Consider the following 71,508-nt stretch of genomic DNA (forward strand, 5'->3'; position numbering starts at 1 on the left):
CAGCACTGAGAGCAGCCCAGACTAGCTGGTGTTAGGATTTTGGGTATTGTCACAGCCATCTAGGAAGCCTTCACTCCAAATATGTCCTGGGCACCGGGCAGAAAGATCACAAAATTACCTTCTTAACTTTAGCAGGACTTTTGAAGGGTCTGGAGGTAAGACTTTTATTTCTGGACAGAGATGCAAACAAAGTATAGGACCTTGAGTCACCAATCAGTTCTGAAACCAACACAAAACTTCTCTTGTTTGTGTAAGGGGATATCTAGTGTTTAAAAACTGAGCTTCTGCATGTTGCAGTGAACTTTTCAATCACAAAGCAGGTGAAACAAGTGGCCTGGATCATTCATTAAAGTACTGTCTGGGAAATAAAGAGTGAGTGGGATACATGTGATGTCTGAACCAATAACTTCCAGTTCCTGATGGTGGGAATGTTTTACCTACCTACCTTGCTCAGGTGTGGAAAAATAGAGACAAGACAACATTATTAAAGCATAGTCACTCTAAGAAAATGTTCTTTTCTCCTGAGCTTTGGAAAAGGAAAAAAACACAGCACAATTTGAGTATGCTACAAAATCAGTCTTCCTCATGCCTCTTTCCCCTCAGAAGATAGCTGAAATAACACTGGCATGAGTATGATCACAGAATTAACCAGGTTGGAAGAGACCTCTGAGATCATCCAGTCCAACCTATCACCCAACACCATCTAATCAACTAAACCATGACACTAAATGCCTCATCCAGTCTCTCTTTTTAAACACTTCCAGGGATGGTGACTCCACCACTTCCCTGGGCAGCCCATTCCAATGGCAAATCTCTCTTTCTGTGAAGAACTTCTTCCTAACATCCAGCCTAAACCTCCTCTGGTGCAGCTTGAGACTGTGTCCTCTTGCTCTGTCACAGATTGCTTAGGAGAAGAGACTAACCCCCACCTGGCTACAACCTCCCTTCAGGTAGTTGTAGAGAGCAATGAGGTCTCCCCTGAGCCTCCTCTTCTCCAGGCTAAGCAACCCCAGCTCCCTCAGCCTCTCCTCATAGGGCTTGTGTTCGAAACCCCTCCCCAGCTTTGTTGCCCTTCTCTGGACATGTTCCAGCAAGTCAACATCCTTCCTAAACTGAGGGGCCCAGAAATGGACACAGGACTCAAAGTGTGGTTGAACCAGTGCTGAGTCCAGGGGCAGAATGATTTCCCTGCTCCTGCTGGCCACACTATTCCTGATACAGGCCAGGATGCCATTGGCCTTCCTGGCCACCTGGGCACACTGCCAGCCCATGTTCAGCCTATTATCAACAACTACCCCCAGGTCCCTCTCTGCCTGGCCACTCTCCAGCCTCTCTTGGTGTCATCTATGAATTTAATGATAATGGACTCAATCCCCTTGTACAGAGCATCAATAAAGCTACTGAACAGGATGAGGCCCAACACTGATCCCTGGGGGACACCACTAGTGACTGGCTGCAAGCTGGATGTTGCACCATTCACCACCACTCTCTGGGCATGGCCCTCCAGCCAGTTCCTAACCCAGCACAGAGTGCTGCTGTACAAGCCATGGGCTGTCAGCTTGGCCAGGAGTTTGCTATAGGGGATGGTGTCAAAGGCCTTCCTGAAGTCCAGGTAGACTACTTGTAGTGATGGTGCAAAGATTCAAGCACATGCCCTCGCTGGCATGAGCAGCCCTCCTCCAGGACTCTTGCTATAAGGAACAGCACATCAATTCTGCTAATCCCATGCAGCCATGAGAGCTTTTCTTTCATTTGCTGAATGTATGAAATCCATATATCATCAATTTTTTTCTGGTAGCTGGAGCCTGTTCATGAAGCTTAAATCTCTGGCATGTGGCTGGGAGTATGGGGACTAAGTCCTGATGCCTGCCAGAACAAGCTTCCACCTCCTGCTTCTTCCATTGCCCTCTTGTCTTCCTCCCTTGGCAGCCAGCACCCATGCAGTCACTCTCAGTTCAATTTTAGGGAAACCAAATGATTCCTTTTTTAAACAGGATGGTGGTGGAGCAGCCCAGAAAATGAGCTGTTGGAGCAATGGTGAGGCAGACCTGGGCAGCTGGCTTCCCTCAGGGAGGACCATCACCCTAGCTCTGTGCTCCAAAGCATATTTCCTGAATATCCTGCCTGCCCCATCAACCCCCCAGGTAAGCAATTAAAGGAGTTGCAGTAGGGTCAGCTGCCTGGTCTCTATCAATGTTGGAGAGCTGAAGCTGCTTTAAAATGACAATTTTGCCAAATTTGCAGGTCTTGTGCAAAAATCAGCCCTTCATGGATATTGTCTTTGCTTCAGCACCCTGTTTGGGTTTTCCAAATTGTTCTGCAGAGTCTGGGCAAAGGAAATGAGTAAAGGGGGTTATCTTTGGAAACAACCCAGACTGCCACAGTGGGAATGTGTGGCTGAGGAGGTCCTGCTGTTGGCAAGGAGGTGGTTGGCAGAGGCTGAGTGTGATGGAGAGGTGACAGACCTACTAGTGAGGACAAGGGTGCCAAGAACACTCCCTAACCACTGCCAAACCATCCTCGAGCCCTGGAGCTGACTGCTCATGAAGCAGATGTGTAGGGGAGCCCAGAGGGAGAGGAGGAACGCCACCATGGAGAGATGTACAAGAGGGAATGGGAGTGAAGCCCAGGAACAGCATGTGGATGGGATGGGGGGAGAACTCACATAGGGTCAGAGCCCTTCTCCCTTTATCTTTGGGAGATTTGGGTAGCTTACTTTTATTTTAGTCCCTTACAACACATTTAGATAAAGCTGCTTTGGGCTGAGTGCTTCTTAGTGCTGGTCTCTGCTCTATTTAAACATAAATGTTTTAAAGTGCACAGACAGGTTTTTAACAGAGGGAAAATTGCATGTGAATTACATTTATTTCTTGTTGACCCACACAGCTCCAGCCGACACTTATCAACAGATTAACTTTCACTAAACTTTCCATGTAATATGTTTTAAAAACCCCCTTGAAGTACAGATTCTATTAGTTCCTGGCCTTATGTTTTAAGAGGAAGAAAGTGGCTTTACACTCCATGAAATGTGTTAATGCATGGATAGAAGCCCTCTTATCCTCCTGCTTACATTAGGTCCAATCAGGAGGACGGATTACATTTTTAATAATCTGACATTAGTATTAAAAGTAATATTTAAGGCATTAGTCTCCATAACTAGTGCAGTGTGTTCAGAGCTTTCTCTTTGTGTGTGTGTGTGTGTGTGCCTGCGTTAAAACATATGTTTATGAAACAATGCATTAGCCCAAACTGCCCAAATATATGGGGATAAATTGGGGCAGCAGATTACTGCTGACATCACTTTTTCAATTAGAGGCTATGGGAAGATTTGATGGCCATTTTAAAACTGATTATGGAGGGCAGGGATTAGAGGCTGTTATAAACAGGTCTTACTTCTCCTCCCAGCCTTGGCCTCCATGGAATTCAGGAGTGGATGTTGCTTTATGGGGTGGAACAAGGCCAGTGTCGCTGGTGGCCACTGGCCATATATATGGATCACCTGTTATAGAATCATAGAATGGTTTGGGTTGGAAAGGTCATCTAGTTCCAACCCTTCTGCAATAGGCAGGGACATCTTCCACTTGACCAGGTTGCTCAAGGTCCCATGCACCCTGGCCTTGAACACCTCCAGTGATAGGGCATCCACAGGTTCCTGGGCAACCTGTTCCAGTGCCTCACCACAATCACTGTAAAAAATTTCTTCCTAATATCTAGTCTAAATTTACTCTCTCCCTACTTAAATCCATAGAATTAAAAATTAAATCATAGAATTGTTTAAGTTGGAAAATATCTCTACTATCAAGTCTAACTGCCAACACTATGGCCATTAAGCCACATTCCAAAGCACCACTCTCCCTGTCTTAGTCCTTCAGAAACATTGCATAGGAGAGCAGAAGAAACCTGAAGTCTTTGTCCCTGAAGTAAATGCTTTGTTGGAAAGTCAAGTCTTCACAGCTGGTCTGGGAATTGGGTTATCTCAGCGAGTAAACACTGAATCTTGCCGACCCGGACCTTCTGTTGGGTTCTTTGTTATTGTCTCTGTCTCCATGTGTGGTTCAAGGGATGTTTATGTCATCTCAAGCTCTAATGTCCCCTGCATCCCCTGAAAAAGACAAAAAGAAGCTAGAAAAGAAACATGTAACATCAACAGGAGAAAATGGTATGTGTGGCCATCACCATGCCAAGAGTGAACTAAGATCTGCCACCCCAGGCAAATTCCTCCAGTGCTTAATTCCCTTCACTCAGGACTACTCACCTTACTTCTAGGTGTAGTTTATCTAATTACAGCTTTTAGCACTTCAGGCTCACTTCATCTTTGTCTGCTCAATTAATCGGCCTTCCACTGTCAGAAATCTTCTCCTCATGGGGTACTTACAGACCACGGTCAAGTTACCGCCTACCCTCTTCTCTGCTAAGCTGTAGATTGCTAAATGGAACTGCAAAGGGATATTTTTGCACCCCTACTGGTGCTTACAGCAATTTTTAGACCTCTCCTATGTTTTAACATGTCTCCTTGGGAAGCCTAACTTGAGCCTAACTCTCCAGAACTGCTCCTATCAGTGCTGGACACAGATGTAACTCCACGCCTGCTGTCTCTGGGGCAGATGCAATCCCTGTTTGCAAGAAGCCAAAGCCAAAATACTCCAGCTTTTCTTCCTTGGCTGCTGAGAGAGCATCCTCCCTTATTTTCACACACACCTTTCGCTCTCTTGAACAGCAAGACTCCCAAATTGCAGCGAGCCCCTGGCTTTTCCTCTGCCGATAGCAAACAATGCTTATCTTTGCAACATATGTGCAGTAACTGTCATTCTGTGGCAGAAGGGAACTCCACAAGCTATCCAGCCGCTGCACCTGCCTGCTTGGACCGAATTCCCCTACTCGTGTTTACTCACTGGAGTTAAGCAGGTCCCGGGCTGGGAAACCAGCTGGGAAATCCAGTTATTACAGGCACAAACAAATGAGCGAGGGGCGGAGATGGGAGCCGCTCCTATGTGACCACAACTGAGGCAATTTGGCGGCGCGTGGTCTGGGCTCTTTATTTTCATTCCAGCCGGCCCATGATGGGAGAAATTTGAGTGAGCCAAAGGAGGTGGGATGCAGGATATTGCCCACCCTCCAATCTGGACTTCTGACACATCTTGTCTGGCGTGCAGGATGAAGGTGGCGGTTCAAGGCAGCCATCCTGGAGTCTGCAGATTGTCCTGCCTTTCTCCACCTCTGTTATGGTCTTTTTAACACCAAGGGGCTGTCTGAACAGTCTCTTTGTCTCCAGCCCTTAAGCAGAATGGCCGTTTCACAGGACCCTACTGACAGCCTCTCAGAGGTGTGATTTTGGCCAGGGCAGAGGAAGGGTCAGGTAAAGGGATGGGTAATGCAACGCTTACAGCATTTAACAGGCAGCTTCCTTTCCCAGAAGTGTTGTGGGTCCTCACTGGGAAGGAGAAAGATGAGACCCCACAGATGCCTCCATCTTCCCCTTTGTGTTGCCCAGAAAATAACAGGAACAACTGCCTGAACTCAGAACCTGAAGGGTTTTACCCACATGTAGAAAAATTAAATGGATTTAAAATGTTTTTACTTCTGGTGTTCTTTCCAGTTGGCTAGCTGCAGTGGACAAAAAACAGCCTAGATAAGCCAATAGCTATATGCATGAACAACCCATGGATATTACACTGCTTTCTACAAAAGCTTTGTTTGGGAAGGTCAAGTCATATGGCATTATCTCCTATTTATGAGTGAAAAAATCCACCTAAAAATCAGTGGAAATAAGGGTGTAATTATCTGCTATATTGCAGAAGAATTATCTATGCTGATTAAGCTGTCACTCGTTAGCTCATCATGCTTATCAAGTCACCAAACAGCAATGCCTTTGACCCCAGCAGTAATGATAGTGTGGAACATTTGGACCACCTTGGGTCAGGATTGCACCCATTTTGTCTTTTTTTCTGCTAATATCATGTGTAAATATATGCACAGCTGACCCTGCTAGAGAGTCCCCTGTCCCCTGCCAGCGGCTTCAGTTCCTCCATGTTTCCTTTTGCAGTGTAAGTTCAGACAGATTTGTGGAAAGAGGGAGATTTTGTTTGCACCTAAATCTTTTTGTAGGATTTTCTTTAATGGCTTTAATGCCATCAGAAAACAGCAAAAGGCAAATTCTGCTTTTGGTTACACCAAACAGGGAGTAAATCAGCTGGAGGCAGTGAGGGATTCTGGATTTATCCCAAGTAAGGCAGATGCAGAGCTCAGTCCCCAGCACTTAAGCTATTTTCTGCACCAGCAGTTCTGGCCTTTAAAAAATGAGATGCCTTTTTCTCATCTTGACTGTGAGGAGTCTGAGAATACCAGGTCACAGAAAGCAGAGGAGAAGTCTGAAGCTTCTAGAAAAGCCAATCATATCCTGGGTTGTATCAAGAGAAGTGTGGCCAGAAGGTTGAGACAGGTGATTCTCCCCCCCCCCAACACCACTCTTGTGAGACCTCACCTGGAGTACTGTGTCCAGTCCTGGAGCCCCTGTGGCGAGAAAGATATAGTTGTGCTGGAGCATGTCCAGAGAAAGGCCATGAGGATGATCAGAGGGCTGGAGCACATCTCCTATGAGGACAGGCTGAGAGTTGGGGTTGTTCAGTCTGGAGAACAGAAGGCTCCAAGGAGATCCTATTGTGGCCTTCTAGTACCTCAAGGGGACCTACAAGAAAGCTTGTGAGGGACTTTTTAGGGTGTTGGGTAGTGATAGGACTAGGGGGAATGGATCCAAACTAGAGAAGGGTAGCTTTTAATTAGACATTAGGAAGAAGTTCTTCACCATAAGAGTGGTGAGATGCTCACCAGCACAAGATGACTCTACCTCGAATCCAGGATAAGGCAGTGCCAAACTGAAAGTTTGCTGTCTCAATAGGGCCAGTCCGATGGACCCAATTCTCTCCCTGGAAGGCCTCGTGATGACGTACTGGGACTCTGCCTTTGGCCCTCCTTTCATTTGTACAGCCTGCAGCTACTTATCACAGCTACCTTAGAGCCCCCAGCATCTTCATCAGCAATTTTTAATTATAAAAATGTTCTGTAATTTATTTCCAGATCACCATCCACTCTAGGCATCAAGTGATGCCAACAAAACCCAGCCATATGCATTTGGGTGAAGGCTCCTTTAATGCTCATGCCCTAGAGGGACATTTTGAAGTTCTGTGCTTGTGTTTTCTAGCTCTTGAGAGTCTGACATACAGAAGCTGGTGCATACATCTGCTCCAGCCTCAGCAGGAAAAGCTCTGACAGCACCTGTGGCCTAGGTTTTATTTGAACCTGGGCCCATACCTCAGGTTAGGTGATCCATCCTACAAGGTTACCAGCTGATATTCAGCTTGAACCAAGCTTTGGGGCATACCAGCACAGACCTGGGCTGTGGTTTAACATTTGCTCAGTTGTGCTTGACCAGAGTGTGCTTCCCTCATCTGTTTTTCTTTCATTCTTGGGCCCTGGATTCTTGTGGTGACATGCTACAGCTGTGGTCCAGCAGATAAATTGAATATGAGGTATTTCCTACAACATCTTCCACATGGCAACTAGCTTGAACATGGATTGCTTGTGCAGTGCTCTGGCCACATGGGCGCTGAGCAACTGGCAATGTGAATGGGCAAGTCATGTCTGGGTATACGCCAGCATTTAATCTGGATTTAATGTAATCCATTTAATCTGTTTCCTAGCCTGGCCTTCTACAGGAAATGGAGAGGAAGCCAAAATATCTTGCTTCTGTTTTTGTGCTTCCTGACCTCTAAGGAGACCAACTGCAGGACCTGTATAGACCTTGAAGCAAGTGGATGGAGCACGTTCAGGAGCTTTTCTTGGAAGAGCACATACAGAGGGCAGAGGCCTGCCTGAGCTATGGGGATGCTGCTGTCACCCACAGATAGGAGTATGTTGGAGTTCAGCAGGTACCTCCCAGCCACCAGCATGCTGAAGGAAACATGGGTGAGGATTGGCAACAGCTTGTTTTTTGAAGCTATGGAGAATCTCACTCTCCCAGACTGAACTTTCTAGGACACTTATACTTAAGTGGTTCAGCCATTACTAAGAATATAAGAGAAAAATGACTGTTTAGTTCCTTTGTAATAAAAACACTATCTCTAGGACTGCCACACACTGGAGCATGAAGTACTAGGGCTGAGCCAGAGACCTGCCCCTTGTCAGCTCAGGAAAAGCAAACTAGTGCACTCAACCAAACTAACTCAAAATTGTGCCTTTAGTCCCCTCCAAAACTCGGATTTATTTAATTAGAGCTCTCCAGGTTACATGAACTACCCCAGAAATGGCATGTTCTGCACACTGACACACCTCTAACAGACCTCATATCAGCAGGGCTATTTGTGTATGGGGAAAATGGGAGCTCCTTCCAAGTCTCCTGAAGGTTTAGTGGTATTGTCTCCCCAGAGTTCAAAGCTGCAGCAGCTGTAAACTGCAATGCTAGGAGCAGGCAGCACTACATGAACCAGCTGTAAGCACCTAGAATGTACATGCCTGGTGATGGGGCATGAACCTCTTCTTTGTGGAGCAGTCTATGAAAGAAGAAAGTCCTTGGCTGAAGTACATCTTATATCAACTTCTGTCCTGCCGTTGTTAAGCATCCTCATGAGTTAATTCTGGTCACGTATCAACACATCACAGTCATGGCCACTAACCTCATCTCTGCAGAATATCTTGGAAGAGGGAAAGTTCTTACTATAATCTTACCACAACAGGAGTAACACAATGACCTCATGGGAGAACACAAATTTTTGAACTGTGTAGCTCCAACAGTTTCCAACTAGGTTAAAAGACAACTTGTGGTAGTTGAACCATTGGTAGCAGCACTCAGGGATTCATTCAATGCAAGACCACAAGGAAGATATAGAAGGGCCAGGTAAGAAGGCACTGGTAAAGCCAGGAAAGTAGAGTGATTTTGGAGGGCGTAGTTCTTGTCCTGCTTGACACTCATTCTTTGCTCAAATTCCCTGAGTATGACCCTCACCTGATGCAATCTGACCACAGATTAATAAATGGGAGTGAAACAAAGAGAGATGGATGTCATGTGAAAAATTTTCACCTAAATGAGTCATTGGATAAGCTTTACCAGAACAAAGAACACAGGTGAAGAAAGAAGAGTTTAAGCCATTGGAGATCCCTGCAATACCATCTGCTGTTGCAGGTCTTCAGCTACATACTGTGTTTGGGTAATTCTTGGGCCAGGCCGTGAGTTTGGTCACCAAGGTACAAGACGGCAATTGATTCATAGAATGGTTTAGGTTGGAAGAAAACTTAAAGATCATCTAGTTCCAACCCCTCTGCCATGGACAGGAACACTTCCACTGGACTGCATTGCTCAGAGCCTAATGTCCTCCACCTGTAATTAAGAGAAAGATGAAAAGCTTTGAAATGTGCTCTGTGGTCATAAGATGTGTTCCCTTCTTGCAAATACTAATCACAGAGTAATTAAGCAGTTGGGGGATGAGGGCAATGGAGCCCTCATGTGGTGCATCAGCTGTATTCACGAGAAGATGGTCTCCAACAAAACTGTGGAGTCACTGTGCAGATCAGACACCAGACCTGAGTCTGACAGCAAAGCATGTGGATAAATAAATAATATTAGTTTAAGGAAATCAGGTGTGAAAACACAGAGCTGACTGTCAGATTTCTGGGAACACCAGCTGAGACAAATGGGATCTGTGACTGCTCGGTGTGTCAGAAAATCAGCTGGAAGGCTAAGACTGCTGGAGGCAGGGACTGGAGGTCTTCTGCAAGACAAGAAAGCCTGTCTCACAAAGTTGCAAAATCATGGGAAACCAGATCTGCCCAGGGACATCAGTTCAGCCTGTTTTCTTATCTGGGGGAGAAAAAGAAAGTGGTTTTTAAAATAATGAACAAGCTGTCCTGTGAGGGGTGGAACTGAGGATGTTTTTCCAAGGATCTGAACCCACAAATTCTCCTAGGCCTCTGACCACAACTACCCTCAGTGTTCTCTTCCCCACACCAGATGACAGCCAGCATAGTGCTAGCAGCCAGGCTGAGTGAACAGCCTGACCATCAGCCCTGGTGACAGCCACATTTCTCCTTCCTCCTCTCAGCTTTGCATAAAACAGTTGTGACTGTAACAGCCATCTGTGACAGCCCCACCTTTCTTTTGAGTTTTGATGGGTTCACAAGGTACTAGGGATATCACAGCTGATGTACATGAAGCTGAGTCCCTTAAGTGGCCAGGGAGCATACACAGAGCCACCTTTGCAACATATGCAGGTCCCCATGTATTTTCAGTGACCAGCCACATCCCAGCCCAGCCTTGGTGGCCCATGCTGGGCCAAGCCCACAGCCTGGCTGGGTACAGCTGGAGGCAGCTCACTCCAGCAACACTGAGTTCAGTAACAGAATGGGGCAGTAAGAGTCTGTGGTTTGGATCTTTCACTATTAAAAGGGGTCTGTAAGAAAAATGAGGACAGACTTTTTACCAGGGCCTGTTGTGGCAGGACAAATTGGGGATGGTTTAAACTAAAGAGGGGAGGGTCAGCCTAGATGAAAGGAAGAGATATTTTACAGTGAGAGTGGTGAGATAATGGCCCAAGTTGCCCAGAGGTGGCAGATGCCCCATCCCAGGAAACATTCCAGGTCTGTTTGGATGGGGCTCTGAGCCACCTGATCTAGCTGAAGATGTCCCTGCTCACTGCAAGGTGGGGTTAGACCTTTAAAGGTCCCTTTAAAGCGTTCTATGATTCTATGATCCTCACTGGACCAAATGTGTTTTTATTGTGCCTTATTCCACTAGTAATTCCCTCTGCACCATGTGAAATGGCCTCAAGTTGCCAGGGGAGGTTTAGGTGGGACATTAGGAAATAATTCTTCACATAAAGGGTTGTCAAGACCTGTAATAGGCTGCCGAGGGAAGGGGTTGAATCATCATCCCTGGAGGTCATTAAAAGATGTGTAGATGTGTTGCTGAGGGACATGGTTTAGGAGTGGACTTGGTGGTGTTATGTTAATGGTTGGATTTGACAATCTGGAAGGTATATTCCAACCAAAACCATTCTATGATTCTATGCCTAGCTACCTCAGCCATGTTGCTGTAAATGTGGGATATGAGTCTAATCTTCCCTGCCCTGCAAAAACAAAAACAAAAACCCACAACCCAAGAAGTCATAAAATGCAGCTTATTCAAGCCACTTAAGAAGAAATAAAAGTAGCATAATCTTCCTCTCGGTGCTTTGCAGGCAGGCATGTATCGCCAGTGGAAATACTGCCAAACTTCTTGTTTAAATATAGAAGCAGCGCTTATTTGTATTGTTAATGGTCCCCATGAGGACCTGCTTCCTTTACTCAAGGATGTTGTTTATGCAGAAGACCAGGCTGGCTACTCTGCCATTAAAATTCTGCACCAGCCCAGTGCTGACAATACAGAAGCTTTGCTAAATGTGTATACACGTAAGTTCATTAAATGGCTTCTGACTGTTGTTACACAAGTACAGCAGTTGAGTGCTTTCTGTATTAACCTTATCACCTGATGGGCAAAAGAAAAGGTTTAACTAAAGCTTAGGACTAATTGAACAGTATTTCAGTATTTTCTTATGTAAAACTGGTTCTGGTCTATTGTTTTTATTTATTTGCAATAACTGTGCTCATTCAAGTTTGTAATGACACTGCCATGGGTGAACAGAATTTGCTTTAAGTATTATTCTCCCTTTTCCTATCTCCTGCCTCCTCTAAACTGTGTCTCTCAGGAGAAAATCTGCAACAGAGCCTGGCAAAAGACAACTCTCTAAGTACACAGCCATTCTGGGGAGATATGTTCCCAAGCTGTGTTTTTAAAATTACTTCAGAGGTTCCTGTTTATTTTCTCTGCCTGCCTTGGGTATTTCCTGTCAGGCTGAGCACTGAGCATAGAGCCCACGGAGATAGGGGAGAATAAGCCTCTAGCTGAAAGGTGGGAGCATCTCACCATCAAGACACTGCACAAACCACAAGCAGTTTCTTTGCTTGGTTGCCACTAGAGTATGCTCTCGTGCTACAAGTTCCAGGGATTTATTTTTTTTTCATAAATCAATACATGTAGCACAAGACCATTTTCCAAATGCTTTCCACTTCCCCTAATGTGTGTGGTTTTTCCTAGGAAATATTTTTTTGTTGTTGTTGCTCCTGAGCCCATCCTCAAGACGTTGAGAAAGCCCAGAGGATTGCTGTGTTTTGTTCTGCAACAAGGTGAATCGAGCTAGGGTTTAGACAACTCTCAACTTCCAGAGCATGAATGAAAACAGTCAAAAACTATCTGCTCGGCTCTGATAAAACCAAAAGAAGAAGGTCCACACATCCTTTTTGTCTTAGTCAGCCCCCTGGGTCATGCCTGGTGAAGAAGGGGGACTCAAATCTCATGAATTAAATAGATTTAAATAGATTTCTGCTCCCAAAAGAAAAATGTAAATCCACTCTCCAAAGCGTTTGCGCTGACATAAAGTGTGTCTGTAATCCTGGCCTTTGAAACGGTGGTAGTTATTCACTAAGATAAAGGCTGTTGTGAGCCTGCCCTAACATATTACAGCAAAGCACTTTGTCACTGGCACCCTAAAAGTTCCCTGCATGACAAAGATATAAAACAACTTGCAGGACAATTAAAGAATAGTTTGTCCTTACCATATTATTACCAGCCATTCTTCTGCATTTTGATTAGTTGCCTTTAAATTGCTACCTCCCCCATCAATATAATTGTAATCAGTCACGGTTTAACATTTGTCTTTGGATGCCTTTTCCAAGTTACATACAAAGAAAGAAAAATACTGCAAAGAAAAAAGCCACACTTCGGATAAAGAGCCTCGCCACCAGCCCACTTTCACACACAGACTGCGCACTTTGCTGCTAAAATTACGTTTCAGCAGCCCCGACGGGTAGGGGAACAATGACCCCTCTCATTACCATAGTGACAATGGCTGGCGGAGGATTGCAACATATCTTTTTCTTCTCCCCGATGAACCTCAGCCAATAACAGCAGAAACCTGCCAGCAAGTTGAGTATATTGAAGCTCACTTGGTCACCGCAGAGCCAAGCCGTTGCCTTCTGGATGGAAGGCAGCCACGTGGGCCCAGCTGTTATTCAGCCACCGTTTATACCCTCAAATACCAGTTCCTTCAAGCAACCCCATTAACTTCTGAGCTGGTTGCAACTTCAGCTTCTCTTGCCATGTCTCTGCTGGAGAGAACACACTCTTTTTACACATTCTCTGGCTGGAGAGTTCCCTTAATACCTTTCCCTGAATTCCCTCAATACCTTTCTCATTTTTGTCTTGCGCCCTTCAGAGGTTTTGTGCTGGCTCTTTCATAAGGGTCCTTCAGCACCAGCTTCTCCAGTCCCCAGAACACGATGCATGGTTTTTCAGTCATGTGAACCCTTAATCCTGCTCTTTTTTTTCTTTTCTTTTCTTTTTTTTTTCTTTTAATACATATGCAAACCCAATTTTTTAACATCTCCACTTAGATCTAATCCATAAGGCTGTTTATTATCCTAGTTACCCTCTTCTATATATTTTTCATTTGTATTCAAAAGCCTCTCTTTAATCTGTCTCAATTCTCCAGGTATGGCCTCGACGCTCTTTTCTACAATCCCATAATGATTTCCATGGATGTGTTTTAGTCTTCTATCGATAGGTCTCAGGATGCTATTTGCCTTCCTTAACTACTCCCACAGCGGGAATCACTGCTTTTAATATTCTGTATGCTGACACCTTCAATCCTTTTCTCCACCAGCATCTTGTGTAACCCCATTCAGGGCATAGATCTTTATTACCTCTGTACTGACACACTTGTTCGTGGAGCTGTGAGGCAGTTAAAGGGTGGTGAGGAGGGCTGGGCTGGTGCCCTAGGGCTGAGCCCTGCACCCCACCCACCTCCCATCCTGTTGGCACCAGCTCTGGGAGCCACTCACCTGGTTCAGTAGTAGCTGAGTGGGCAGAGGGTGCTGAACCAGGCTCTCAAAGGAAGATAGAAATGAATGATCATCAAAAGATCCTAGGTCTAATGAAAAAATTAATAAATAATTGCTGAAAGACCACATGTCTAGCAAAACATGGGGATAAGTAAAGCCTTGAAAGAAGATGAATATCTGTCTTGCTAAACAGACCATATAAATTTGGCAAAATAAGCAGGTTTAGTGGTTATAGACCACTAAATATAAATGAATATGTATTAAATAGGAATTAACCTGAGATGTATAAATGGTGACAGATTTATATGATGCTCACTGAGGTACACCTAGCATGCCCATAGTATGGAAATGATTGTCCTCCTGCGCTTGGCACTGGTGAGGCTGGGTGAGGCTGCACCTTAAACATTTGGTTCAGTTTTGGACCCCTCACTACAAGAAAGACATCGAGGTGCTGGAGGAAGCTCAGAAAAGAGCAATAAAGATGGTGAAAGGTCTGGAGGCCACGTCTTGCAAGGATTGGCTAAGGGAACTGGAGTTGTTTAGCCTGGAGGAGGCTTGAGGGTCTCCCTGTTTGCTCTCTGCAACTACCTGAAAGGAGGTTGTAACGAGGGGGAAGGTGCTCTATTGTTCCATGTAACAATACAGTGATTGAAAATACCCGCAAGTTGCACCAAGGGAGGTTTAGGTTGGGTATCAGGAACATTTTCTGTACTGAAAGCGTGATCAGGCATTGGAGCAGGCGGCTCAGGGAGGTGCTGAAGTCACCATCTCCGGTGACATTCAAGAAATGTGTAGACACGGCACTTCGGCACATGGTTTGGTGTGCATGTGGTGCTGGGTTGAGGGTGCGCTTGATGATCATAGAGGCCTTTTCCAACCTTAAAGATTCTGTATTTTCCATCTGCTTAAAAAATCGGAATACGGCAGCTGTGTATACTGGTGCACACCGGGCCAACGACCCCATCCGAGGAACCAGGCAGGGGTAGTCAGAATGTATTTTAAAACGGTGTTTCAGGACGCCTCGGGCTTGGCCCAAGCCAAGCCCAGGGGCACAGAGACATGGTCGCCTCTCTTCGTGGCAAACTCCCGTGTCCTTTCTCTGCACACCCGGCCTGGGAGCCACGAACCTCCCATGACACCCAGAAACGTCATGCCACAACCTGCTGCATCTGCAGCACTGAAAAAATCCCCAACTCAACTCCCCCGGCTCTTGCCGAGGGCCCCGCTGCTCTCCGCTCCCCTGCCTCTCCGTCTGTACCATCTCCTCTCGGCAGGGGCTTGTAAGTGCGAGTGAACAGGAGACCACATTGGCTCTCCTCACCGGGGCCACAGCCCTCTCTGTTCCACGTTTGAGAACCTTTAATAACGGGCGGTCCCGGGAGCTAGCCCCGAGAGCAGCAGGGAAGGCGAGTGGGTTGGGGGTGGGCCAGGGCTGTTTCCCCCTGCGGGGGCAGCGGAGTGGTACGACCCACCCGCCCCTCGCCTCCCAACCCGGAAGTGGTGGCGGTGGCGGCGGCGGTGCACATGGGCGCTGGATCTGGGAGTAGGGTGGGTGGTGCCGCCGCCGCCGGGGCGCTGGGCGCTGCCGTGGCGGCTCTCTACACGGCCACGCTGCCACCCGCTCTGCCCGGCGGGGATGCCGGTAACGTACCCAGCGCCGCCAGCCCGCCCGCGAGCAGGGGAGGGGCGGCGGGGCGTCCTATGGGGCCGCGATGTGGGGTCAACTCACCGGGGAGGTGGCACCAGAGGGAGCCCCTCCTCGTTGAAACTGGTGCATCGCGGACACCTTTCGGGAAAGAGGGGTGGGCACTTAGTCGCTGGCGCATCAGAGTCGCCGTATAGGGATGCTCCTCCTATAGGGCTGGTGCGTCGTTGTCACCCCATAGGACTTCTTGTCCATAGAGGCTGGTGCGTTGTTGTCATTGCTGGCATCCCATAGGGTTTCTTCACCACAGAGGCTCATGCATTGCTGTCTTCCCACAGGGCTGCTGCTACAAGGTTTCTTCTCCGTAGGGATGTGTTCATTACTGTCACCCCATTGGGTTTCTACTGCTGCTTAGGGGCGGGCGTATTGCTGTTATGCCATAGGGTTGCTGTCATGCCATTGGGTTTCTTCCCCATAGGGGCTGGTGCATTGCTGTCTTCCCATGGGGTTGCTGACTCCATAGGGGGTGGTGTGTTGTCACCCCATATCATTGGTAATTCCAAAGGGGCTAGTGTGTTGTCACCCAGTAGGGGTTTTGTCATCCTGTGGGGTTGCAAACTATAGAACTTGGTGCATTGCTGTCATCTCATAGGGTTGCTCATCTGGTAAGGTTGCACCCCACCATAGGCACCATAGGCACTGGTGCATGACAGGCGTTCTGTGGGGTGCTCACCCCATTAGGGTTGGTGCATTTGAACCTCACCATAGTTTCAATGTACCCTATAGACTCTGGTGCATCATGGACATCCTTTATTGAAACACATATCCCTTGGGGCTGGGGCATTGCTGTCCCTCCATGGGATCTTGCACCTCTGGGGCTTATCCCCTTGGGGTCAGGGCCATCTGACCTGATCCTCTCCCTATGTCTGTTGGTTTTGCAGTGGATAGTTTGCCTCTATCTGAACCTTTCAGCAAAGGATTTAGTCAGGGGGCCTGGGGACAGCTGGTGGCGTCAGAAGGCAGATGTGCCATCCTTCCAGATGTGGGATCATTGTAAGGTCTTTTACAACCTAAATGGTTCTGTGATTGAGGTTTAGGCCTTTGCTTTCTCTGGCGTGTGCAGCTGCAGCAACGAGATCTCTGGATCCGCCTGTCTGAAGGTGCAACTTGCCAACAGTGACAGACTGTGATGTTTTGTGTTTTGTGCTGCTCATCCCACCAGGCAGGACAAAATTCTCCTTTTTGGTCCTTCTGCAGTTTTCCTGGTTTAATCTGTACTTGCTTTAGAAATACCTTCTGCACTAATCTTGGATTCAGGAATAGGAGGGCTTGGATTCTCTAGTGGGTGTTTTGATTTTTTTATTGTTTTTTTAATGAAGTAAATGCTCATCATGCTTTCTTCTTTTTGTATCCCAGAAGAGCATTCAGTGAGTCTTTTAAACTCTGTCTCTTAGGCATCACTGGTTTTCAATCTGAGCAGTGCATAAAATTCCTTATAAATAAATGGGTTTTTAATGGATCCATGTATTTTAAAGCTTCAGTACACGTGGAGACAGACACACACATGTTTTAATTACAACTCTTTAAAATCTGCAGTTAGTTTTTGTTTGGAGTTAAGTGAAAGACAGTGCTGCTTGTTAAAAGAAGGATGGATTTTGCCTAGCCAGGTTTAAAGCAGTGTGTGTTCGTCACGGCTCTTCACTCGAGTGAAAAGTTGAGCATCAACTCAAGTAAGGGTTGTTTGATTTAAAGATAACAGCAGAGAGCTGAGTTTTCATTTCACCAAGCTCACCCTGGTTAGCTGCTTCTCAAACATGCAACCTGTGGTGCCCCTTTTCATCATTCCTACATTTGGATCAGAGCTGTGTTAAAATAATTTGGTTTTAAATCCCTTCTCCACAGAGCTCTCATGCTGTGCTCCAGACAAGGTGTGTGAACACATCCTTGCTGGGCTGGCGCATGTGTACCCCAATGCCTTTGGCTTCTGCTCTGAAGTTGGTGAGACAGCTGGCTTTGCTCCTGCTTGTATCAACTAATAAGAACTAATAAGTGGTAATCAATATATCTACAGGTATTACTATTTAGTCTTTGAAGTACTCCCCGATGGGAAACGTGTGTCTATTAATGCACAGGGTGCCTGTGCTCCGAGCTCTTCATGCTATATGAAACCCTGAGTCAGGTTTTTCTGATGAGATATAATCATAGAGTGGTTTTGGTTGGAAGGGAGCTTTAAAGATCATCTATTCCAATCCTTCTGCAGTAAGCAGGGACATCTTCAACTAGATCAGGTTGCTTAGATTTCCCATCCATCCTGACCTGGAAGGTGTTCAGGGATGATGAATTGATGATAGGGATTTCTTCCTTGCTTGATGTGAATTATCCTGGTAGATACAGTGAACAGCACAGGCGTGAGTTCACCACACTTGCCCTGGGTTATTGTGGTTATTTTATCCCATTTTAGAATCATACAATCATTTTTGTTGGAAAAGACCTTTAAGATCATTGAGTCCAACCATTATCTAACTCAGCCAAGTCTGGAGCTAAACCATGTGCCTCATCAGCACATCTCCATGTCCTTTTATTTTGGAGACAGAAAGCTGATTGCTCATTCCTTATTTCCTGGTTCCTGCATGTATAGAATTGAATGTACATATGTGCAGCATGCATCACTCCTCTGCTAATAAACTTTATCAGAGGTGTCAAGGACACTAACTAGGTGAGTGATGGAAACAGGAATGCAACAGAGAGATGCCCCAGGACTGGACAGACTGAGGAAATGGAAGCTTTAACAGCCTTCCAGCAACCCATGTTAGAGGGAGTTTTGTTAGGGAAAATCTCTCAGTATAGTGTCCTCAGACTAGCCTGTGACCTCACTCCCCATTTCCCCTTATTTATTTACTTTATGATGTTGTCTTCTAAATCTACTGCCAGAGTTGAGTGTGTTTGCTGGAGCTGGAGATAGATTCATCCACACTGACTTCTGATACCTGTCACAGCCAGCAGCGACCTCATTGCATCATGTTAACATTTTTGGGGTTATTGGCCTGGTTTCTTATGGGCCCAGCAGCTGCTGGAATGCTTCAGCCTGCATTGGTTGGAAGGTCCCTGCAGAGCCCTGCTTGAGGTGATTAACTTGCCCATGCCTGAAGCACAGAGCTCAAACTTTTGCCATCAAAAGCACTGAAGCTACTTGTATGAGTAAAGAACTGCTTAAGGATTTGCTGTATCTGCTTTCAGAGAGGGAGCCTATTATTTTACTTTCAAGCTATCTGTGTATTTTTAATTGTTCCTGAAGTTTGCAGTAATCCAAAAATGTAAGAGGCAATAGGTATTTTCATTGTCAGCCTTCTCATGTTATTTAATGTTATAATATAAGAAATGTGAGAATGAATTCTAATTCAGAAGCAACCACAGATGTTAAAACTGCTTATAAAGGGATCAAATAAACTGGAGTTAAAAGGAAAAAAAAATACCCCAAACCTTCCCTCTGAGACACCAGCATTCAATTTTGTTGGGGATAAATCAGTTTGCAGGCAATGCTGGGTCTGTTGCCTGAACGCCTTTATTGGAGAATGAAGCTGGATGGTGAGAAATGTAGTTACACCAAGATTATGGAGGAATGAACTCTTCAGTTTGAGCTGACACCTGAAGGCAGGTGTCTTCTTTCAGGAGAAATATATTGAAATTGAGTTCGTGTATGCTGTAGTCATCCTCTCTTGTCTTTTGCTTTTCAGTAATAGTGCTCCATGCTTCTGTAGCCCCTGTCTCCATTTTCATAGCCCATAGAAGCTCTAAATGATGCACAGGTACATGGGTGGGACAGGCAGAGAATCAGTTTCATCTGAAGTGTTGGGTGTCATGCTCTCCATTTGGTTTTGCCAGTGGAATTCAACAGGCCTGCAGCCTGGGAACTTATTTTTGCATCTTCTTTTAAGTGTTTTTCCTTATTTCTTACAAGGCAAAATTGTGCTGTTGGCTTTCAAAGCCTGCCAGTGACATCCACAAGTATATTGAACCTGACCTGGCAGTGCTGGGTTGATGGTTGTACTTGATGATCATAAGGGTCTCTTCCAAACAAAACGATTCTGTGATTCTATTTATTGTTTGTTTGTGTCTGTGTTGTTTTGGGGTTATTCTTTCCCATTATCAGAACCAGTATTGCAGCGATGTGCTTAATCTTTAGCCATTTTAGATGCAGATATTGCTGTATCCCAGAAGGATTTGATGACTGGCTCAGGAACAGCATCCTTGTGATGTGAGGGGCATCCAGCATTAGCCACTGCACAGAACAGTGTGTGCTGACATGCTGGGGAAAACCTGTGATACCAAATTGAGGGTTTCATCTATTAGCAGCATCATCATCTATGTGCAGGGTGATCGATTGCTTCACAACCTTGCCATGCTCTGGAAGCTGCAGAATGATAAAAGTGGATGGTTTTCTCATCCACTTTTTTGGGGCTGTCTTGCAATGGGTTGAAACTTTCCTAAAATAGAATGGCAATGAAAGTAGCTGTTTTCAAGCACAGTAGAATCCACATTTGAGAGGCTTTTGTGCAGAAAGCTGCAGGGCAGTCCCCAGGCATCTTGTGTGGCAATGGCTGTAATTTTAAAGTGATAGTGGGTTGACTTGCCTCTTGCTTTGAAAATATATTGTTTACTGTAATGTCAAGATTTAAAAGTGGCATTTAAAGTTGTCCCTGCTCACTGCAGGGTGATTGGACTAGGTGACCTTTAAGGGTCCCTGCCATTCCCAGCCATTCTGTTATTTGTGCCATCCTCCTCCATTGCGTTGCATGGTTAAGTGATCCTGCTTTGGCAGGGGATTGGACTAGGTGATCTCCAGAGGTCCCTTCCAACCCCTACCATTCTATGATTCTATGATAATGTGCAGAAATTTAAAATACTGTTAATTTAGCTCTCCATTCTGTGTCTTGGATGAGACCTTGAGCAGTCTGTCTATTGGAGGGTGTCCCTGCCCATGGCAGAGGGGTTGGAACTAGGTGATCAATAAGGTCCCTTCCAACCCAAACCATTCTATGACTCTATGAATAGAGACGAGACAAAGCTACTGCGACCTTGACACTCACAAAATTAGCAGAGCGGATCAGACCATACTCTGCTAAGTAAGAGTGCAAAATTGGAGGGGAAGAAGGAATATCAGCCATACTTTTTAATTTTGTCATCTCTTGTGTCCTTCATCCCTCAATGTGATTGTTCTTCTTGAATATACACCATTCAGGAGCACTGCAAAATGCTTCAGTGTCAAGCACTCTAAAAATGCCAAGTATTATTAAGTGATCTGCTAATGTGGATGTTCTTGTGGCAATTATTTGTTCCAGCATAAAATACAAATGAAATGCAGAATCTGAATGGTGTTTCTAATGGGAGCAGCTGCTGGATGCAGCATCCCCTGACAGGTAATAGAGTCACTTGTGAAGCAGATGCTGCAAGAACTGCTTTAGCTTCTGGTGTTCCCACATGCACGTGTGCAGATTTGCACAATCAGTGATTGTATTTTCTCTCTTTAAAACTGTAAAGCTGGGAGGATTTTTTTAAATGAGAAGCAATTGGGTTGTGCAGAAGACAGTGCAGCTTGAGCGTTGCAGGCTGTGGTGCTTGAAAGTTCTGGAGTCAACTGGGTTTAAATTAAAAGCACACAGGCACAGATGTCTACATTTGGAATATCTTGGGCCATTCTTTACTGGAGCCTACCTATACTTATCTGTTCATAAAAGTCTCGCAAAAACATACAAAAGATATTTTGTGCAGTGACATCAGAGGGAGAAAATATTCTTAGAAAATTTCATGCTGTTAAATCTCTACAGATTTACAGTTTTATCCAGTCAAATTAATGCAAAACCCCAATGCAAGCATTTGGATTTTGAAAACTTTGGAGGAGTGTCATTTCCTAATAGTAATTATTGGTTTTACATTATTTTTTCACAGGGGAGCTGATCACAGCCGCATATGAGCTTGGAGTAAGTATTAGTTTTATTGTTTAATCAATGCTCTCATTAACAGTTTTAGGAATTAAGGAAGTTTAATTAAGCATGGAGTAAAGTAGATTAATTTATTTTCAAACCACAGTTTTTACTAACTTATAAGTACAGCACGCGACAATTTACTTCAAGTTTTAAATCCAATTAAACTAAATTATAAAGCAAAGGCTTTACTGTATATACAGTAGCTGGCTTATTATCAACCCAAATTTTGTATAAGCTGGGGAGAATAAAATAAATCGGGTTAACAATTTTAATAAGTTTTATTATTTAATAAACTTTATTATGGTGCATGATCCCTTTAGGCAAGACCTTAGGACTGTCAGCGCGGTGGTAATCCGATAGCAGTGTGGTCTTTCAACTTGCTAACCAATAAAATAGTTGAGAAGCTCCTGCTTCTCTGTTTTTTTTTTTTTCTTTAAAAAAAAAAACCCAAAAAACCCAACCAACAAACCAAACAAACAACCCCAAACAACAGCCTTTTGAATGACCCTAATATACTGTGAACCCAAACAAGGAGCCCTTTAAGGCACGCTAATGAAACGTGGCACCTCCTTTTCTCACCGCCTCATTATTATGGGCGAGGCGTGGAGCCAAATCCACTCAGGAGAAAAAAAATGTTTGCAGAGTTGAAATTGGTAGGGACGGATGGGACAGGGAGAGGAGCCACTCGCAGTCCCCCTGGCTCCTGTTGCTAGACCCTGGCTTGCTTTTATCCTTTTGATTCTATAGGATTTGACTCCCTATTTTTATAACCCCTTCACTGTTTGTCTGTAGGTCGCCCACCCTCCTGGCTACCCCCTGTTCACACTGCTGGCCAAACTGGTGATGGCTGGGCTGCTGCCGGTCGGCTCCCCTGCCTACCGAGTCAATCTCCTCTGTGGCTTGTTGGGAGCAACCGCCGCTTCTTTGCTTTTTTACACAGTTTTCAGGTAAAGTCATCAGGGGTGTTCTCTCCTTGGTGTGATGCTTCCCTGTTAGCTTGGGACGCTGCTGAAAGGCTCGCTCTCTTCCCCTCTTCTCCACTGCCTTCCCAGCTCTAATTAGGTCCTCTGATTAACCTAACAACACTTTAATCTGAATTTGACCTTCTTTCTTGCACAAAAGGTCCCTCTTATTTATTTTTTTTCTTTCTGTTAAATAATAATAATAGCAATAATAAAAAGTGTGCCCTTTGCCATACACAGCCGTGACAGGTTGTTCAGGCTCATTATCACAAATCACCGCTCGGTTTAACTAACCAGAACTAATGAAGTTTGTCGTTCTCGAAAGATGCAGATGGTCTGTTTAAATTAACAGGATGAGCTTCACCTTTTGGGGAAACTGTGAATTTGGTTTAATTGCAGCTCCCGCTGGAGGTAGATAGGCAGTTGCCTGCCCGTGGTACCCGAGGACCAGGGTGAGCATTGGGGCTGACTGCCTTCCCTCAGTGTAGGTGCTACTGTGGAGGAAGACCGGCCATGGAGCCCATCCATTTTCTCCAGACCTTTACCCTTTGGAGAAAAGGGAATAATCAGGATGCGCACGTGGTTGGGGGTTTTGTTAACCCTGCCTGTCTTTGATGTACAAGTTCTGGCTGCTCGTAACCTCAGCCTGACCCATATTTGAGAGGATTATTGCAACCCATACAAACAATTTCTGATGTTCTTTTGCAGGGAAAATAGGGCACGTTTTGAGGTTGCAAGCAATGAAATCCGAAATGATAGCGGGATGTTTCAGGATGAGACGGGACGCTTCCTTACCGAGATTATTTGGACAAAAGCCCTTTTCTCCCACCCGTTTTCAGAGCTGCGTCGCCTCTCAGGGAAACCTTCCCAGAGAGCGAGAGCAGCTTAAAAATAAGTGCAGAAATAAATGGGGGGGAGGACAGATCCTGCACAGCCCAAGCACCCTGAGCTCACTTAAAGTTCAGTCCACGGTATCCATCTGTACAGGTGCATCTTCCTCTGCTAAAGTGGAGTTGCTCTTTGCAGATCACCTTTTGCATAGCAGTGCATTGCACTTACTGGAATGGCTGAAGTAATTCCTAAGTATTTCTGTAGGCATTTAAAGTGCTGGCTTTTTCTGTTGGGTAATATGTGTAATTAAGTCAGTGTTATTTAATTTAATATCCTGTATTTCACAGCGGATTTGGGGAACTGGAAGGGGCTCTGCCCTTCTGTGCACGGTGTCAGCACACAGCTCCTTTTGATTATATTAAAAACTCCTGCAAGGAGTTGCTAAAGGTTTTGAATGTTTGCTTCTGATTTTGTTTTAATGATGGTTATTCCAGTTATTACAGTGACTGTGAAGATCCATTCTGCTTTTTAGCCTTTAACTGCAGTGTGACAGTTTGTTACACTCCTATTTTGTGCCTACGAAATGATGCAGTCGTTGCTTTGTAGAAATAAGAATATAGAAGTGACAGGCTGAATTTGGGAATTATTTTTACACTTCCAGAGGTTTAGTATTTTTTTGTGGTTGTTGTTTAATGGGATTTGGATGAGGTTGCTTAAGTCAAATCTAAAACTTGCTGAAAAGAACAGAAAACCTGGAACTGAGAGATGATAGGAACTCCTAGGACTTAGAGAAAATGTTTTCATAGATAGAGGACACTGCCAGGATCAGTTATTCAGCCTGACAGTGATTGATTTTTTTTTCCCTTAAAATTAATTGTAAGGTCAGTTTTAATTAATTTAATTGTGGGTCAGTTTTATTTCCAAATTACAATGTTATCTTTTCCCTTCTTAACATTGATTTCTTTTTTTATTACATTCATTTAGCAAAAAAAGTTTTTTCTTTCTCTTAAAAAAAAATTCTTTTCAGCAAGTATTTCCTGGCACTGTCTGCATGCAGGCTGTAACTATCTGAGGGCATCGTGTTTTGGTTTTCACCGGGCTTGTCTGTACTCACAAAGGCTCTAAAGCAATCTATCAAATCCACAACCCTCCGACATTTTTGTGTTTTAATTACAGTTTAGCTGATGGGGTGACCCCTGCGAGGTAGTGGAGGAAGAATAAGCACCTGCTCCTCATGCCACACAAAATGTGGATGTTAATATGAAAATATGTAGATGTTAGGAATACAAATAATTGATGAAGTACACATCCTTCGGGAGCAACGCAGTTCAAGTGGCAAATCTCTCTCCTCAAACAATAGCCACCCTTCAGCAGGGAGGAAGCCATCTCTATGGTAATGGGGCTGATGCTGCCCTATTGATCGAGTGGAAGAAGACATTATACAATGTCAGTTGGGTTGTTACAATTTCATTTGTCGTCTGACCTGAACTTAACCTCTAAAACCTTTCTTTTCTCCCCACCAGCCAGGCAGTGTTGCTGTTTACCCTCATGGGGTTTTTCTGTGCCTCCTAGCATCCCCATACAGTAAATCTCTCAGTTGTTTGTTTGCTTTTTTTCCCCCCTCACTGACTCATTCTTTTTAAGAGCCATTTCCCAAGTTTATTCCTTGACAGGTCAGGACAATTTCTTCTACTGCTTAAGAAAGGAGTTGCAGCTCCCTCCATGGCTGGGCAGTGTTTGGGATGTTACGGCGTGTGCGGGATTAGTCCTTATTTCTCTTCTGCCAGGTGATGGTTGGTTAGATACTCTGTGCAGACGCTGCCAGGATTGATAGGAAGCAACCCCAACATCTTATTTGTATATTATAGTATGTTATATTATAATATTCATTTAATTATATCACTTTTTTAAGACAGGATTGTGCTTCTTAAAATCACATTGAACCGCATTGATGCAAAAAGCCCTTTTGTCAATAATCCAGACTATCACCCAAAGAGCAGTTTACTCCTTTGAGTTACGGGATTTTTTCCCCCCCTCTGCACAGTTGTAATAAATTGCTTGTAATTATCGTAAAATGGCATTTACAAAGAGTTTTCTCAGACTGCTTATAACTGAGGCAAATAATTCATCTTTGCTTTGAAAGTGGGGGGGAAGCTGCTTTGCGATTTTTGGGATGCGGCAAGTGCGGCTATAGGATTGTTTCCTTAAACAACTATTTGTTTTACTGTGGGAGGCAAAGCATAGCAAGTTTACAAAGTAAACCAATTATCTTCTTATAATATGATTGTCAGAGTGTCATTTTCTTCACAGATGATGTGTTCTTTGCATTCTCTGTTGCAAAGAGAAATGGGATGCTTTCCCCTGCTTTAAGTGCAGGTTTTTTCCAGTGTATACCTTTCATATCTTGGCTGTTTTGCTATATTTAAATATGCAAACCTAATTTATTGCAGGGCCAGTAACAATGTAGAAGGTTTCATTGCCCTAGTAAGTTTTTTTGCCAGCTTTTTTCTGGCTGAGTTGCACATGGGTTTCTGAAAAGAGGAAGAATGTTGCATTAAATTAAGCAGCTCACGTCTCTTTGGTTTCCTGTTCTGGGTATCCTGTTCATTTTTGGACTAATATGTATTTATTTTATATATTAATTTATTTATTGTATATATCCATTTTCAGCCCCCCAAACCTTCCTAGCAACACACTGTAGATGTATATGAAAACTAGAGCAAACTCTTCTCCCCCTTCCAACAGAAAGGAGCTTTAGATGTGATTTATAAGGAAATTATTTGATCATTTTGAAAGCATTGGAATGGTTTGAAAATGGACTTGACTATCCTGATAGCTCTGAGTTTTCTTGCTGTAGTACTGTGTGTCCTGGAAATCTTCTGAGAAGGTCTTTAAGAGGGAACAGGCATATTGGGGAACTAGAAGGATGGATCTCCTTCATGGTCATCCCAGAGGGACCTCATGGCTGATGCTCCCATAAAACTGAGTGATGAGTGGGGAAATATTCTCCGTCCTTGAGGTATGTGGCTTTTCTGGAGCAGAATTTGTCCCCAGATAGTTTGACTGCTTTTCTTGGAGCATGGTTTAGGGTAGGTGGAGCGATGAGAGAGGAATTCTTCCACCTGGCATGCTGGTTCCCGCTTGATCGTCATGGGAAATTTAAAATACTGGGCTTTGGGAAGGCAGAATCTCATTACAGGGTGTATTTGGATTGTTCCAGATTACAGATTATCATAGATTATCACTGTTGTAGCACACCACGAAGATCTTGGCTGTTTCAAAAGCAGCTGTGCTTAGTGACAAGTACTTAGGAAGTTTTGGGTAGGGGAGAAGAAAGGAAGGTACTCAAGTATTAATTTGCTTCTAGAAGAGTATGTGCTGTGACATCTGGCTAATTGATCATAGATGAATATATATTATTTTTTTCCCCCTTGTGCCCAGAATAAACCAGCAGTGAGTTCAGTCTGTTTGAAGACACTACCAAATCTGTTCATTTGCATTTTGCTCTCAAGTAGGAATATTAGGCTGCAATAACTTGCTTCATTTTTAAGGGGGGGGTGGGGTGTGGAAAGGAGGGCAAAAAACTCTTCTTCTCTCTCTCTCTCTTTTTTTAAGACTGAAGAGTCTTTTCTGACAGCTAGTCAGAGTTAGAATTAGTTCAAGGAAATGTTAATAATGCACTGCCTGGCTTAATCCCTTTGATATCACCAGGTATCCTCCTGTTCATGGGTTAATTGCTTTAAAAGCGGAGGCAATATTCTGAGCGGTGGGCCGCTTCACCTTTTCACAGCTGTTACCATTGAGTGACAACTAAATCCCATGTGTAAGATGAGGAAGAGCTCAATCTCCAATTGGGAGAAAATTTATGTAAACCGCAATCCCTTCAGAATGTGCGGAAGTCACAGACTTTCTTGATTTACTCTGCTTTTCCCAGAAAGCTCCATTGTTCCCTTCCCTAAGTCCCATCAACCCTTTGTAGCAGAATATCACAGCGGCGGCAGATAGCTTGAAATATATAAATGCTATCATAGCTCTGATTAATAGCGGCGCTTATGAGTCAAGTCTGATAACGGAGCAGCTCTCCACTCAATTTCAGATACCGCTAATGGAATCTGTCTCCTGCAATTGTAATGTGAGAAGGGCTAATTTGCCATGGAGCTTGGAGCTGTCACCAGCCGGGGATTGGGGGGTCAGATGGGAGCTGCCAGGTTTTTGCCCTGCAGCTTGTATCTCTCGCTTTGAATAGCGCAGCCCCCTGCCTGCCAGGGAGCTGATAGGCCGCCCGGGGGTTTATGCCACTCCGTACAATAGCGAAGGGCTGCATGGGCTGACTTGGTAATTGTGAAGCCAGCTCATTTTTATTTGATTTTATATTTTATTTTATTCTTTCTTTCTTTTTTTTTTCCCCCCCACTTTTATTTTTTCCTCTATTTTTTTGCCCTTTTTTTTGCCCTTTTTTTTTCTTTCTTATTAGCTTTTCTTGCCGCTGAGTAATTTCTAAGAAGAGGTTTTAACAAATGTCAGATTAGGAAAAGTTTCTGCAATTACCAAAAAAAAAAAAAAATTAGTTATTTAAATGTTTTATAAAAGTTTTTGTGTTGGTTTTTTTTTTCAAGTCAGTTCTTACCAAGGACTGGGAGGTGGTTTTGTTGGGGGGTTTTTTTTGGCTGTTGGAAGTAGGCACTGCTTATGGGTGCCCAGGATAAAGGCATACCTATTTTTTAAGGATTATGATTCAAATAGTGGGTCTGAGCAATGCACCCTGTCTGCTTGCAGTGGCACTGGGAGAGAAGGCCTGGAGGACAAGAAGTAATGGGCGTAAACTTGAACACAGGAAGTTCCATCTAGACATGAGAGGAGCATTTGAGGTTGGCAGGGCATTGGAACAGACTGCCCAGAGAGATGTTAGAGTCTCATCACTGGAGACTTTCAAGGCCTGTTTGGATGTATTCATGTGTGATCTGCTTTAGGTGATCCTGTTCTGGTTGGACTCGATCTTCAGAGCTCCCTTCCAACTCTTACCATTCTGTGATTCTGTGAATGGCTGGAAACACAGTTTGTACAACTTGCTGTTTAGAAAGGTGTGAGTATGGAGTGGTATTTATTAAACTAGTGCAGGCATGCCTTATAGAATCACAGTGGTTTAGGTTGGAGGTGACCTTTATAGGTCATTTAGTCCAATCCCCCTGTGTCAGCAGGCACATCTGCAACTAGAGCAGGTTGGTTAGCACCCCAAACAACCTCACCTGGAATGGTTCCAGGGGAGAGGCATCTACCATGTATCTGGGAAACCTGGGCCAGTGTCTCACCACTCTAGTTGTAAAACATTTCTTCCTCTTCTTTCTGTCTAGTCTGAATCTCCCTTCTTTTAATTTAAACCCATCACTTTTTATCCTGTCACAGTGGGCCCAGCTAAAAAGTCTGGCCCTCTCTTTCTTGTAGGCCCCTTTAAGTACTGAAAGGCCTCCATGGAGCCTTCTCTCCTCCAGGATCAACAACCCCAACTCATTCAGCCTGGCCTCCTAGCAGAGGGGTTCCAGCCCTCTGGATCTGCTCCAACAATTCTGTGTTTTTCTTGTGCTGAGGACTCCAGAGGTGGCCCAGCACTCCAGGTGGGGTCTCACCAGAGTGGAGCAGAAAGGCTGAATCCTTTTCCTCTCAATCTGCTGGTCACACTGCTTTTGGTACACGCTTTATCAGTTTGTCATGATTTGTTTCATCCACTGAACTTCTCTGAAATAGCTTGGCATGGAAGTGTTGAAGTAGAGAGACTGGATGGGGTGCTTTGTGCCATGGTTTAGTTGATTAGGTATTGTTGGATGGTAGGTTGAACTCAATCTCAAAGCTCTCTTCCAACCTGGTTAATTCTGTTCTGGTCTATTCTACTCTACTCTACTCTACTCTACTCTACTCTACTCTACTCTACTCTACTCTACTCTACTCTACTCTACTCTACTCTACTCTACTCTGTAAGTTAGCTACTAAACTTTCCTGGGAAGAGGCTGCTGCAGACAGGTTCTGCTCCAGCATGATGGTGGGTGTCTGGGAGCGTGCGAGGTTAGAGGCTGGGATGTCCTATTCCCAACTGCTCTGCTGAGTCCTTGTGGGGAGCTATTTCCATCTCCAGTGTCCAGACCCATCATGGACACACTGAGGCCCCCACTATTATCATGGGGCACCTAGCCCAGGGAAAGCTCAATCATCCTAGAAAAAGAAGGCAAGGTGGCATGGCCCAGGACAGGGGGTGGCATGCAAGACACTTGTACCTGCTGGTGACATTCACAGGTTCTTATTTACCAAGAGGGCAGGCAGAGACTCGTTGTACAGAGCTGGTGTTCTTTAGACATGGCCAGTCCAGGAGGATGTATGCAAGGACCAGCTCTGCTTAGCCAAAATCCTCACTAGCTCAGTACTCCTTAACTAGGCTGGAGCACCCCCTCTTCAACGCGTGCTGTTTCAATACAAGAATTGTTTTAAAGGGTAAATAAGTGGTGATAGTTCATAGCTTGGTTTCTATTCTTTCCTTTTGGTCATGAAGATTCATCCTGAACAGTCAAGCCAAGTTGTGCTCTGCTACCTCCTTCTCCAGTGCTGGAAGCAAAGGCTGCAGGCAGGGCTTAAGTGGTTTTTCAGCTCCAGGTCCTTGAAGAAGAATAAAATCTGGTTTGCTATTCCCTGTAGTACCTGTGCTGGCTCTTCAGTGCTGAGAGCAAGAGAAACCTCCTTTTGTCCATGAAGTGTTTGTGACTGAGAGGCAGGCAAACCCAGAGGCACTGGGGTTTAGGGAGATAATTATTCTTATGTAGGTTCTAAACTCATGTTTGGATTTTCATTTTATTTTTAAGTAGTTTTTCAGCATCAGTGCACACTTAAAATTTATCTGTGGCAGCAGGTAGAGGAGGAGGGGATTCTGCCCTTCTGCTCTACTATGGTGAGATCCCCACCTGTATTGCTGGGAATTCTCGGCACAGGAGAGACATAGATCTGTTGGAGTAGGGCCAGAGGAAGCCACAACAATGATCCAGGAGCTGGAACCCTCTGCTGTGAGGCCAGGCTGAGAGAGTTTGGGTTATTAAGCCTGGAGAAGAGAAAGCTCCAGGGAGACATTCATGGTGCTTTTGGTGCTTAAAGGGGCTTATAAGAAAGATGGGGACAGACAGCAGGGCCTGTTGTGACAGGATAAAGGATGATGGGTTTAAAGTAGAAAAGGGGACATTTGGACTGGATATAGGCAAGAAATGTTTTACACTGAGGGTGGTGAGACATTGGCCCAGGTTGCCTAGAGAGGTGGTAGAAACCCCAACTCTGAAAAAGGCAAATTAGCCTTTTTTAACCTCTTCCCCTTGCAGATGTTCTACTGACTGAGGGGCAGGTTGGACTAAATGACCTTGAAAGGTCCTTTCCAACACAGACCATTCAATGTTTCTGTGTCTAAAGCTTGGTTGTTGAGTCTTCTAAGTCCCATTCTCATTAGCCTACAAAAAAAAGTTTTTATTTTTATAAATCAAACAAGTGAAACCTCTGAAATTAAATTCAAAATGTCAATTTTTTAGTGCACTAGTACAAATGTTTTTCTGGACACACATGTACAGAATAGAATAGAATTAACCAGGTTGGAAAAGACCTTTGAGATCATCGAGTCCAACATATCATCCAACACTATCAACTAAACCATGGCACCAAGCGCTTCATCCAGTCTCTTCCTAAACACTACCAGTGATGGTGACTCCACCACCTCCCTGGGCAGCCCATTCCCTGGTGCAGCTTGAGACTGTGTCCTCTTGTTCTGGTGCTGGCCGCCTGGGAGAAGAGACCAACCTCCATCTGGCTACAACCTCGAAATAAAAACTCATGGGCCAGATGCACTTTTGCTACTGCAAAGTGAAGTCACAGCATTGCAGAGGTAGAAGTTGGTGGTGATGTACCTGGAGCTTGTGCACGTGTCCAGGGAACCACGAACACCAAGGTCATCGTCTGCACGTGCAGGGAGAGACTGAAATTTTACAAAATCCATTAATTCGCTTATTAATGGAGATTTTAAGAAATGCAGGGATTTTTTTCTTATTCCAGTGACTATACAAAAAGACAAGGCTGAGATGTGCTACCTGTAAAGTTTTGGAGGGAATAGGAGGCAGAAATAATCAGCTTATTTCACTAGGTACTGATAGGAGTTCCCAGTGTTTAATACGTCAGCTTCAAACAGAAAACGTCCCGATTATCTTACTTCCTTAGGAATCCAGTGCACCAAAGGTTGCATTTAACAAAAACACTTTAATTGAATTCCAGTTCCCATCCATACAGAGCTTTGTACCAATAATTTAGTAAGTTGTTGCAAATTATTAAATACAAAATGTCTGCCATCGTAACTACGCTTTGCAGAAGGACCTCGACAGGCTGGACAGATGGGCAGAGTCTGACGGCATGAGATTTAACACATCTAAGTGCCAGGTTCTGCACATTGGCCACAGCAGCCCCATGCAGTGCTACAGGCTGGGGTCAGAGTGGCTGGAGAGCGGCCAGGCAGAGAGGGACTTGGGGGTACTGGTTGATGGTAGGCTGAACATGAGCCTGCAGTGTGCCCAGGTGGCCAAGAGGGCCAATGGCATCCTGGCCAGCGTCAGGAACAGTGTGGCCAGCAGGAGCAGGGAAGTCATTGTGCCCCTGTACACTGCGCTGGTTAGGCTACACCTTGAGTACTGTGTCCAGTTCTGGGCCCCTCAGTTTAGGAAGGATGTTGACTTGCTGGAGCATGTCCAGAGAAGGGCAACAAAGTTGGTGAGGGGTTTGGAACACAAGCCCTATGAGGAGAGACTGAGGGAGCTGGGGTTGGGGTTGCTTAACCTGGAGAAGAGGAGGCTCGGGGGTGACCTTATTGCTCTCTACAACTACCCTAGGGGAGGCTGTAGACAGGCAGAGGTTGGTCTCTTCTCCCAGGCAGCCAGTACCAGAACAAGAGGACACAGTCTCAAGCTGCACCAGGGGAGGTTTAGGCTGGATGTTAGGAAGAAGTTCTATACAGAGAGAGTGATTGCCCATTGGAATGGGCTGCCCGGGGAGGTGGTGGAGTCACCATCATTGGAGGTGTTCAGGAGGAGACTTGATAGGGTGCTTGGTGCCATTGTTTAGTTGATTAGGTGGTGTTGGATGATAGGTTGGACACGATGATCTTGAAGGTCTCTTCCAACCTGGTTTATTTTATTCTATTCTATTCTATTCTAAAAAGTGAAAACTCTGATTGAATTCTTTATTAAATGCATATAGATGTGACCTGGGCTTTTGGCTAACAAAGTTTTGCCAAACTTGCAAGAGAGGCTAAATTTTCAGTCAAAACCTGTCATTTTTTAAAATGGTTGCCACCAAATGAGAAGCCAAAAAATCTGTAATTGCAAAACAAGATTCAAACACTTAATTTCTCTTTCCTGAGTTGTTCCTGCAAGCTCCTAAAAAAAACCTGCAGCTAAAATATTCCTGGTTAAAGGACGTTTATACTGCCTGCATCCTCAGAGCATTCTTTCACTTGGGTTACACTAACAAGTCTAGAAGGCAGCTTTTATTCAAGCTCGGTGGTTTAGTCCTTCTTGAAATGGGCCTGGTGGTGGTAGCCCTGGAAGAAGTTCTGAAGGCTTTTCCATTGTTGTGTTGGCTGCAAATGTTTTCTTCATGAACTGATTTCTGTGTACTGAGGGTCTTCCAGAAGCAGGGTATTACTACTCTGAATGCTTTCTGCTAGGTGACCCGGCCTTCTTCTCCAAAAGATAATCCCTACCTAGCCCAAGCCCATCATTCCCATTGCTGGTAACAGAATCAGCAAAAAAACCTCCCCATCTCCAGCTTTCATTTCCCAAAGCTACAGTCTTGATGTTCTTCAAGAACACAACACATTTCTGTTTGTTCTTTAGCATCTTGTATACTTGTAGGAGCTTACTGCTCTGTGCATGCAAAGTGCGTTCCCCAGGCAAGCTTAGCAGCCTGGCTTTTCCCACCACTTTTCATGGGAAGCTACTGGCAATGCCAACTTTACTGACTAACAGGTGAACCATGCTTGGTGCTGGATCCTGACCCTGCACTGCTCGATGAGCAGAGGTGTCCTCTGTCCCACATAGCTGTCTTTAAGCATTAGATTGAAAGCTTTTGCTTAAGCCTTATTTCATAAAACTTGACTCATATGTTTGAGACTTTTTATCAAGAGGACAGGATTGCTTTCATCTTGCTTGAACTCTAATGATACACTCGAGTCTTTCCTGGGAAAGACATGGAGAATTGGTGAATGATTGAGATGTTTGCCTAAAATGCTGCTTTTCATCCAAAAGATTTACAGGAAGATTGTTTTACCTTTTTTCACCTTATTTCCCTGCAAGAAATTAAAAGAGACTTGTAAAGTTGTTTATAACTGAAAGTTCATGGTGTTTAAAGGCTTTAGTCAAAACTTGGGGATGTTGTGTAGTAGGGTTTGTGGCCTGGGGATCTCACATGATCCTACTGGCCTTTCCTGAGCAGAAATCACCCCTGCAAGCTCCATCACATCTTTCATTTCCCTATTTGTGCACCACATCTTAGTGACAGGACAAGAGGAAACAACCTCAAATTGTCCCAGGGGATGTTTAGGCTAGACATTAAGAAAAATTTCTTCACCAAGAAAGCCCTGGAACAGGCTGCCAAGGCAGTGGTGGTGTCATCATCCCTGGAGGGATTTGCGAGATATGTAAATGTGGTGCATAGGGATATGGTTTACTGGTGTCCTGCCAATGCCAGGTTAACATTTGGGCTTGATGATCTTGAAGGTCTCTTCCAGCCAAAATGATTCTATGGTCTTTCTAGTAACAAGAAAGAAGAGAGCATAACCAGAGCCCTTGAGGCTGAGAACTGCCAGACAGGTTGTGTGTGTCCCACCTTTCCCTTGGGGGACATGAGCTAGTGGTTGAGCTGGCATGGTAGCAAAACCAATGGAGCAGTATTTATGCCTGTGAAAGCCTTTTCAGCAGACATAGTATGATTTTGGAACATTGTATTAATGAATTGAGTGACAGATCTTGCCTTGCAGTATTTCACACCAAATATGAAATTTTTGACCTGTTGAACTGAGGTTTAGACATTGGGAGCATCCACCATGGTGGCATGCATTAGTGAGCCCAGCAATAGATACTGGTAGTTTGCCTGATTTGCTACAGAAGAGGCTCCACATCACCTTTCCACCTCACCTTTCTTCAGAAGCTTATAGGATACTTTGCAGACACAGATTTGGGCTGAAACAGTCTCACCTGCTTTCAGCTGGGAATCTTCAGACTTTTTTTCATTCCATTGATTTTTCATGACCCCTTCCTACAATCTTGATGCTGAAGCTCTGTGTCACCCTGAGCTTGTCTTGCTCTGTCTTCAGACACCTGAGAGATGGTTTCTTTTTCCTTAGTGTTAACTGAACTGCCTTGCTTCTTGCCCTCCAGCTACCTCCTGCAGGCATAGATCTCAAAATGCTTTACAAAGGAGATAAAAATCATTGGTCCTGTTTTGCAGATACCTGGAGCAATACCAGTGGAGTGCCTTGGCCCAGACCATCCAGTATGTCCAATGTCTGTGGCAGGAGGAATTTGGAACCTCATGTTCCCAAGTCTGTATCCCAGTCTTCTCCTCCCCATGCTTCCCATTTTTAATAGATTAAAAATTCCTGTTCTGACTACACAACTCTCTCTTTGGACTTCGCTTATCTACAGAAATAGGCTGACTGAGCTGCAGTTGTTTTGGGAAGGTGAAAAGGAAGCATAACCAAGGAGAGGAGCCCTTGCTAGAGTGTGCTCCGCCAGCACTCATCTCTTTCTGTAGAGACAGTAGATTTTGTTTCCTTGGTCTCTGTTTATCCAAGAGTTATATGAAGAACCTGATAAGCAAGTTCCATGTGGATATCCGCTCTCCAGACCCTGATGGGCAAAACAAGCCACCTGGGGAGTTTGGCTGTGCTAGAGGGTATGGCCAGTGCTGAGGAGCAAATCACATGGGTAGCTTGATGAAATAGTTGGATAGCTTGTCATCTTTTTTGGTTTAAACCTGGAAACTTTAGGGCTAAATGGAAGTGTGTGTACCTGCGGTGGGATTAGAAAATACCTACTTTGTGGTGGTTTAGTCTCACAGCAGGATGGTGAATTCTTGGAGAGGAGCTTTGATCATAGCCACAGCTGTTTCTGTCTTTGGATAAGGTGTAACTGAGCTGGTTGTGTGCTTTACATGGCATCTTTTCAGGATGGCTTCCTGAAAGGGACATCTTCCAAACAGGCAGAATCAGAGCTGCACCCAGTGCACCTGGGTGGGAAGAGCCACAGTTGCAGAATAGGTGTTTCCTGGGCAAAATCCCACCTTGGCTGCAGCATCTGGCTGAGTTGAGCAGGTGGCTCCATGAGGACCGTGTGCCTCTGGGAATCATAGAGGTATCCAGCTTTTTGGCTTGCAGCCATCCCAGCAGTGGGTGCTTCACCTGTATCCTCCACTCCTTCCTGCTTGCTAGCACCCATTTTCCCTGCTCTGGACCCTGGTGGGCAGCTCTCCCTGCCAGGACCATGGGTGCTGCAATACTCACCCACTCTTCAGACACTAAACACCTCCCCCCAGGAAAGCTCTGCTAATGCTGTCCATCATGAATATCTCTAATCCAGTCTTTATTCAATGCCTTGATGAATTTAAGGCTGCACCCTTGCTGGCATCTCCTCCAGCAGAAAGTATCCCATTAGAGGCGTGACTCCCTGGCTCGGCATACCATGACCTGCTGGGCCATTGCTCATCAGGGCTTCTGGACCAAATTCAATACTGGAAGTTTTCATGGTGCTTGTAAGAAGAAGCTGACTCTTTGGTGTTGGGTGGCTGGCAAGGAGACAGGCTGGCTAATGCCTGCACTTCCTCATTGCAATTCAATGCAAAGAAATTATTAGGAAGGTATTAACCATATAATGTTTTGGCAGGGTGCTGGGTGACAGTCATCATTGCTGCTGCTACAGTATGTTTAAAAAGAGGGAAAAAAATTAAGGAAAAAAAAAAAAAGGACAATAAAGTAGGCTCTTTTTTGTTGGAAAAGAAGATTTCATGTTATCTGTGTTTGCAGGCTTTCTGGCTCATATGCTGGAGGAATCCTTGCTGCGGGGGTGTTTTCATTTTCTCGTCTAACATGGCAGTGGTCCATCGTGGCGGAGGTTTTTAGCTTAAACAATCTGTTTGTGGGGCTGCTGATGGCTCTCACCGTGCATTTTGAGGAGGCACCCACTGCAAAAGAGAGATCAAAGGTAAAACATCTGAAGCAAAGTGAATAGTTATTTTATTTTTTTCAGTTAGTTATCGTGCATCTGTTTAATTTTCTCTTCATTTAGTGCTGACTTCGTTTTGTTTAAATAAAAGTGAAATCTGGGGACTGGGCTCAGCACCTGTGGTGGGTGCTGTCCATCCCTGCCCTACCTGGATGTTCAAAAGTGCCAAACATTGATAAACCTGTCCACTTGGCCTAAGGGTTGAGTTGGGACCTATTGGATGGGTTTGGGGTTGGTTTGTTTAGTCCTCAGGGGGTGGAAACAGGAAAACCAAAATAATTTTCCTATGAATCTTTTAGTACTAAGTTTGGTTTCCTGCATAAAAGGCTCAAACTAGGGTGTGGGTGTGCAAATTTGTATTTTCAGAATTGATCTTTTTCCTTGGGGTGAATAGATCTATTTTACAGAAAACTTCAACTGATCATAACCCCAGGTTTCTTTGGGGAAAACAAAAATGCAGAACCCCAACAACAAAAGAAAAACAATACAGAAGCAACCAAATTTTCAGTCAGTTCTTCTTTCGAAATTAAATGTGCCCCTGAAATAATGGCATTGTTGAATGCAGAGACTTTACATTTCATGCTATATTCTCTACTTTATAAGCAGAATAGGCAGCCAAATGATGTTTTTCCTCTGCAGCCTTGTTCTTTCTACGTCTGTTTGCCTGAACATCTGATCTCTTCTCCTCTCACAGACTTGCCTGCTGTGACTCCTGTAAATTGTGTGAATAAAGGGATTTTTGTCAGGCTAGGCTAGAATTTCAGGAATCTGCAGTGGTAGTTTACTCAGCTTCATGAGTTCTCAAATAACATGTTTTATCAGTGGTTAGAGAGACCTTCTTTCACCATTGGATTTTTTTTTTTTCTGATGAGTGCTGTCCCAAGACCCCTACAATTTGAACTCCATGAAGATGGAGTTGGGCATTTTCCAACCTTGTTTCCTGTGCCCAGTTTCCAATGGGATTTTCAGAAGCCTTGAAGGAGCCTGTTTCAATGTTTGTGAGGTGTCTGGCATCCCATGCGTTGAAGCCAGGATGCTAACAGCAAGCTCACAGCACTTGTCATAAATCAGATGGCCATGCAGACGTCTTCAGAGGTGTGCTTGGAGTTCATCAGTGTACTTGAAAAGTTACTGAGATTGTTCTGAGTCTCATGGGGCAGCTCTGATGTCCACAAATAGTTTTCAAAAGTTACGGAAGGTGTTTCCATTGCAAGCCAGCATCCAACTTTGAATGGTGGCTAGTCAGTTAAAAACTAGCCTGTGATCCTATCACCATGTCAAGCCAAGTGTTTGCAACTCACAGCCAGTCTCACTAGTGCCTGAAATATACAGAGGCAATGCTCTGATGACAGCTGAAATTGCTGTCCTCCTTGGGGATGCCTGGAGAGGTGAGGATGGGTTATGTGCCCCTGCCCAACAATGTCTGTGAGACTCTGATGGCTTTTTTCTACTGAGGGGCTGCCCTAGGGCTTCAGGTTCTAACATGGATCAAGAGGCCAGTGGTGATGGAGGAGGAGGAAAATTCAGAGGTATATGTAGCAATGACCCAAGGTTTCTATATAGAATTGCTGTTATAGCCTTGTCCTGGGCCGATGGTGTTGGGTCAGAGAGAGTATGGGGCAGAAAGAAGTTTTTATTAGCATCAACCAGAGTTGGTGACAATAAGGAACCTGTGAATAATCCTCAAGGAGTACCAGAAATGCCTTGCACCAGGCTGCATAGTCTGGGTATGCTACCTGTTTTATCAGAAAACTCTTTCAAAGGTGCTTGAAAATGAGCTTTTAGACTAATGAGGAATATCACATTTAATTCCCTTTGCTTAGGAACTTCACATAGCCCTGAGTTTATCCCTCTCTACCTGAAGAAGAGTTAAAAATCATTCCTGGTATGTAAATTGAGGTCTCTGTGCAAAATGGCATTATTATGAAGGGGGCCTATGAGAAAGCTAGGGAGGGACTTTTTTCAAGAGCTTGTAGTGATAGAATGAGAGGAATGGATTGAATCTGGAAGAGGGGAGATCTAGACTGGATATTAGGAAGGAATTATTTACAGTGAGGGTGGTGAGACACTGGAACAGGTTACCTAGGGAAGCTGTGGATACCCCCTCCCAGGAGGTGTTCAAGGTCAGGCTGGATGGGACCTTGAGCACCGTGGTCTAGTGGGAGGTGTCCCCACCCATGGCAGGGAGGTTGGAAATAGATGATCTTAAAGGTCCTTTCAAACTCAAATCATTCTATGAATCTGATTTTAAGGTCTGGCTTCTGAAAACTTTGCATCATTCAGAGCTGACTACTGGGCAGTCTCCTGTGTAGCAGAGGTTCAAGAACTGGTTCACATCCCATCATTATCTCTGTGTGTGATTATGACATATATGGAGATGTACCAGTTGTGCTGGACACTTTTAAAATAGGACTTTCTGTTAAACAAATGAAATCTCCCTGAAAATAATCAAAAGCAGCCTGTGTTTTCTGTGTTACAATGACCAGTGCTGACCCATCTATTTGCCTTTCTCCAGTAAGTGTGGGGCTGCACTGGAGCTCTTTTGCAAACTGTAGAGTAATTGTGAATGTATTGTTTGTTTGTTTGTTTTTTCTCCTTTCAGATCTCTAAACTTGGTGCCTTTTGCTGTGGGCTCAGCTTCTGCAACCAGCACACGATAGTGCTTTATGTTGCTTGTATTGTGCCTTGGGTTCTCTCCAGGCTCTTCAGGAAGAGGGTATGTATTTTCCTGACCTGCATCTCTTGGTTTGGTAAGACAGTGAGTAATTCTTCTTTCAAAGCACTTGAGCCACTTCTCTGTGGATGTACAAACATCCAGTGGTCTGTCTAAAATAGTTGGTCATGCCCCACTGCAGTCCACTGATAATTAAAGCTAAAAACTGCTCAGCATGCAGGAAATCAGAGCACATTCAATGACCCACCAAATATGAAAGCAGATTAGTGTCTGTTGGTGAGAAGTCACAGGTGTGTGCTCCTTCTTCTGGCTGATGGCACTGGCTTTCTCATGCCATCAACTTAGCTTGGGGGTGAGTTTCTGTATGTTTGTTCCCTGCTGTTGGTAGTTGAAGTTGCAGCCTGAATGGGCAGTACAGCAAGAATCATGGAGAGGCTTGTCTTTATGGGGAAGTCCCCTTCAGCATCTCCTTGAGATGTTGTAAGCTTGGTGGCCTCCAGCTCTGATGCAGCCAGGATTCTTGAGTCCTACAAGGGATCAGCTCTCAGGTGAAGAGCATTCTGCATGTGCCAGCTGGAAAAGACCAAAGGAAGGCTGGCCTTTGGTGAAGCAGCAAGCCCCTCATCCAGTCAAATATGTCCTTTTCATCTCCTACCAGAGATCTTACTCTCAGGATGTCTTTCTTTCCACACCTCTTTATTAAATTCACTCATTTTGTAAGAGGTGAAAACAACTTTTTGCATTCCTGGCTTATAAAGATGATGTGCATCCATCTGGATGAGGCTCTTGTATGGCATCCAGGGGCCCTGCAATGCTCTTGTCTTCCATAGGCGGTCATTGCATGAAGCTGGACATAGACATGTTGTAGAAATTCCTCTGCATCCCCAGAACAGCTGCACATCTCAGTGCTGCAAATGGTCTGGTCACTTTGTAAGTGGCTCTGAGAAGCCTCCATCTACTCCTCCTTTCTCTCTTTTGCCCATCTGAAGGTGACAGTTGGGCAGTTTTTTGGTGAACCAGTCCTGTCTGTATTTGACCACCCTTAACCTAATAAATCTGATGTGATTCTGGGTAATGGCACATGGTATGACTAAGCCTGGACTGAAGCACGTGAGGTGCAGGAGATGAGATGCAGCTTGGACAAGATTGGTCCAAAATCTGTTCAGCATCTCCCACAAACCATTTTCTGACTATATCTTTCCTTTAACACAATGAAGACTTACTTCTGCAATATATTTGTGTGCCTTAAGTAAAGCTTTTTTCTTTTTTAACCAAGGAGGCCCAGAGAGACCTTGTGTCATTTCCAGCAAGGACAATCCTGTGCCAGCATAACTTTCTTAGCCTAGTGGTGCTTGCTGCAGAAGACCACCGAATAAGAAGGACATTTGATGGAAAACAGTGCCTTTTTAAGTAAAAAAGAGCCATCTTTCTTCTGAAGTGACTGTGGCCACCACCATTCCCAAGCTACTGTTTCTGCTCTGCAGATCATCACTCTGAGTGGTGCCTCTTCCCCGTAACCCCAAGTGCTTTGATTGACAGGGCAGGGGCTAACGATAAAGCAAGCGTGCAATATTCTAGGGTGGGATTTTCCAAAGCACTTAAAGGAGTTAGGCACAGAAGGCCCTTTGAAAGTCTTGTCTTCCTGACCCCTTAGGCAGTCTTGAAAATCCCACCCCAAAAGTTGGCCTATCCAATTGAGCCAGCGCAATCACGATGAAGTAGATGGCAAAACTGCCTCCTGATGATGGTGATGATGTGTCTAGTTGCACTGGAGCAGCATTTTATTATTTATTTATTTTATTTTGCCAGATGGAATACCAGCCAACTCTTAATCGCTGCAAAGTGGGTTATCTCAGCCTTGCAGTGCTTCAGCCATCTATGCATGTCATGCCATGATTTAAATGTGAAAGATGCAATGAGTATGATACTCATGAGTCCTAGCTAATATTATTTGCTTCACTTAAATTTCACCCTGCCATGCAAAGGAGATCAGTTTGATGCAGTTTCCTAGTAATCCACAAAATCGTGAGGTTTAACATAGCATTTTGTAGGGACTTACTATAAATTGAGAGATCAGCTCTGTGTAAATATATTTGATGTTTGGGGTTGGTTTTTTTTCCTTCTTTATCTGTTCTTGAAGTTCCAGCGTGATTAAACTAAAATAAACGTTGTTATGCAATATGACACATTTTGGTGCAGGAATTGTCCCCAGGCCATTTGCTGAAGTTGGGTTTATGCTTCTTGGCTGGTTTGCTGCCTTATCTCTATCTTCCGGCTTCGTCCTACCTCAATCGAGCCCGATGGACATGGGGAGACCAGACGACTTTTCAAGGATTTTTGACCCACTTTCTCAGGGAAGAATATGGGACATTCAATCTGGTAAATAAGGGTCATTTTCTAAATTACTTTCTTTTTAACTTATGCAACAGCAGAACCTTTCTATATGTGAGGATTAATGGCTTAGAAATTGGAAGATGTTTTCTTTAAAAAATGATTTCTGATTTTTGACCTTCTGATCTGTCAGGTTGTCTGGGAATGAATCACATGGCTGGGAAAGCACAGAAATAATTCTCTTTGCCTTTATAGGGTGAGCACTATTATTTACTGGGAGCTGTACAAGTGTCTCATATTTGTAAGATCCCAAGGAGGATGATGGTGACATTGATTTTGTGGTGTTCTTGTTATAAGACAAATTATTATTTTTTTTCCAAGTAATCTACTGTAAAAGGTCACAAGCAGTTTTCATTGCTGTACCTTTAAAAAAGATTCTTCTTAACTTACTTCTTACTAATACTGAATTTATATCAGTGGTAGATTTGAGGGGTCTCAGAGACCTCTGGTGTGAGTTATTGAGAGATCTGTGCTCTTGCTAAGGGAGGGAAGTATTGCATAGAATAGTTTTGATTGGAAGAGACCTTTAAGATCATCAAGTCAAACTGTTATTCCAGCACTGCCGTGTCCCTCAGCACCACATTGACATGTCTTCTAAATTTGTCCAAGGATTGTGACTCCACCACTTCCCTGAGCGGCCTGTTGCAGGACTTGATAACCCGTTCAGCAAAGAAATTTCTGCAACGTTCAACCCAAACCTCTGCCTTGGGTTGCTTGCACAGCATAGGGTTTGCATCTGCTCTGGTCAACCAAGGGAGGCCAGCGCTAAGCACTCCTTCAATCCTTCCCGCTTCAGAGATTTCAGGTGGCTGGGAAGTGGCACCACTGGGAGGAAAAAGAGAAAGAGGCATGGTTTACACATTGTGTCACTCCTTAGAGTCCTGAAGCCCCTGCATCCAGCCACAGAACATAGTGACCACTGTTGCTGTTCTATTACAGCCTTCTGGAAGAGCCTTGGCTGTAGGATGTGAGGCAAAAGATTTGATAATTCCTGTTACTGCCACATACTCTTTCCAAAATCCTACAGAGAGAAGGTTGACCCTCTGATGGACTCCTGAGATTTCCCCTGTTGTCCTATTCCCAGCCATCTCCTGAGAATGTGACTCCATTGGGCAGAGCAATACCAAGGCATGCAAATCCTTTAACTCCTTTCTCCATCAAATGTGATGAATTCAAGTTGATGTTCAGGAGGCTTAGGGATGGACTGCATGTAATCCTACACCACAAATCACATTTAGGATGAACTTGTCTGAAGCAGGAGCAATAAACGCAGCAAAATCCAAGCGTTTGGTCCTGATGCCAGTTGGATTAATGCCAGAGCCCTGTCTGGATGGGACGGGCAGCCCTTGCATCCTATGGCTCTGTTTTAAGACTAGGCAGAGTAAAAAAAAAACAACAACACCGAAAAAAGAACCTAGAGAATTCCACCTATAAGCCAGGGATCAGAAATACCACCTCCTGTGAGGGATATGTTTTGGGTCAGAAGCCATCAGCTGCCAGCAAGGTGAAGCTTTGGAAGAAGCAGAGAGGTAGCAGTGGTGCTTCAGGAGCTGTGGGCTGGCTCACCATCCTCTAATGCTTTCATTGTTTAGTTAAATCTTGAATGCAATTAACTGTCCCATTTTTATTGAGATTCAATATTCCTTTCAGACCTCCTGGGTCTGTTTGGCTTATCTCTTATCTGGTAGCTACCACTTTCCCAACAAAAACCTATGAAGGTAATTTCTTACCTGTACTGAGCCTGTCTTCTTTCCCAGACTTTCCCATGGATTGCAAGTCCCTGCAATAAAAATTCTTCTGTATCTCATATAAATCTCATACAGCTTTGCCTCAGTCAGGGCAGAGGGGAAAAGGGTGAGTCTGGTAAGCAAGCAGGAATTGAGGCCCATGTGCTCATCTCAGGCTGTGGGGAGATTTCCTAGAAAATAATTGTGCATATATAGAATGAGAGGAAACATCCTCATGTTGTGCCAGTGGACATTTAGGTTGGATATTAGGAAAAATTTCTTCACTGTAAGAGTTGTCAAGCCCTTGAACAGGTTGCCCAGGGAAGTGGTGAAGTCACCATCCCTGGACCTATTTAAAAGCTGTGTAGATGTGGTGCTGAGACATGTGGTTTAGAGATGGACTTCACAGTTCTGGGTTAACAGTTGAACTCAATGATCTTTTCCAACCTAAATGATTCAATGACATGGCAGAGATCATAGCTAAATCTTATGACATGCTTGAGTCACAGGGCAATAGGTTGGTAGCACCTTGAAAAAATACTTACCCAGGTGGTAAACCCTGCACAGAGGCATAATGTAAAACAAGAACATGGGAGGACATCTTGCAGTGAAAGCTTTAGTAGAAATTGCTGTTTTTTTGTTGTTTAAGCAATTTCTGTTCCCTGTGACCGCCTTGGAGTAACACCTGAATGGGTTTTGAGGAGCCCTGTGTTCTTAAGGGCTCTGCAGGCAGTAAATGAAAAGACATACTTGTCCCAGTGTTATGACCATTAGAGTGGGTTTCTTATGAATTTTCTTTCTTTTAAATCTAGGCCAAGTCTGAGACAGGATCCAGTATGAAAGAGGTGCTGGTGTGAGTAAAATCTTCACTGTGCCTTTTAGTGGGGAAAATCATGTTGCTGCTGCTGTCTTTTTGACCACAGGTGCTCCTGTCCTGCCTTTCCTCAGCTTGGTCCAGAGCTGACACAGGGACAGCATACCTGTCCATGTTTCTTCCCCATCAAAAGGAAAAATGCTGGACCCCCTCCCCAGTGATTTTTCTTTCGAAATCTTGACATGTAAACCAAGCTCATTCCCATTTCTGGTAGATTTTATCAGAGCAGAATGGGAATAACATACATTGTGCTTATTCCCTGCTTCTCTTGACACTTTTGAGTGCAAGGCTGTGATTTGGGAATGTCACATCCACGCATACATTTCTCCACAGTTTCCAGCTGGCACAGATGAAGTCAGAGCTCTCCCTTCCCGTCCTTGCCCTGGCACTCATGGCCTGCCTGAGCACAGTGCTGCCGTAAGTTGGAGAAGATTTGCTCCTATGTGCACATTTTAGAATGCAGCTTTCTCTGCCTTCTGCTTGCTGTTCAAAAATGTTCAGCAATTGTCTGTGGCTACCTGTTAATTAAGAGCAAAATATTCTTGCTCCTGATAACCCTGTGGGTTTGTAGATGGCAGGCTTAAAAATCTTGAAATCCTGATGGTTCTGTGCTTTGAAGACAAGTTTCATGTCATGGATTGAGTTGAATCTGCTGCTATTACTCATACCCTGCTGCAGTCATGCCAGCTTCAGAAATGAAAGTGCTAACTGGAGCAAAATATTGTGGGGCTTGAAGTTCAGATTGCAACATGGGAGGCTTCCTGTTCTGGTTGCTGCTTCTGGGTTCTGGCTTCTTGGGTGTTGGTTCTTTTCTGCAAGCATGGTGGCAGAATGAGTGGGAGTCAGATAGCTGCTGGTTTGGGTTTTCTGTTTTATGCTGGGTTTTTCACTGTATTTCCCTGTGCTGCTTCTGCAGATAGGCTAAGGTAATCACGCATTGTATTATTAGATTAATTAGATTATTAGCGATGGGAATTATGCATCATGATTATATTAAACTCTTTTCTTTTTATGTCAACCCTGAGTTTTGTGTGGTTTCCCCTCACTTCTGTCTTGGGAAAATAGAAATAGGTTAACCAGCTGGTTTGGTTTGACCCATTTTGTTCTGGTTTAAACCATTACAATTGCAAAGGCACAAAAAGGCTCAGCAGCTCGTTGTATTTAATACCTTTAGGTTTACAGAGTGGTGGTCATTTGCAAGCACGTAGAACCTTAGTCTCCTATTTGATCATGCCACTCAAGAGCTACTTTGTTTGTTTTAACAGGACAAAACAGGAGAAATCATCTGTGATCTGGCTCTTTGCTGGAATGCTCTGTCTTTATTCCCTTTTCTTTGCATGGAGGGCAAATTTGGATATTACAAAACCTCTGTTTCTGGGCGTGGTAAGTTGCACTCCAAAAATTGCTCTGGCCTGTTTGATTTTGCAAGAAGCCTTAAAACCACCTAATTTGGAGCAGGAGGCTGTTTTGAAGCTGTGTAAGGTGCAGAAATGCAGCTATTTCTCTAGCTGGGGAAACAGAAATAGTCTGTGGGATTTTGTCTCCTAGGTGGAGCGATTCTGGCTGCAGAGCAGTGCTGTGGTGGCCGTGCTGGCAGGGCTGGGGCTGGCTACACTCATCTCAGTTGGAAGTGCTGTGCTGGAGGGCAGTCGAGTTCTGCCATGGCTGGAGTGGCTTTCTGCTCTCACTCTTGTCTCTTCCCAAGTGTGGGCAAATTACAGGTAACAATTCCCATGGAAATGTGTCTTGATGCAGCCTCTTGTGACTGTGGCACTGCTGTCCAGTCAAGGTGATTCTAGAACCCCACCACACACACATCTGCTGGGAGGTTTCTCTTGTTGCCTTGAAGTAGAAAAAGCGTTTTTACACATCCCACCTTTCATCTCCCTCACCGAGCACCAACTTCAGGCTGTAAATGGAGGTGTCACGTAGGCTGAAGGAAGAAAGCTCTGTAGATACATAAACTTGTAATGAAAGAAACTCGTAAATCTGTGCTTTATTTCCTAAGGAGGTTTGCAGAATTAATTTGACTTGAACAGTCACTTTCTCGTTCCCTTGCTTTGCATCATCTTTCCTTGGGACCTGGTGTTTCTCTTATTTCTTTTTCCTTTTTTTAAAGAGTTTTCTCTGCAGTGCAAGGCTTCCTTATCCCATAACCAGACCAAAGACTCTGCAGTGGCTTGGATAGGGATCGGGGTAGAATGCTTAGGTAAAGGTTGACCCACTGGTGAAGTGTAGAACACACAGAACTTCATAAATCCTTTTTGCACACATCTTTTCTCAAGGCTCACGTCTTGTGCCATGTGATGAAGTGTCCCTTTCTTAAGTCTATACTTGGAGTTTGTGCAACATGTGACTGTGTAACAAAAAGGATTTAATCTCAGGTAATGTAAATCTACATCTACCTGATGCTACAAAAACTTGCTTTTTTTAGTGCTTAATTGAAAGATGGGGAGGATTTCAAGTGCTTTGCAGACCCATCGTTGCACTGGCACTTTAGGTCTTTAGTTTTAGCCCAAGAACAAAATCAGAGTTACGGTGAAGATGTTCAGTAAGTGTGTATTTTGGCAAAACTGTAGTGACCTGTGTCTCTGGTGCTGATTTCTGGGGAGACTGAGTCTAAATGCTTCATTTAGGATAGGATAGGATAGGATAGGATAGGATAGGATAGGATAGGATAGGATAGGATAGGATAGGATAGGATAGGATACATAGAATAAACCAGGTTGGAAGAGACCTTCAAGATCATCGCGTCCAACCCATCAACCAATCCAACACCACCTAAACAATTAACCCATGGCACCAAGGACCCCAAATAGAATAGAATAGAATAGAATAGAATAGAATAGAATAGAATAGAATAGAATAGAATAGAATAGAATAGAATAGAATAGACCAGGTTGGAAGAGACTGTCAAGATCATCAAGTCCAACCCATCATCCAACACAACCTAATCAACTAAACCATGGCACCAAGCACCCCATCAAGTCTCCTCCTAAACACCTCCAATGATGGTGACTCCACCATCTCCCCAGGCAGCCCATTCCAATGGGCAATCACTCTCTATGAAGAATTTCTTCTTAACATCCTGTCTAACCCTGCACTGGTGCAGCTTGAGACTGTGTCCTCTTGTTCTGGTGCTGGTTGCCTGGGAGAAGAGACCAGCCCCTGCCTGTCTACAACCTCCCTTGAGGTAGTTGTAGAGAGCAATGAGGTCTCCCCTGAGCCTCCTCTTCTCCAGACTAAGCAACCCCATCTCCCTCAGCCTCTCCTCATAGGGCTTGTATTCCAAACCCCTCACCAACTTTGTTGCCCTTCTTTGGACATGTACAAGCAAGTCAACATCTTTCCTAAACTGACAGGCCCAGAACTGGACACAGGACTCAAGGTTTTCTGTACCTTAGTTTCTCTGTAAGTGGAGATAATGGTTTTCAGAGAGATCTTGCCAGGGTGGGCTTCCCCTATGGATGCCTGTTGCACAAAATTCTTCTGAGGATAGTCAAAGCCATTCAAATGTCAAATTTTAAAATACTGTTTATCTGTTCTCTTAAGCACTTGTGATCAGAGCAACAACTACATTGTTGATAAGTTTGCAAGGAATCTGCTGTCCTCTATGCCAATGGATGCAGTCATCTTGCTAAGAGGAGACTTACCTGGGAATGCTCTTCGTTACCTTCATTATTGCGAGGGGATGAGGCCAGATATCACCTTAGTAGACCAGGAGGTAGGTTCAGAAAGGAATATGAAAAGAGGCAAATGGCAGATTTAAAAATAGGAAGTAGAAGTTGAGTTGTTGCTCTCTGTCCTCAGTGGGGGTCTCTGTCCAAGTGAAACTCATGATTAATATTTTTTTTCAAGGGTTCTGGGTCGTTCTGGGATGAAGCATGGTGTGCAAATCTGATTCAAGCCCAAAAAACCAACAGGGAATCTGTAGCAGGTGGAGAAAAGGGGAAGCCCAAGTTCTTCTGACATAGCAGATAGGCAGATGTGCATAGGGATAAAGTTTGCCTTGCTAAGAAAGCTTTGTCCTTGCTGTTTTCTGTGGTAGCCCTGAAATACAGGTGTTGGGGCACCAGCAGGTGTCTGGGAGCCACCTGGAGGGCAGCAGGGCAGTAGCTGCCCCATGGACAATGTGACTGTGACTCCCATGGACTTTATGATCCTCATTCATAAACTCATAAAGGTTGGAAAAGACCTCCAAGATCATCAGAGTCCAAAAGTCTATCATTTCGGGGATTCTCTGCATCACCTCTTTTATCTTAGCTCCCTAAAGGTGGTTTTGCAGATTTCTGCCTGTAGCTTTTAACATCAAAATAGAGGTGCAGTGTGTGCCCGGGTGGTATTTGCACTCTTTCTTTTTTTTCTCCTGAGAAAGTGGAGTAGAAAAGCTCCTCTTACAGAAGTAAGAGCAGTAAGAGAGTGCTAATGCTTCCACCACCAGAGCAGACTTTGCATCAAGAGTTTGTAACTTGTTGGAAAACTCAAAATCCAACTCCTCATATTTAACCAAATCGAAGCCCTCTTGGGTCTCTTACCAGCAGCAGGTATTTTGTGTTTCCTTAGAGTTTTGCCCCCTCATCAGGAAAGGACCCCGTGTCTCTGATCAGAAACTGCTGGTGGCCTGCTCTGGTGGTATGGTCCCAGTCAGTTGCTGAAAAGAGAGGTGACCTTACCAAGCAAACAGAATCATTCTTCTTGCAGAACCCATTTTCCACAGCTTCTGGATGTGAAATACTTTTAATTTTGCTCCTATTTTTGGTGGTAGATGATGACTTACGAATGGTATTTACCCAAGCTGGCGAAGCATTTACCTGACGTTTATTTTCCTGGGGACCGGTGGAATCCTGTGGAAGGAGTATTACCTGATGGGACACTCACTTTTAATCTCCATCGTTTCCTCAAAGTAAATAAACAGTAAGCACTTCTTTCATATGTAACAGCTTTTATAAAATCTTCAACCTTTTTTTTTTTTTTTTTCCCCCCTTTCTTGAAATTGTTTATGGAACAGCTTGGTGCTGCATCCGAAAGATCAATTTTCTCTACTGAGTTCCTCCCTGGTGGTGAGATTATTTTTGCAATTAAAGCAAATATCTGTGCAGAAGTAACTCCATCCGGATATAATGTTGCCTGTTGTTGTGAGGGTGATTTGGTTTTTTAGGAAGGAAAAATAAGAAGGTGATGGCAGAGAGTATTTACTGGTGATTTTGTTGTTGATACAATTCATCACCTCAAAAAAAGGGAACGTTCCTGTGTGCTCAAAATGACGATGGTTGGAGAGCAGATTGCTGCTGCTTCTCCTTCGTTGTGGCCAACTGATTAGCATAGAATGAATGTATTCCAGGAATAATCATCATATAAAAATAGCTTAGTAAGAGTGGAGAAAGGATTAGATACTCAGATGAATAAGAATAGCATCTGCTTTTAGACTAGGCAGGGTGACCTGGGCAAGTGTGGGTAGGCAGAAGAGCATTGCCAAGTGCTGTCAGGAGGAAACGGGCTTCTCCTACGGCTTCTGGCATGCTTGTGAGGTCCACTGTAGGGGAGAGGATGTGTCTTCTGTGCTGGCTACACAAGATTGGCAATGCTAGATGGGGTATCCACTTGCTGTTTTGCAGATTGACCCAAAGACATGCCCCCTTTCTGATGTGAAATGGTCTGGATGGGCATCTGTGCCACAGGATATGTGCTGCTTAAGACCTGTTGTCTGCACTGGTGTGGGGGGTGTGGTTTGTTCAGGCAGGTGGGGTAGCCCATGGTCTCTGGCATGGCTTCATGATTGCTCTCTCTGGCTTTTTTTTGACAGTAAGGAAGTGTTTGTCTGCATAGGTCTTCATGAAGGTGACTCAACCTGGAGAAGGAGCTATTCACTCTGGCCTTGGGGTACATGTGAGAAGTTGGTTCCTTCTGATGTTGTGTTTGACCCAGGAGAGTGGACTCATCTCACAAAAAATCTCTATAACTGGACTGAAGACTACAGCAGGTATGAGACAGAGGCCAATCTGCTCCTTCCTGCTCATTGTTCTTCTGCCAGCAGCATACCCACATCCATTGCAGTGTTAGAGAAATGAAATGTGAAAAAATGTAGAGAGATGAAACTTGAGCCATAATAATGGTTTGTGTTCTGGAACATACAATAAATCTACATGGGGTATTTTTATTAGCATTAAAAACAGAGATGGTGTTTCTAGTCAAATATTGGGCCCAATTCCTAAAACTTTACCAGGAGTCAAAAAACATTAAGGACTTGGAGTATCTGAAGCTTTAAATCTCATAGACTGAACTGTAATGAATGGTAAAAAGCATCTGTCATGCTTGAGGGTAGCTAGGATGCTGTAAAACACCTGATATACCGGAGGGTCCTTCTATGGAGAGAGAGGAATGAAGTTTTATGAAGGAGTGAGGATCAGCTGAATTCCCTCTTCTCAGAGCCACAGGCTTCATGACAGGTTTTCTTCTGCCTGGGAGAGCTGTAGTTGGCTGGGTTAGAAGAGTTGATTGCGTGGTGAATGAAACACAGCAACATGGATCTACTGTCTGAATTTTATTCTCATTTTCATTTAGTTTCCAGCCCTCTTCCTGGGAAGCTGTTGCCAATGAGGAGATGTGGCAAGCCAGGTGATGTTCCTTTGCTTCCTCCCAATAGCCAGTGGGTGATGCCAGCTCAGTGGCATGGAAACACACAGCAGAACGAGCAGCTTGATGGTGCATGGCCTTATTGGATCTAAGTGTGCCAAGCTTTAGAAGGAAAAGGTTGGCAGGATGAGATGAAGGGTGCATAGCCACCAACAGATCCTTCAGGAATGTGGTGGTTTTGTTCACCAAAAGGTTCTGTTCAAAGTATCTTGAAGGAAGGAGCACAGGGTAGTTGGAAGTCAGGGTGAGAAAATACGCCATGGAGAGAATTTTCTATCACTAACAACCAAAATGGAGATGCTGGTGTATGGACCCATCCATGGACCTATTGAAGGTGTATATCACTATGTGATGTGAGCTGGTTATGTTAAGAAGTTATATGGAAGCTTTTCTTGTTTTCCTAGGATGAAAACAGCTTTCTTTATATTCGACCTTGCAGAAACTGCCAGTGTGACTGCAGAAATGAAATCACAACTTTATACTTTTGCATACACTGTAAGTCAGATATTTAGTTATGAATTATCCCTGCAGTCTCCATCCTTCTTTTTTCCTTTTGAATTTCTGGACTCCATGGAAATATGGTGTCTCCATATAGGTCCTCTAATCTGCATTCACCCTTGTTGATCCAAACTGGGAGCATAGCAGATTCAAAGAGGTTTGTTCAGGGATTTTATCTATTCCTACTTACCCCCTCAGTCACAGAGGATACCAAAGCTAACCAGTTGACACCCTGCTTTTGCTATAATTATCTTGTCTGTGCTAGTCTCCAAGCCCCTGCCAGGAGATCACTTGTCCTGAAGTCCCCTCTCTGCATTTGTCCCCTCTACCATTACACAGTCATGCATCCAAGCCAGCAAGTGTCAAAACTGACAGTCTTCTCACTGCAAATGAATTCTGCTGCATCTCACACCCAAGAATAGCACCCATAAGCTGATGTAGGTATCTCTGGAAATACTGGAGTGCCTGAGATGCCAGCAGATGTCCAAAATTTAAGTCTGACAGTAGAGAAGATTGTTTCATACTTCATCAAAGAGGCAGCAAATAGTTTGCTTTCAATGCTTGCCCATTTTGCTCTTATCTTTGTTGTTCTGCAAAGTTCTCAGGTGCATGCCTGCTGTTGTGCTTGTGAATATTCCTGCTCCTGTCAATGGACTGCTGAAGTGCTGTGGAGGATATCCTGATCTCCTGAAATACTGAGAAAAAAATCTTAGCAGGCGCAGCAGCTGAATCTCTTTCTTTTCCCCAGGCTGGTGTAACACCTCACTAGGGGCAACGCATGATACACAGTGGGGTTATCACCATCATCTGTAACGTTCCTAAACAAACAGCTGCTGTAGGAAGGGAAACATTTCACCCCCCCTTGGATTTCTGGTTCACTCTATTCACATTGCACAGCAAACATGGAGTTACAGAAATGCTCCAGCTCTGGTCTTGGACATCTAAATAGCATCTGTTCCTTTATGGGCAGTTTTGAAGCACTGTTACAAGCTGTTGGTCCCCTTCATTCAATTAATTTGCCCCTTTCTTTCCCTCCCCCCCCCCTTTTTTTTTTTGTGCATGTGCTTTTAACAGTCATACAAAGAAATTGTCAACTCTCATCCAAATCACCCAGTGAACTGGCACAAAAACTATGCCATTGCCTGTGAGAGGATGTTGCGTCTCCATCGGGTGGATGTGGATCCTGAAGTGTTGCTCTCTGAAACTGTGAAACATTTCCTTCTATACATTGAGAAAGCAGAGGATGATCCCCAGCGGCAGGACATTCTGCAGGCTGTGAAGCACCTGAAGAAAGAGCTGCAGGGGCTGAGGAAAATGAAACAAGATCTGAGGGAGTGAGCTGGGTAGTGCCTCAGTCCTGCACCTGTCTGCTGAAGTGCCATAGTTTGGAAGTCTGGACTTGAAATCTGGTGTGAGAACAGTTTTAAAAAGCAACAGAAGTGACAGCAGAGAGGAAATGAAGTGTGATTGCCTCCCTAGGAACGTACTGGTGTTTGGATTGTGATTGCTGTTGCCAAATCAACTGTTTGTGTTGGGTTTCTTGCGGGGAACAAGGCTCATCATTAAATAAAACACTGGGTTTTCAAAAAGCAGGTATCTTTTAGAAGAGACCTGTGAATCTTTTGTTAATGAATGCAGCATCCTTTATAGATGCAGAAAATTTATTTAGCCTTTAGATGTTTCTTCTGCTCCTGAGCCAAGAGGTTTTCAACACCCATTTTTCTTTAGCTGTGCAGTGTCTGTGTGTTTTTATGGTCACGGGGCGGCATGGGTGGGGAGGTTTCCACCAGGACAAACTCATGGAACGGTGCTGTTCGTGGGAGCCTCATCCTTCACTGTTCCTTGGCTGTGCCTGTGCCCTGGAGTGTCCTCCTGATGTGGGATAGTAGGTGAAAACTGACCCAGCTCTCTGCCTTCCTTGCTTTTCAGGGATGGGGTTTTATTCAACCTGAAAAAGAGAAAGCTCCAGGGAGATCTTACTGGGGCCTTTCAGTACTTAAAGTGGGCCTATGAGAAAAGTGGGGACAGACTTCTTTGCAGGGCCTGTTGTGATGGAACAAGGGGTGATGGTTTAAAACTAGAAGAGGGGAGATTCAGACTAGATGCAAAGATGCATGTTGAGGGTGGTGAAACACTGTCCCAGGTTGCCCAGAAAGGTGGTAGATGCCCCATTCCTGGAAATACTGCGGGTCTCAGGTTGGACTGGGCTCTGAGCAACCTGCAGTAGTTGAAAATGTCCTTTCTTGCTATAGAAGGGGTTGGATTATATGACCTTTAGAGATCCCTTCCAACTCCAAACCATTCTATGTATGATTCTATGACTCTGTAGGCAGCAGCGTGGCATTTACTGCACTGCCTCCACCTGGGGAAGAAGGAGCATGGTGCTGAGAACCTGGATGGAGACACAAAAGCCAGCCCCCTGGCACAGTACTCTCCCCATTGTTCGTGGCATGTGTGTTGTGGCCTCTCTCCGTGCAAGCCCATAAAGATTTTCTTCTCTGCTGCATCCTTGCAGAGGGGATGCTAGAACTGTAATTTTAGCGATATTAGGAAGTTTAACCGAAAGAATGGGGTGTAAATCCATCCTGCTTCTAAGAATACTCCAAAATCCAAGCCACTTGGTTGACAAGAGCTGAGCTGTTTAGGTTATTGCTTGTTTGTCTGTGGGGGGTTTTGTGGGTTTGGTGTGGGGTTTTTTTTGTGGTATGTTTGTTTTTGTTGTTTGTTTTCTTGGTTTGGTTGGTTGGGGTTTTTTTTATTGCATAGAATAGCATGTTTTTCAAAACTTCTGTCAGTTAACATGTACTTCCAAGGCTTAAAACAAACACAAAACTCTGGTATTGTTTCTGGGAAGCTGGGTTCATCTAAATTTTCATACTTTGTTCTGTGAGATCTCAGCCCAGCATTTTGTAGGACACAAATTGGTGCCAAGCCAGGACTTCATTTGAACGAGCAAAATTTTCAGATAAGAAAGAAATCCTTCTCTAAAGATCAGGTTATCAAGTGGCACCTCTGGAAGCTTCCCAGAGGCTTGGAAGAGCAGCTTGGGATGTGTGCAGGAACAAGTGTTGCACATGGATGCTCTGTGGGTCTGTAGTTGCAGGTGCATATAGGTGCAGATTGAGACTCATGTGGCTACTAATCCCAATAGATCCTTTTAAGAGTGGACTATTTCTGTTGTTCTCTCCAAGTGCTGATTTACCAGACTGAATCATTGAATGTATAAAAATCAAGCTGCCATCTAGGAATCTCTAACTCCAGTTGCAAAATAACATCCTTTATATTTCTCCCATCTCAATCTGATTTATTTTCATAGCAGGATTTCCATAGCAATTCCCCCTGTTACTTCTATAGAAAATCCCTGTACAAACAGCAGATGAGAAATGAGCAGTAAAAAGAAAGAAAACTACGGCTTCTGGGTTGCAAAGCCACAAAGAAGAGAGGAGAGAAGGAAGAGGAGCAGTTCAGGGGTGTAATTTTAACTCTTTGTGTTGTAATTGACTACATTTCAGGTTAACTATGCCTCACTTAAATCTCTTCCTTTTCCTCTGTCCCTGCAGAAGTGTTTGTCCAGAGCAGGGGAATATCATACATTCCTCTGTGCAGCTTTCTCAGGGCTGGCTTTCTTCTCCCTTCTCAAAATCAGTCCTTCAGCCTAGCAGAAAAGCAAGAGGAATCCAATTTTTGAATGCTTTTGTTACCTGCATTATTGAAAATCCATTCAAGCAAATATAGTGAGCCAAGGGTTTTCTTTATCTTGATTAGATGCCCTTTCTTAGCTGCATAGTCTTGAAATAATTGGAAGCTTTTGTGGATTCACTATCTACTCAGGAGAAAAGGGGCTGGACAAAGGTACCCCAGCCTGCAGCCTGCGTCGAGTAACATATTGTCATATGTTGTAATAAGCAGCAATGCAAACTGCAAGGAGAACTTTCCCAGAGGCAAAAACCTTCCCAAGTGTGAAGAGCAGTGGAAATTGATGCTTTTTTAGGAAGCAAAGCAGAACTGGTTTGTCATTCACATGCTCCATGTCCTTAAGAGTTGCGTGCATGTGTGATATGGGTGTCCATGCTGGGTGTTCAGCTCCAAGATATCCCTGATGGCCAAGCAGGAAGGGGAAAATATTTCACAGTGAGGGAAGTTACCAAATTCCTCCCCCCTGTATCTGTTCAAATGAGATTTGCTGGTGCCTGTAGACGAAGCCGTTGCGTGGATGTTTCTGAGCCTGTTGGCTAAAAGGCGGTGCTGAGGGATGCTGGCAGAAGTTTAATTTTTATCAGCTCCTCTTAGGTGGCACCCTTAAGTTTATCAAACAAGCAAAGCTGATTTGCTCTTCGTTAGTCTCAGTTGCATGAATCGGTTGCCAAGTAAACAGGATTTTGCATTTTCCTAATTACTTTCATATTTGTGTTTTACCTCTATTTGTTCTCTTGCTAAACTGGTCCTAATAATTAGTCAAGCTCCTGCTGCTTAGACCTTAAAAAAAAAAAAAACAACGGGGGGGGGAGGGAGGGAGGGGGGATGGGCAGAGGGGGAAAAAAAGACTTCTGAGGGTTTTTTTATCCCTTATAGATTCATTTTTGTTACAAGCATCTTTTATATATATTACTAAAGGGAGCACACTAAGAAATGCAAATAATAGTTCTTTATTTTATTATGACAGTTAATTAATAGCAACCTGTTTTAATGAATAAAGTCACTCAGAGTCCTTCAGCACTTCCTAAGTAGAGGCCAGAATCTGTAGGGATTCTTTTTTCCCCCCCCATTGTATAGCTCCGAGGCTCTGCGCACTATATAGGGCCTGTATAGAAATGCTCACTAATGAAGAGGGAGGGCGAGGAACTTGTCTGCATTCAAAGATCACTGGTGAGTCATTCAGCGAGAAAAGGCCCCTTGCTAGGAATAGTCACAGTTCCGCGGCATTGTGCTAGCAAAAGGGTTTGATCAAAGGTCTCCTGCCGAGCTTGCATGGTTTCCTTTCATACGACGACCATAATTAAAACCACTAATTCTCTTTTAAAATGCTGCAGGATGCCATGTAGGCATCTGTCTGGAGTGTCCTTTGTGCTGTCGGGAGCTGTTAAGGACCAGCGCCGAGGGCTTTTCAGCGACATGCCAGTCAGGAAGGTGATTCGACATAAGGGTGCCTCTGAAGGCTTGACAGGGCCTTGACTACACAATTCCAGCTGAATTTGCCCCTTGTCAGCTGCCAGTAAATAAATCTCAAAGAAGGAGGGAGGGGGGAAAAGCTGAAGTTTCATTACCTGATCCCCAGGACTTTGTTGGTTTTGGCATCGCCCAGGGGGAAACCCTCGCCCCTCGGGGCCAGGGAGCTGGAGATGGCCATTGGAGACCCCGGCGCCCGGGCCGTTTGAAGACCGTCAATACTTGTAACAGTTCAGCTGTTAGGAAGACAAATAAATGGAAGAGCCCATTAATCCCCTTTGGGCACTCGGTGCCTTTTGCCCTTTTATCACAGCCTTATTAGGTTCCTACTCATCTTGAACCGGGAGGGATGAATTAAAGTTGTTGAGCGCTAATTGGCAAAGACTTTTCATAGCAGGCCAAGAACTTTCACTGACTTGAAAGTAACTTCACCACGGGGAGGATCAGCAAATTCTTGCCTTGCCATTAAAACAAAACTCCAGAATCCTGTTGGGGTTCAGTGTGGTGTTAAAAAAAAAAAAAGAAAGAAAGAAAGAATAAAAAATAGGAAAAAAGGCAACTGCTAAATTGTTGGGCTTGAGGATGTTGGCAACTTATATTTGCTCTTTAAAGGAGTCACAGAGCCAAACGTGGCACGAGGGGAATCCACCCTGAAATGCAATTTGAAATCCACATGACTTACATGTGTACATGTGCATTACCAAAACCTGCTTGTGGGACAGGCTTCCCCAGAGACGATCTGTGAGGTGGCACCATTGTTCTTGGCAGTTTGCAACTGCTCAAGGATTGAGCAGAGTGGTGGTGAGCTTCCCAAATGCCCTCAGGTCATCCCTAGGTTTGTTGGGTTGGCTTCAACACAGGCTTGGTTTTGGTTTCGACGTTGTCGGTTGGATGTTCTCACATGAATTGTTTTTTAATGTCGATTTTGGCACATGCTGCATTAATTTGAAAGTCCTTATTGCCCTCTATCCCAGAGTCTCCTCCTGCATATTTTAAATAAAGAAAAAAAGTTTGCCAAGTCGTGAAAGCATCATGTACATCATAAGTGACAGCATTTGCATCTGAGGGCCTCATGAATATTGGTGCCCACATTAAGGATGGTGTCTTCCACTGGAATACCGATGTGTGTAACCTGGTGAAGCCCACCCGTGACAGAGTCCTCACCATCTTTCCAGGGATTTCCAGGACCAAGAGCTTGTCATGGTGCTATGTGAACAAACAGGAGGCTTAAGCTCCTTCACTGCTTGCAGTAGGGAATGGAAACATCATTGTCAGTACCCTCCAAAAGGTGGTTCGGATCTACCCAACAAAGTAAAGGCTTGAAGCATTGCCCCTACCAGGTGGCTGCCTGGCTCCATGGCTGTGAAGAACCACAAAGAGAGGCTGGAGGATGATGGTGACACCATGTCCTCTACGTGTTGTCTCTTCTACAGGACCATTTGAATGCTCTTGGGTATTTCAGAGCTGTAACACATTGCTGCCCATCAGATGCAGCAGCATCTTGCTGAACTTGAGGGAGAAAACACTTAAGCATGGCTTTGGATAGTTTGGAGGACATTTTTTGTCAAGTCATTTGATTTAGCAGTAAAGCCTTTTAAAAAATGGTATCTGAAAAACTCCACTCTTCATAAGCTTCCCCAGGGAGGATCTGCAATCTATTTCAAGCCAGAAGAAGGACTTGTGTGCCCAAATTGTTGCCATTCTTTTTTTCCCTAAAATTTATTATTTCTCCCTTGCTGCCTCTGAACACTCCCGTTGTATTCAAACCTGACATTTCAATAAAAGCTTTTTGAAACAGAGTGAAAACAAGGAATGAGTATAAATTGGAATAACTTTATTCATATTAGTGGAGCTGGGGGAATTTGTGCTGTCAGAGGGCTGTTTGGAGATGGTGCACTGTGACTGACAGCCTCCATCCATCCAGTGATGGTTCTCAGCCTGCTTCTAACAAATCTGAGATGTTGCCTTTTGCCAGGTTGAACAAGCCCAGTGTGAGCATACCCATTGCAACCAGTAAGTTTTAGCACTAAATCCTTCTGAGAAAAACTGCAGCCAAAGTGGATCTTGCTGGTGAGTAAGGAAGAGGCAGAATGGCCTTGAGAAAGATAAAGGTCAACCTGGACACTTGATGCACATGGGCATTGTCATTGCTGGTTAAAAGCCAAAGGGGATAAAATATTTCTCAAGAGAAGTTCTCTGTAAGTGATTATTTCTGCCAGCATTTGGGAAGAAAAAAGGAAGAATTTGCTACTTGATTGCAAACTTGGGTTTGGCATCAAGAAAACTGGGTATCTTTGAAATTCCACAATTACAATTTTGATCCTTAATTGAACAAATTAAATTAGACCATGCTGGTCTTGTCTAGGATCGAAGACTGAGTTTGGTTTTCCTGCAAGGTAAGAGTGTACCATGAACAATTTCCTGCGTGGGAGCTTTGGCATGGTGTTTCACACTGCCCCAAACTGCTAAGGTATTTTTTGCACCACTTACACTGGTATTTGGTTAATACACTCAGCTCATCCACTCACCTCCAACCCTACCGAGTCCTACTTTCCATCATTTAAATATTAGAGTCGATGAAATGACATGAAGGGGATCTGGCATCTTCATTTGCTCTTTTATTTAGGACTGTTTGGGTAACTGTCACCTTCAGATAAACTTAATGACAGAAAACTTGAGAAATGTGGGCAATGGGGGTCAGGTGTTTTGTCCTCTGTTTCTGAAGACAAGTGTCCTGTCAAGGTCCCAGCATGTGGATGACCTCAAATATCATTGACAGTTTTGGGGTTTATTGTGGTCTTAAATTCAGTGACATCATTTGTAACATTTTAATTCTTCTTGTTCTCCCTGGTGTTAAAAGCGACTGGTTTTACGAAACCCTGGGGACCCCTAAATACCCTTTTTCCTCCCGACCAGGATCTAGCTTTTTACCATTTCCTTAATGTTTGCAGCTAGAAATACAGCTTAAGTGGCATTATGCTAAGTAATTATTCTTACAGGATGTGAAATGAAACAAATTTTGCACAGCATGAAATTATTCCTGCCACGTATGGCATTCGGTGGCAGATTTTTTCGTTTGGACCGTAAACAAGGCTTGGTGGCAACGGAACAACACGGAGCGGAGGAGGAGGAGGGGGGGAAAACACTACCAAAGGTAAGTCCTTGTAGCAAAAATATTTTTGGCTGGATCAAATATTAAACCTGCTACTACAAATTTCACGCTTTGCATTCCTGAGGCAGATGCCAAGTGATGATGCCAAAAATTAATTGGAAATAATCTTGCTTGCCTTGTGTGCTCTATCCAGCAGAGGGCACAACGGATAAATGATGTGCGTGGGGCTCAATTCGCCGCCGCTGGTGAGGCGGGTTTGTAATTATTGCTGCAAAAATATGTAGCAACATGCTTCTGTGCGTATTTACATCTGGGGATGTGGTCTGGAATGGAGGGTTTAAGATTTATAACTATTCCTTTCCCGCCCCTCAACAATACATAGGAGACTTTCGTGTTTTGCCCGCTTTATGTTTTGCGATACTGCTGGGTTTGCTCATTCAAGTACAGTGAGGTGGTTCAGTGTTTGGGTGATAGCTTGAACCAAAAATTCAAAGCTTGGCAGCTAAAAGGGGGGCAGTGCATCTTGTGGTATCATGTTCTTCCAGCAGTATTTTTAGACAGATTTGTGTGGGTAAATAAAAATGGTGTCACAGAGCAGGGGGGTGTGGGGTGTGGAAATAAATAAGGTTGAATTATTTGATATAATTAAAAGGTGGAGAATATAATTCCTTTTATTTATTAAAACAAAACAAAACAAACAACCCCCCCAAAAGTGAGCTTCTTGTTTATATATAACAAAATAGTAATTGGGAAGAGGAAGTTTCACGTTAGTTTCACACACTAGGGCATAAAGAATCTGTGTTTGAAGTTGGCAGGAAGAGGCATAATAGAAATCTAAAATGCCCCCCAAAAATTTATGATCCACCATTATTGCTGTTATGGGTGGTCAAGGACTCATGTAATTAGCAAAATGGACTAAGATGTTGGGGCACAGCACTGCTTTTGCTAGTGCAAAGTAAGTCGATACTCCTCTTAAGTACAGCTCTTTGTACTCAGCAACCACATCAGCTAGGAATAAACATAACCTCTAAGGAATAAACACAACCTCTAAATCATCCCTCTGATAAGGGAAGAATTTTCTTCATAAATGATACAAATCAGACCAAAATAAAACCAAACAAACAAATGGTTAACATGTGCTTCCCACCCAAACCCCATTTGGAAAAACCCAGGGCTTCAAATCATTCCCACTGCTTCCACCCTGCTTTGCACAAATACCGCTGAAGTGGGCAGGAAGGGAAGGAGAAGGAAACTCATGCTAGAACAAATGCATCATCTCAGTCTCTCTCAAATGACTGAAAAATTTATTTCCTGCTTCTTCCTTCCAGTTTCACAAAATGTAAGTAGATGCTGCCTCAGAACAAGTCAACATTTGATACAAACAACCTCCAAGCTCAATCTGTGCAAGGGAAAAAAAAGTCTGTTTTCATGTTCTAGTCTCTCCCTATCTTGTTTCAGGGTTATTGTTTAAATCAACACTTTCCAACTGTGTAGATTTTAGCTGGAGGTTTTTCTGCTTGCTTGTTTGTTTTGGAGAGGAGGGGGTTGTAATTTCCCAATGTATGGGAGATAAATGAGATGTTTAAAGCGCCTCAGTGGAGTGGCATAAAAGCTGGGAAATCAGAGAGATTGTAAATCTATGTTTGTTTTAGAAATAAAATAAAATAAATCAAGCAAGAGCAGGTTAGAGCTGCTAATACTGAGCTGATTAAGAGCAGCAGTTACATAAAAAGCAGCTAGAGTCCATATTGTAAGTAAGTATTATTGGAGCCATGAGAAATACAGCTCCAAAGCTTTTAAGGGCTGGTGCAGTTCTTTCTCTCTCTCTCTCTTTTTTTTTTCTTTTTTTTTTTTTTTTTTTATGAATTAAGTGCTGATGAAAGGTACAGGATTGACTGCTTTGCAAACTCAGTGCTGCTGTTTAATCACATAACCCATGGTAGTGCCTATAAGGTCTGCAGAAGCAAGTTGCCCCAGAACTCTGCTGACTGTTTTGTGGGACAGATATCACTACGTCTTCCAGTCAAGGCTGGTAGAGTATGAGACCTACTTAGGGCTGTCCCCCCTCTAGTCTGCCCTAGTAAGGCCACATATGGTGTATTGTGTCCAGTTCTGGCCTCCCCAGTTCAAGAGAGACAAGACACTACTGGAGGGAATCCAAAGGAGGGCTACAAAAATGCTGAGGGGACTGGAGCATCTCTCTGACAAGGAAAGGCTGAGACCTGGGGTTGTTCAACCTGGAGAAGAGCAGCCTGAGAAGAGGTCTTATCTATGCTGATCAATATCTAAAGGGTAAGGGTCAAGAGGATGGAGCCAGTCTCTTCTCAGTGGTGCCCAGTGAGGACAAAGAGGCAGTGGGCACAAACTAGAACAATGGACTTTTGGCCTAAATATAAGGAACATTTATTTGCTGTGAGGGTGCTGGAGCAGGCTGCGTAGAGAGGTTGTGGAGTCTCCTTCTCTGGAGAGATTCCAAACCCACCTGGACATTGTGATCCTGGGCAACCTGCTGTGGGTGACTCTGCTTTGGTGGGGGCAGTTACACTGAAGGATTCCCAGAGATTCCTTCCAACCTCAGCTGTTCTGTGATCCTATGACAGTAGCCAAGAACTCTTGCAATCCTAAGTCATTTTGTAATCATTGCTGGGTGTGCAAGGTTTTCCCTCACATCTCAAATACCTCCAGTTCCTTCTACCATGCTTGAAACTGCTAAAAAGTGAAAACAGAGCTCTAATGAGGCAGGAAAGCAGTAGGAGCTGCTATTCTGTTGTGACCAACCCAAGACTCCCAAAATATGAGGTGCAGGGTCTGAGGAGGAAGAAAAACTGCTCTTTCCCTTCCCTTTAGTGGAGTTTCACCCAGTATGTTGGAAATTTGTAGCTGTGCCTTCCCAGTAAATTTTCTGTTAGGTGCCTCCTTTTCCCTTTAGAGGGAATAAAAGCTGTGGGTATTGACTGAACTCATTGCAAGGTCCTGTGTCTTCTTCCTTTGGTAAGAATTGGCTGATTGCCTTCCACAAGCTTGTGGCACTAAAGCCCTTGCTTTGGCAAAGCATTCTCATTGACCTGTCTACACACTTCATAAGAGCCCTTTCCTCTGCAGCTCTTCCTTCAGCATTAGGCAAGGCACATGTCCCAGAGTTTGGGGCTGTCAGTCTTCCACCACGATATCCAGGTCAGGCTGATGGTAGTGGGTGTTTCTACCACTCACGTGGCAATGGCAAGGAGGAATTCCCATTGGGTATTTTGGAAATGAGTGGATTTGGAGGCCAGTCAAATTAGATTAGACTAGGCAAAAAAATTTCTGTTGTTGAAACATTTCCTTGTGATGCTCAATTCAGCTGGAAATGAAATGGTTTGCCTCATTTGGAGGATTATTTGAGATTGTAGTGAGGTGAGGGTTAGTCTGTTGAACCCAGTATCAGATGACAGAATGAGAGTAAATGGCCTGAAATTGTGCCAGGGGAGGTTTAGACTGGATATTAGGAAAACTTTCTTTACTGAAGGAATGGTCAGGCATTGGAAGAGGCTGCCCAGGGAGGTGGTGGAGTCACCATCCCTGGAGGTGTTCAAGAAGCATCTGGACATAGTGCTTCGGGACACAGTTTAATGGACATGGTGCTCTTAGGTTGAAAGTTGGACTTGATAGTCTTAGAGGTCTTTTTCAACCAAAGCAATTCTATGATTCTGTAACTTCTGGATTCACATTATGGAGAGGCTGGTGCTGGTCTCTTCTCACAGGTAATTAGTGATAAACTAAGAAGGAACAGCCTGAAGCTATATCAGGGTAGGTTTGGATCAGATATTAGAAAAAAAAAAAATTCACAGTAAGAGTGGTCAGGCATTGGAATGTGCTGCCCAGGGAGGTGGTTGAGTCACCAACCCTGGATGTGTTTAAAGACTGTTTAGATGTGGTGCTTGGGGATGTGGGTTAGGGGTGAACTTGTAGAGTAGGGTTATTGGTTGGACTTAATGTTCCCAAGGGTCTTTTTCAACCTGAATGTTTATGTGATTCTGTGATCCCATCCCAAGGCAGCAATTTCAGAGAGATCAAGGTGTTCATGTGGTTGGGGATCCCCTTCTCTCTGTCAGTGCTGGTGGGAGCCCAGGTTGCCACCTCGGGCATGGGCATCTGCAGTGTAGGAAATCTCACACAAGGTGGCAAACCCTTATGCAGCTATAGTATGTATTTTCTGACCATAAGCAAATAACACTGTTTGTGTCTTGGTGCACAAGGCTGTGAAAACTCAGGCCTTATGCAGACAGAGCTATAAGCTAAATATTGAAATATGACTGAAACAGTATCTTAGAATTCAAGCTTGCTGGTATATTCCACCTGAAGCACAAGTGCAGCATCAACTTTCAGCTGCCTAGAAGAAAAGATTTCAATAAAGAGAGCAGGAATAAGTTGCAATGGACCAGCCAAGCTGGTTTTTAGAGGAGAAAATAAATGCAATTGCTGATTTGGCCTTATTCTCAGCTGCTCTGTGCCATGGCAAAGCCTTGGAATAACTTTGCATGGGGATAGCTGCTATGCAAGGGAAAGAAGAATCTTCCTCCCTGTTATTCTGTTTTAGTGGCACCAGGAAACTAACTTCTTCTGTGCAAGAGTAGAATCAAGAGGATAATGCCTACTCTGAGCACTGTGACAAGCAGCCAGAGCAGAGATTGAGCAGGAGGGTGCAATGCATAGAGTCCAGGAAGGGAAAGTCTCAGCTTATGCATAAGAAAAGTAAATGATGTGTGGTCAGGGATGAGGCAAAGGCAATATTTGTGATTCTCACCCACCTCACACAACTCCCTTCTGATACCTCTGAGGAAAGCTTGGTGTGCTGAGAGCTGCCCAGGGTTACAGCAAAGGTGTGCATTGAGCTGTACAACTCAGTTCAGAATACCTGGGAAAAGTGAGTGCTTTGTCCTGATTCATCCTGGTGGCTGAGAAGCAGAGGAGAAACTCAGGCATGAATGCATAAATGTTCCTTTGAAGCTTCAGGTTTGACCAGGTGACAGAAAACATTTTCCAAAACCACAGTGCTTTCCACTGAGGTGTGTTGCTGTAGCATTAGCCTGGAAAAAAATCATCAGCTAACCCTGTGGATGTGAAGGGATGTTCAAGAATCCAGGGATGGAACAGAGATTTGTGCCTGTGAGTGGTCCCCAGCAGCACAAGTGTAATGGCTGGCACCCATAGATGACAAAGGCATGCAAGGCTAAGCTGCATCAGGAGCCATGCTGAAAGGTCCGTCTTTGGCTTTGTGCAGGTGGGATTCCATACAGCACATTTCTTTGGCTGACCTAACTCCTTTCAGGCAGTGCTCATAGTGAGAATCATTTTGGCCCTTTTGGTGTTTGTACATCTCTGAGCTGACATCCTCACAGATCTCAGAAAGAACATGGAAAACAAAACAGAGGGGATGGTCTTAAGGGCATCTCTAAAGTGCTAATTACTGGAAGCTGAGGAATGTGAATGGGGAAGATTGCTCCTTGCTTCTTCCCTCACCTCATTTCAGAAGTGTAGCTGATGTTGGAGGTGGGACAACACACCAGCTGGACCCAAGACCTGACCCAGTACAAACTGGGCTCTGTTCTTAAAGCCAGTGTTACCTTTTTTTGGTGTAGGCTTCAGAGTCAGCAATTGCCTGGGGGTCTGCTTGACCCTTGTATTTAAACCTGTGGCAGGGAAGAAATTCCCACCTTTCCCCCCAGCAGATGAGGGGACAGTGAGGTTGTACATTCCAAGAGGGCCAGCTACCACATGCCTTTACTTTTCAATTTCAAATGAGACTGGACCAGACTGGAAGAGCTTGTTGTCTCTTGCCTCTTGAACCTTTTTGGCTAAGTCCAAGCCAACTTGGCCACATGCACTGAAAACCCTGGAGTAAGGGGACGCCCATTCTTCTTACTTTGACATGACCAGCCCTCTGAAAGGATGAGAAGAAGGGTTGGAAACAGGCAGAAGGCATGTACCAGCACTGCACGCTGTCCTTCCTCTCCTGCCTTTAAGTCCCTGGCATATAATCTTGGTCCTGATTTGGTCTCCACCTCATCTGGCTTGTGTAAGCTGCTTCCCGTGACCTTTCCTAGGCAAAGGGAAGAAGGGGGAGGGATAAGGGGCATGTTAATAGAGCCAGACCCTCCTGCCAGCGGGCAGAGGGTGCTCTTGCCTAGCATATCCCGCTCCCTCCGGATAGCCGAGGCTGTTCCCCTACAAAGCAGCCCTTCCCAAACCATCCCAGGGATGCCCGAGCATCCCCGCTGGCACAGCGCGCTGCTGACGGATCTGCTTCATTGATATTCCTGCTCGGGTGGGTGGGTGGAGGGAGCGCCGCGTCTAACCTACTTTATTCAAATAGAAAATGTGTGTGGTGGAGTGAGAGGGAGATACAGGCTCTGCCATAATTCCAGATTTAATTGGAAATTTAGTAAATCTGCTAAAATATTTAGTGGTTTCAATTTTTTCCCTTCTTCTGTAAGAAACAAAGGATCCTGGTTTATCATGTGTCTTTCAACAACTTTAATTTCATTTGTAGATTAAGGATGGAAGTAGCATTTCCACTCGATTGCATACTGGGCATTAAGAAGACAAAAACGTTCATTGTTTGCCCAAAGTCAGAGGGTTTTTTTTGCAGACATTAAGCTGTAGGTGGCATTCTTTATACCTGACATCAGGACGCTTTTGTCAGCCTTTCAGCTGACAGGATTTTCTGCTGACCTGTTGGAGGTGTGTGAAGCAATGAAAACAACCAAAGCATTTCTGCCAGGTGATGGGGACTCAAGAAGAAGTGGGACAATCTCATCCCAAACCATCAGGCAGTGGCTGCTTGCAAAACTGGTAATTCTTAGGGTTTTTTTTGGATCACAGAATTCTTTGTGTTGGAAGGGACTTTTAAAGGTCATCTAGTTCAACCCTCATCTGAGAGAATTAAAGAGCAAAAATTGGTGTTCTTTCCCATATTATATTCAAAACCAGCCCTTGCTCAAGAAGTGGTCAACGAGATTGTTTTTCCCCAAATCCCTAAATATCTCATGAGTTTGGAGATGCCAAAGGGTTTCACTGTGACTTCTGTCTCCTTTGTCAGTGGTTTTGGGGCCAGAAGGGAGGTTGGAAGATGAAATACAGAACCTAGAAGGGGCAGCCTCAGAGAACCACTGGGTTGTGGTTAAAACCAGCATTGCAGCCCATTTCATTATGATGTTTGTACCCACGTGGGACAAGTAGTGACTATGCAGATAACAGGAATTGCACTTCCATGTACAATTGTACAAAAACCTTTAAAAGTCCACCTTGGCTTTAAACTCCACCATGCACGGAAGTAGTCTCCCACCCAACCCAGGTTTTTTGGCTGATTTTTTTCCTCAACACCAGCCAAATTGCTCCTGTGAAAGCTAGTGAGAGTTTGGTCCTTGGCTCAGATTAAAGCAGGGCTGGAGAGGCAGCAAGTCCCATCTCCTCGGGTTTATTATTATTTTTAAAAAATAATCCTTTGTTTATATTTCCTCTCAAAAGCTCAGCCCAGCCTCTTCTGAAGCCATCCCTCTGTAGTTCTCTTAACTACTGTAATGCAAACTCACCAGAAAAGCTCCACAAGGCTTTTGTGAGCACCAGGCAAAAGGAAGAAAATTGTCGCCTAACCTTTCAGCCATCCTCATTTTCAGGGGAGCAAAGGACAGCCTCTGGAGACAGAAGGTTTTTTTTATCTGTGGCAGTCAAATCAGATTTATTAACATGCCACGTTATGAAGGTGGGAAGTAACATTTGTTTTCCTGGGTCTTCAGGGAATTTATCCTGCCATCATTAAACTGGATTTTAAACCACCATTTAATGTTTTGCTATTTTTCTAGGGTGTTTTTTTCAGCGTCCAGTGTTAATCCTGCAATTGGAAACCAGAGTGGATAAAAGTACTGTGTAACTTGCTTCCAGAACAAATAAGGTACAGCAGCTAATTTTAGTTTTAGGTTTCAAGGAGGGGGAGAAGAAGGGGGTAAGGCAGCACCTTCCCTTTATACTGTGAGACAGCCTTCAAGTGTGAGAGCAAAAATTCCCAAGCTGAGATCTAGTGAATGTAGAAAAGGTTCATTTTCAAAATTGCAACAGCCTGTACTTAGGTGATATTAGAAGACACCATGACAGTAAAGTAGTTTTATGCATAGCGGCTTAGCTAACATTTTGAGAACTAGTTTAGTGAAGCTATCAGGTTTAAAAATACCAAGCCACAAAGTTTTAATGAAACTATGCTTGGATCAAAGTACCATAAAGAGCATCCAAGAACTGCTTAAAAGATCCTTGAGTGGAAATTAGAATGGATCTTCGGGATTTATTCTGTAAAGCCTGTCTATTTTGACCTTTTTTTCAGTCTCATATTAAGGCTGCTGAAAGTGTGTTTTGTTTGGCTAATGCTTGGGACCCGCTGTAGCTATTAGGTCTGTTAAACTGGGGCTGCCACTAAAGTTTTAGTATGCATTAATTGACTGATAAGGACTTGGGAATCAAATGGCTGAAGGAAAGGGCTATCACAGATTATTTTTTTTTCTCCCCCCTTTTGCTTTATTTCTCTTTGCACTTCATTTACATCCTGAGCCCTATTGGTGATCCAGATTTGAATAAAGCCACAGCTTAAGCAGCGATTAGATCTCAATAGCTTGGATTTTCAATGAAATTGTGGCATCATTTTTTTAGCATGCCTATTTAGTGAGAGGTGTGAAAATTGACACCTGGCGCAACTTTATCTTTTCAAAACACTGCTTATTTTATGCATATACATACACACATGCACAACACATTTGCAGGCGCGCATAGATATATGTATATATAAAATCCTCCTGAAATTAGGGTATTAGTTGATAGGCCTTTGACTCCGTCAATGTCAGGGGTTAGTGGGAAACAAAGACAAGGCTAAGCAAAGCTTTGCAAGAATGGGGAGACCTCCCCCTTCTTCAGGTTAATGTTTTAAGCATGCCATCCAAACGCTGAAAGCAATGATCCTGTAGATGCTATTAGAAGAAAGCCATCGAGAATATATAATGCAGTAAGGAGAGCCTTGTTTCTTTTTTTTTTTCATTCTGATGTTATTATCATTACTGTTGTTATTATTGTTATTTGGAAGCAATATGTTTAAAGTTCACCTCCTAATCCTTAAGCTGTTGATATGACAATGTCAAAAATGATGGGATTTGGTGATTCTCATTACTGTTATGTATTGTTTTTCGCTAGCGTTCCATATTAATATTTATAAATGCCAGGAAAAGTAGTCTTTTTATAGACATGAGCACTCCCAAACTCCATTTTTATTTTCTTTTTTAACAAATAAGCAGTGTACCCAATATAGATGATTACATTTTGGAATGAAAATTATTTCCCAAGCAATCCACTTGATGGTGGTTTTTTCGTACTTGGTTTGGGTTTTTTCCTGTCTGAGCAAGATGACAACCTGTAGATGTGATCTTTCCTTGCCACCACTCACAACAATCCTTTGTCAAAGCCAAGCAAATACCGATTGCAATGAGCATGATCAAACTGGCATGAATACCAAAATGGGTTTGAAATTCCACCAAAAGTTACTTCAAGCAGCAGTGAGATAAAGCCAGCGGCTAGGAAGGGATTTGGTGATTCTTGCTCGCCTTTTAATATGAAGCCCTGCATTCCTAAAGGTATTTAAAAGATGTGTAGGTGCGGCACCCAGGGACGTGGTTTAGTGATGGACTTGGCAGTGTTAGTTTTATGCTTGGACCCAAGGATCTGGGTGGTCTTTTCCAACCTTTATGAGTCTGTTGTTTTCAGGGATCCTGTTTTTCATGTATGTGAGGATGAAGCCCTGAGGATTAGCTCCTTCTTGCTGGGTAGTCTGGCTGACTGACCATTGGCACATCTGTCACAAGGGAGAAAGGTGCTCAGGGTAGAATTCTAGGTCTTGGAAGGGCCATGTTGATTTCTATGCTTTATCTTAAGCTCCTCTCCAACCTCAGGACCTCATCTGGGAGGCTCAGGGTCTTTGCCAAGTTTAGCATCTAAGTAAGGAGACTAGTTATCCTATGACTATTGTTAATCAAAGGAATGAGATTGTTGGGTGGGAGAAACATGAGTCCTGATGGCATATTGCCACTTTGAGTCCCCTACTCCCATGGGTGCCCTACTTCTAAGCCCTGCCTGCCTGTGTGCTGCCCTAGCTACATCCAGTGCTGAATGGTCCCAACAGGGTGGTCCAGTCCAGCAGGCTGGCCTAAAAATGCTTGCAGCCTTGGAAAACTGTTTTGGAAAGAGCACGCTAGAGACTTGCCTGGAAGTGCTGAGTGAGGGACATTCACTTCCTGCAGTGGGTTTGCATAGTTATTTTTAACCAGTGCCTCCAATACTACAACAAAAGAAGAGGGGGAGAAAAAGAGAAAGAAAAAACCACAAATTCCTGCTGACCTGCTCAGCTGGCTTTTCTGGGGCTTTGTACCAAGCAGGAAGAAAAATGTGTGTCCCAGTTACCAGGTGAGCAACCCAGATCCAGGCTGCTTGTGAAACTCATTTCCAAGAACTTTTGCAAGGAGAGCAGCAATCACCTGGTCCAGCTTTAAAGAGTTTTCAAAAATTACCAGCACTGTGTGGAGCAGAAGCCTTCTGCAAAGGATGAACATCTTCAAGGTTGCATTCAGCTGGTATAACCATTCTGATGTCTGGAGGCTTTGAAAGCATCTGTCCACCCCAACTTCAGCTCTACAGTGAAAGACACCATGTCCTTTTTGCATCTCTCTGCTCTTTGAGGTAGATCTTTGCAAGAGCTCCTTTGGTGCAATGACTACATGTGAGACTGGGAATATCAGACAGCAACAGAAATAGAGGACAGTTTTGAACTTGTGGCAGGAATGAAGAGAGGAGATGAGCAGAGCCCGGGTGATTTATCTTGGCTTGATGAGTGGTGAAAGAGAGGTTGCTGCTGGTTGTGGATAGACTGATTATGAGAGGGGTAAGGCTGCCTAGCTTTAATGGATCATGCTGCTGCAAATACAGAGCGACATGAACTGATGAAGAATATATTCAGGCTGGATATCAGAAGAGAGTTTGAGACTCTCAGACAACAGAGATTTGGGAATGGCCTTGGGGAAAATGCTCCAGCTCATTTGAAGCTGATGCTTGTTCAGCCTGTGAAATGGGATTGTATGACTTGGTTGCCGCAGAATGTGACAGGAAGGACTTGATGATAAAAGGGGACCCTTCTTGTCCTCAAATGGGGTTTAGGATGTTTTAGTTTCCTGTTTGGTGCTGGAGGTGCTTCCCAGAAAGTCCTGGAGCTGCTGTCATGTTTTGATGACCATGGCAATTTACACTGCTTTTCAGGCTTTTGACATATTCTGGCAAACACAAATGAAGTGTATGTGCCCTGGTTGAAGTGCATGCCTTGAAAGTATTGTCACACTCTGCTTATGACATGAAGGGCTGTAGCTTGTTCTGTCTTGACCTCTTGGTGATCTGCACCAACATCCTCTCCTTGACAGATACAAAACTGGCAACCATTCACTTGACCCTCTTCCTTGACCTGTGGTCTCTAATGCAACATCACATATGTTGCAGAAGACTATTTCTGCCACTTTCATCATTTCAGATTTTGAACTTGCAGTAGCCAGTCCCATGGCTGCCTCTTCTACTTTTTACATAGAATACATAGAATAAACCAGGTTGGAAGAGACCTTCAAGATCATCATGCCCAACCCCTCAACCAATCCAACCCACCTAAACAACCAAACCATGGCACCAAGCACCCCATCAAGTCTCCTCCTGAACACCTTCAATGATGGTGACTCCACCACCTCCCCAGGCAGCCCA

At 44.2% G+C, this 71,508-nt stretch overlaps 1 protein-coding gene across 1 annotated transcript; it reads left to right on the forward strand.

Annotated features, from left to right (window-relative positions):
- The first annotated feature begins 15,431 nt into the window (after window positions 1-15,431).
- TMEM260 (transmembrane protein 260) lies at window positions 15,432-53,178 on the forward strand. Its single transcript, XM_054161689.1, has 16 exons — window positions 15,432-15,565; window positions 21,515-21,546; window positions 22,345-22,499; window positions 36,430-36,607; window positions 39,231-39,344; window positions 41,502-41,681; window positions 44,233-44,273; window positions 44,628-44,711; window positions 45,560-45,677; window positions 45,843-46,015; window positions 47,847-48,018; window positions 49,060-49,208; window positions 50,098-50,274; window positions 50,856-50,909; window positions 51,332-51,422; window positions 52,500-53,178. Exons 1-16 carry the CDS (start codon window positions 15,448-15,450, stop codon window positions 52,761-52,763), a joined length of 2,100 nt encoding a protein of 699 aa, XP_054017664.1. The 5' UTR covers window positions 15,432-15,447; the 3' UTR covers window positions 52,764-53,178.
- Window positions 53,179-71,508: the final 18,330 nt, after the last annotated feature.

Source organism: Dryobates pubescens, chromosome 5 (genome assembly GCF_014839835.1).
Source record: "Dryobates pubescens isolate bDryPub1 chromosome 5, bDryPub1.pri, whole genome shotgun sequence".
Taxonomy (NCBI): domain Eukaryota; kingdom Metazoa; phylum Chordata; class Aves; order Piciformes; family Picidae; genus Dryobates; species Dryobates pubescens.

Coding starts and splice junctions, on each gene's coding strand:
- TMEM260 (XM_054161689.1), top strand. CDS start 15,448: ATGGGCGCTGGATCTGGGAGTAGGGTGGGTGGTGCCGCCGCCGCCGGG. Junction 22,500..36,429: donor CTTTTTTACACAGTTTTCAG/GTAAAGTCATCA, acceptor CTGTGTTTGCAG/GCTTTCTGGCTCATATGCTG. Junction 50,910..51,331: donor GAGGAGATGTGGCAAGCCAG/GTGATGTTCCTT, acceptor TTGTTTTCCTAG/GATGAAAACAGCTTTCTTTA.